We start from the raw sequence: 70832 nt of genomic DNA on the forward strand, positions 1-70832 counted from the left end.
CGTGAGAGGCAAATACTTAATGCCTTTACATGCGGAGAACACATACAATCTGTAGAAAAAAGACTAGAGAAAGGTGGACAAAGAAAATGAACAGGTAGTCAATAAATAAGTTCAAATTATTACATTTTAAAGATAGTAAACCAGCAGAACCAACAATCTCACTTTGGGAGCGTGTCCTGTGGAAATAAAAATAATGCTCACCTACTCTAGTGGGCACATGGGACGTGCCAACAAGAGTGTGCAGATGGAGACACTGCAGTGACTGAAGACCCACCGAAGCAGGGATGTGGGGAAGCAGGGAGCACATGCAGGGCTGGGAGAAAGGGGGTGCTCTAGCCTTCTAGAAAGTAATCTGGCAGAACCTTCTCCAGGGAAAATGATACACACCCTTTGATCCAATTATTCCTGTTTTGGGAACCACAGGAATAGAAACAACAGAATATTAAAATATATGTGAAATAACCCTCAAGACAGCATCCTTTACTGTGGGTAAAAAGCAAACAAAAACACCTGGAATCAACACAAAGGCACCTTCTGGGGAACGAGTTATCAAGTGTGGTGTATGTTGATGCGTGATGCAAAAATGAGCAAACCTTTTGGAATCTCTAAAAAGAAGAAAGAGCTTTATTCCTTGAGCCCAAGTGAGGATGGCTGCCTGGGAATGTGCTCTTCACAGAGAGGAGGAGGGTGCGGGGGAAGGACATCCGGTCCAGGGTTGTCCAGGGTTGGATGCATTGTTTACAGAAAAGGTCACAAGCCATCAGACAAAGGACATTTCAGAAAGCTGCAGACCTCATCTTCAGCCTCTAATGTGTGCTGGGCTGTAGGACTTTAATTTTGTGGGAACAAGGGAGGTTTCTTCCTTTTGCTTATCTTTGTGTGTGGGATGTTGCTTCTTGGTTATATGTTAAACAAAGCAGATATACAAAGTGTGCTGGGGCAGAAATAGACCCACGCGTGGAGTTTTTGCAGAGTCATTTTGACCTTGGTCAATGTTCAAGTACAGCTCTCCTGGGATCCCAGGAGCAGGGCCCACAAACATCAAAGTTGAGAATTTCCTTTATATTATCATGTATCACATCTTGGAATATTATGCAGCATTTAAAAGGTATGACCAGAATTGGGGTGCCTAGGTGGCTCAGTTGGTTCAGCGTCTGACTCTTGATTTGGGCTCAGGTCATGATCCCAGAGTCATGGGATCAAGCCCCACGTCTGGCCCCACACTGAGCACGGAGCCTGCTTAGGATTCTTTCTCTCTCTCCCTCTGCCCCTTTCCCTGCTCATGCATTCTCTCTGTCTGTCTGTCTTTCTCTCTCTCTTAAAAAGAAAGGAATGGGGCACCTGGGTGACTCAGTCGGTTAAGCGTCCGACTTCGGCTCAGGTCATGATCTCCTGGTCCGTGAGTTCGAGCCCTGCGTCGGGCTCTGTGCTGACAGCTCAGAGCCTGGAGCCTGCTTCGAATTCTGTGTCTCCCTCTCTCTCTGACCCTCCCCCATTCATGCTCTGTCTCTCTCTGTCTCAAAAATAAATAAAACATTAAAAAAAAAAGAGAAAGAAAGGAATGACCAGAATCTACGTCTACTGATTTCTAGGAGGATGCCCAAGAAATATTGGTGAGGGAATAAAAATCAAGTAGGTTAGTGGTATCGCAGGGCCCTGTTTTGTATAGTCCAGTGGCACTGGATCCCCCCCACCCCCTGCCCACTTCTGTGTTTCTGTATGTGCAGCCAACAGGCGCAATGTGTGTCTGGCTGCTGACCCTGGGGAGTTTGCAAGGGTGAGTTCGGAGGAGAGGTAGTAACTTTCCTCACATACCTTTGCATCGTTCCCACACTTAAAATGAGGATTTAGCTTAAAAAAACAAACTTTAATTTATAATGCCATAAGTGAGTAAATGGCAATTATCTTTCATGTAAAACATTGTCTTAACTATCCTGACATCAAATCTGACAAACTGATATATGCTTGGGGGATATGCTCAGTAAGTAAACGTGTTTATTGTTTGGGTAGATGAAGATGTTGTTGCCTGTTTTGAAAACTGACTACCTCATGAAGATCTTGAAAAGTCAGTAAGGTAAATACCCCATTAGAAAAATGGGCAAATGACAGTTCAAACATTACAAATGGACATTAACCTAAAAATACTAATCTCGTGCAATCTTGTTGCTAACCAAATAGATGCCAGTTAAAATGAGGAAGCAGCCTGCCATGGGATGGAAGCAGGAAGAGGTTAGGGAAGGGTGAGAGGTCCTGAGACAGAGGATGCAGGGGGTTGTAAAGTGCGCTGCGTCTGTCCAGCGGGAGGCACGAAGAAGCTGGACCCCATCCTGGGGTCCAAAGTGAAGTGAACACCAGCCCATTGTCCTGAACTCCACGGTCTCTGTCCAAACACAGTGACCCATCAAAGTTAATGTACAATCTCCACTTGCGACATGACAGAAGGAAAGGTCAGTGTGGTGAGAGTGCAGGAGAGGCTGGGAGCTGATGGTGCAGGTGAGTGTACAGAAGAGGTGGGAAGGGCATCGCAAGCAGGGGGAAGGGCAGGGGGAGATGCCCTTGAGGCTACATCACGCGTGCTGTCCTTGTAGCTGAGAGCTGGGAGGCCCCGTAGGGCAGGCTAGGAGGGTCTTGGAAGTCTTTCTAAGGGTTTTGGATTTTACCCTCTGCCCTCTTCCAATCTCCGAGGGGGCTCTACCCTGCCTGCTCTTGTGTCTTCAGATCTCCAACAGGGTTTTTCAGCAGGAGAATGACCTGGCCTGATCTGTGCCTTTAAAAGAGATTCTGAAAAAAATTAAAAAAAAAAAAAAAGAGATTCTGACTGCTGTGTCTTAAATGGATTGAACAGGCTGGTGCAGGGGCCCAGTGGGAAGGGAGAAGAAGGTGCTGCAGGTGGAGGAACCACCGATGCCCAAGATGGAGGAGATAGAGTGGGATGTGGTTGGGAAGAAGAGGGAGTCAGGGGATCCAGTTAAAGACCCTCTTCCACCTGCCAGCGCTGTGTGAGCTAGAGCAGGACTCAGTCTGTGGCCACCAAGAGACACCCAGATTTTCCCTTGTGGATTAGGTGTGTGTGTGGGGGGGGGGGGACAAAAAAGGGACAAAGATGAACCCTGTTGGGGACGGTGTAGAGTCTGAATAAAGTGGCTTTAAGGATGCCAAACCCATTACATTTCTAAACATGGTGCGGGAGCACGTGGGTCTCCTGTACGCTTGATCTGCAATCACAACCAACCGTCTTCAACAGCAGATGCCAACAGTGGCTGACGTTCTGAGTGCCAGCTCCACAGCCCACACAGGGGAGTGACATGGCTCTGTTGGGTCTGCCCACCCTCCTGGTGACTTGTGCGGCTTTCCTGATGTTCGACTCTGTGTGGAGAAGACGAGGCACTCACAGGCTTTTGCTCCCACCTGGCCCTTGTCCCCTTCCCATCATTGGGAATATCCTGCAGGTGAAACTGTGGGACATGCCACCTCTCTATCCAGGGTAAGACCCCTGAGGTATGGCCAGCTGTACTCTGGGTTGCTACAGGTACTGGGCTGAGATTTCTCAGCTAGTGTTGGGGACGTTTTTGTCTCTTTCAGTTGTGCTAGAGTATCCTACTTTTTGTTTATTTGATCCTCTTGAAAAGACCACGAAGGGTGGCCCCTCCAAACTGGCTCCACTCTTAACTAGTGGTGGTGTCTTAAGTCATTCACCTGGCTCTCTAAGCCCTCTTTAATGGTCTCTCACATGAGAGGGCCCTGACAGCTTTGATTCTGACTGCCATGTGACCTTAAAATATGGGGCATCTGTGGAGTGAGGAGTATGTCCATGGCACGGTGTGGTCATTGCTAAAAGTGCACTACATTTTCATGACCCAAAGTGCCCACCACCTATCCAGCTTTCTGGCTGCACCTGTGAGATCTCAAGGTCATCTCCGCTGAGACCTGCTATATCCCTGTCCTTTGTCAGTCCAGTGCCTGTAGACTCAGACACAAAGATCAAGGGCATCTACTCAGGAAGGGTGATCAGGGTCCTCAGACAGGGGTGGATTTTGACCTGAGTGAGGGAGGGGGAGGTAGGTGGATGTGTCCTAGACTGCCTTGTGGTCTAGAAGCTTATGCAGGGCCCTTATGGAGTCCCCTGGCTCTGGTCATGAAGAGACTGACTGTGGGCATTCAGTGGTGCCCAGCGGAGTGTCTCCACTCTCTGCCACCCACCTGGGCACCTTCTTGTCCCAGCGTGGCCGGGATTCCAGTCATGTGCTTCTTTCCCTGGCATCAGGTCTGCTCCCCTCTCTCCCTGCCCAGAGTCTGTGCCTCTGCAGGGCCATGCTTTGAGGACACAGGTGGCCCTACTCCCTGGTCCCTGACCTCTTGGGCCCCTTCGTGCCATCTGCAGCCCCAGGATGTCCCCTACTGCCCTTCTCCCACTCTCCTAGAGGACTCTTTCCTGCCTGCTCCTATTTTTTCAAATCTCCAACAATATCCCCTCCAACTCCCATGACGTGCTCACTCCTATTTCTCTGAGAAACACGGCCATCAGAGAGAATGTTCTGCAGCTCCCAGGCCAGCAGCCCAGGACTCCACAGCACTTGCAAGCTCATGGGCACTTTGCACTCATGTGCGCAAAGCTGTGCCTCTGCTCCCACCACCTCTCCCAGCTTCCCTGTGTCAAGAAGGGCAAGATGTGTTCCCATAGCTGCTCCAACCAGAGGCCAAGAATCATCCCAACCACCCTCTCCCACCATGTCCCAGCCACCAGCAAACCCCTCACTCTAACTTGAGAAGACACTGGGAATCCAGCCTTCTCTCGGTATCTTGATGAGTCCACCAGCTTCCTGCCCACAGATGCTCCTCCTTCCACTCTGTCCATGCTCCACACAGGGAGACCCTGGGAGGCCCACTCCCTCAGCAGCCAGCTCCCCTGTCTGACATACAGAGGAGACCTCACGGGACCTGCCCTCTCACCCTCCACCCCGCTTCTCATGCCCTCCTGCCCTTGGCTGCCCATGGTGGCCACTGGCCTCCTCACCCCTTCCCTACCTGGGCACTCTCAGTTCTCAGGGCTTTGAGGGTCTCTCTGCAGGGACTGTTCCCACAGATATCCCCCTTGCCTGCATCCCCTCCTTTCTTGGTGTTCAAATGCTGCCTTCCCAAGGAGACCCTCCCCAGCGACCTTCTCTCAAGGACCAGATCACCTCCCAGCTTGCTGCCCCTCCTCACTGGTGTGTCCTGTCCCCCACCCCAGGCGGGTGTGGCCCCCAATCTGTAGCCCCGAGTCTTGGCTGGGACACATTGAAGGGGAGGGAGCTGGCCAGGCGTTGGGGCTGCTGAGAGGGACTGTCTTCACCTCTACTGTTCCTGTGCCTCTGGGACCCAGGACAGGGGCTCGGGTGCCCCGTGCCACTCTCCCCACCTGGTTGAGCAATATGGCCCCATGTACTCGCTGCATCCCATTGTTGTGCTACATGGACACCAGGCCCTGAAGGAGTCAGGCGGTCAGCTTCGGAGGCAGAGGGAGGTTCCCCATCCTGGATGCTGCCCTCAGAGGCTGTGGTATGTCTCCCTCCAGAGCACTGGCCAGCCTGCTTCCCTTCGGGCCTCACATGTGCCCATTTCTGTGGTTCACAGGCCTTCTTGGGGCTGGAGAGCTGGGGGTGTGGCAGGGACCTCACTTACTCCATCACGGCCTTGCCCCACCCCCCTACGGCACCCAAACCTGCCTGCTTTTTCTCTCCCTCTGTTCTCCTCCATGTCTTGTTCCAGAATAGGTGGCTTTTTGAGGAGAAGGGGGTTTTAGGGTGGAAGAGTGTCACATGGGTGATTTGTGCAAGTTACTCAGACTCTCCGAGCGACAGGTCTTCGTTTTTAGAAGGGCTAAAATGTCTACTTTCTTGCAGAGTTGCTGTGCTGATGGACGGTAGGTACTGCTGGGTTTTCTTGGGCCAAAGTGTTCATTTCTCGAGAAGCCCTGCAGTGCACAAGAGGAGGGGGAGCGCACTCCTTTTGTGTTTCATGGGAGCACCACCTTGGAGTGAGCAAGGGGGAGTGTGGGTATTTTCTGAGTCCCCATACCCCGAGGAGTGTCCTCCCTTTGCCCTCATAGCCATCGGGTGGCTTGTGAGTAGAAGACTTGAACTGGACATCCAGCTGCTGCATTTTGTGTCCTAGGTCGGGGGCCTTGGTGTCCATTCTGTCCCACTGCTGTCTCTGTTTCTATAATAGGAGAGATTTCCTTGACCTCTCTCAGGTCACCGGCTCAGTCTTAAGCCCCGTCTCGATTGCTCAGGGAACCCTTGAACCACTTTGCACAACAGTTGATATGACCTTTTGTGGCGTTAGTATGAAGTCACAAATGTACAGTTCAGGGGGGGACTACACAGCAAACGCACATGTGCAACCACCACTCGGATCAAGGAACAAGAACCTCAGCACTGCGTAAGCCCTCTCTTGCCCTCTCTGCGATCATTTCTCTCTGCCTTTCCCCAGAGGTACCACATGTTCTTATATCTAATGGCAGCGTGTTATTTTCCTGGTTTTGAACTATGGAGACGTGGCATCATACAGCAGGTTCTCTGTAGGACATGGTCTCTGCCCTTCAAAAGTGTGCTTCTGGCTGCATCCACGTTGTGCTTGACGCACTCGTCCATTTCTGTTCCTGTGTAGCACTCCACTGTTTGGGTATCATTTACCTTTTCTGCTGATGGTGGACATCTGGGCTGTTTTCAGTTTGGGGTCATGACGGATGATGCTACCAGGGACACACCTGAGCGCATCTCCTGTGTTGATTAAGCACTATCTACTAAGGCAGAAAATACACAAGCTGTGATAAGTCATATTATCCCTATGTCTGTATCCAAACAATGAAGATTAGGGGCCCTGTGACTGTTGGAATCATATTACCTCTGCCCAAAATATGTCCTTTAATATTTATTTAATGCAGTCTTCTCTTGACAAATTCTTTCAGATTACAGTGGCCTCAACATGCCTTAAATTCTTCTTCATTTTTTAAAAATGTTTATTTTTCCGACAGAGAGAGAGAGAGAGAGAGACAGAACAAGAGCGGGGGAGGGACAGAGAGAGAGGAAGACACAGAATCCAAAGCAGGCTCCAGGCTCTGAGTTGTCAGCACAGAGCCTGACGCAGGGCTCAAACCCACCAACTGCGAGATCATGACTTGAACTGAAGTCAGACACCTAACTGACTGCACCCTCCAGGCGCCCCACTTTCTTCTTTATTTTTGAAAATTGTTTCAAATGATACAGAAATCTCGGTCAGTGGTGATTGTCCTTTAAAGATGTCATTCTTCGTGTCATTCTTCGTGTCTATCTGTTGCAAAATTACAGTTCATAGTGTCATCCTTTTGAGGGTGATGTGTATTTCGCCCCCACCCCCACCCCTGGCTGCTTGTAGGGTTATTTCTTTTTATCATCATCAATTTTATTCAGAGGTGACTAAATTTGGTTTTGTGTGTATTTATCCTGTTTCTGCATTTTAAAGAGTAAGTGTTGGTTTGAGAAAGTTGTGCCATCATTCAGCCAAGCATTTCCTCCATGATATTCTTTCCCTGCTACCCTCAGATCATACATGTTATCCGAATACTTCCTTAAATTCTTTCGGGATTTCGAATCCCTCAACTTCTGCTGTTCGGCCTAGACTTCTTCTAGGCTGTCAGCTCACAAGTCCTGTCTTTGGTTGTGTGTAAACACTGAGTGTTTCACTTCAGTTATTCTGTTTTTCAATTTGAAAAGCTTGATGTGGTTCTTTGATTAGTTTTCAGATCTCTGACAAACTCTTAATGTTTTTAAGTCTGACCTGTTCAGCAGTTGTAATGTCCCTGATGTTGCCACTGGATGGAGCCCCAGGCAGCTGATTTCTGTGACCTGCGCTCTCTAGGTTGTTACTAATGTTGTATTAGGTTCCAGACACTTTATGCAAAAACTTGTGGCGGTAGTTTCAGGTTTTAACAACAGAACCTTCCCACCGAGAGGATTTCCTGCTTCCTCGGGGTAGGTGAGGAAGAGCACCACCAGTGTTCTAGGGCCTCACTGGCAGCTAGTCAGAAGCTGGGCTGCCAACCCCGCTGGGCTGGTCCGTCTCCAGCAGACCCTCAGTGCCGGATGCAGCCCCAGTCTTTTACTGCAGATGCCCTCCTTGGCAGGCTTGACTCTTGCTTCTGGGACCTTCCCAGTGTTTAGTAGCTCTGCTGGGGTTTTGTGTCTCACCTGTGCTTCTGTGGGAAAGCAAGCCCAAGTTCCTTGTTCCCTTCTTGGCTCTGGTTCTCATGAACCATATGTACATTTATGCAGCATCTCAGCAGAACAGATTGATCAGAATCACCTAGCCCGTCACTGTGGGAAGACGCGACATCAATTTTTAACTCTTACCAACTCTTCTGTCCCGATTGCTTCTTTTATCTCTGGTTATTATTTTCCTTGTGGTGCCAAGATCCTGTCGAATCAGTCTGGAGACATTAATCTGAACACTTCAAGTTATCGGAAATATCTTTGTTTCCCCGTTAATGGATATGGGTAGCTGGCGTGAGCTCACCTGCTCTTATGCAGGTGTTTTTTGGCAAGCCTGTGGTGAAGTTGGTGGGACTCACGTCTGATCTGTGCGGCTGGAAGTGAGATGTCTCCTGGTGGGGCTTTTGTGTAGGACACAGGGAGAGAAGCAGCCCATCAGGTTGGGGCAGGAGCCAAACTGGGCTGTGTCTGAAGGTGAAGTCCTTCAGATGAGCTCCCTCCAGGGAAGAACTGATAGTCAATGGACTTTTGAAAATCGACTTTCTAACATTAGCCCCAGGTAGATGCTGCTGCTTGTCTGTAGAAGGGGAAAAGTTCCTGATGTTCTGATCCTCTGAAAGCAGTTCTCAAGGAAGTCCCCGTACTATCAAGTGCCCATCATGTGCCAGGGCCCCTCTGCCTGCCCTCTGGTGACCAGACTCCTGTCCTTGGCTTCTCCCTCAGGACTTGCGTCCAGCATGGCAAAGCGGTGGAAGCAAATGTGTCGTTTTCCTCTCATGACCCTGTGGAACTTTGGGACGGGGAGGAGGAGCATCGAGGGCCGTGTCCGGGAGGAAGCCCAGCACCTGGTGCGGGTCCTCACACAGAGGGTGGGTTTGCATCTGGTGGGAAGTTAGGGTTACCTCCCTATGCTTCCCTGAGCCCCAGCACCACCCTGCTGGAACCATCTTCCCTCATTTTTATTTGGAAAGTGGAGACCACTCATGAAAGTTTTCCTTGAGTTTTGTAATCGTCCCTCCTACCAGCTGAGCCCATGGACCCTGCCTGCATCCTGGCTGGCTCTCCCTGCAACACGATCTGCTTCATCCTCTTTAAGGAGCACGTCAACTATCAAGACGAGGAGTTCCTGAATCGGATTGGGTTGTTGAATGAAAACGTTTCCATATTAAGCTCTTTCTGGGCCTAGGTAAAGCCAATTGTCTCTGCTTGTTGGATTACCTGCCACTGGTGCCGGGGGTGAGCCCGCGTGCAGAGTCCCACCGTGGGCAACAGGGAAGCAGCGGCCCAGGGTGCACCTGAGATGGTGGAGGGCAGCTGTGGAAAAGTGATAGGGCCACTTACGTAACACAGCTGAAAGCCTGTTGGAAAGGTAGTCAGGCTTCCCTCTGCCAACACGTCTCTTCTGACGTGCCGACAGAGGCTGCAGCCCGCTCGGGGTCCTGCAGCCAGAAATGGGAAGGGGCTGCAGAGGGTAGGGTCCCCCTTAACAGAGATGCTTCAACGCCTCACAACCTGTCTTCGCTTTTGAGTCCTGGAGGCGGAAGGAAGGGTGTGGCTTTTCCCTACAATTTGTGGCCATTGCTCAGTCACTATCTTCCTGGGAGACACCAGACTATTTTTAAAACACTCAGAATATAAGAAATTTCATTTTGGAGAGAGTAGTACAGCATCAAGGGACTCTGGAGTCTGAGCGGCCCTGGGACTACGTCGACCGCTTCCTCAACATTTTGGAGGAGGCGCGTGTGGCAGACCCCCCGTGCTCCATGGGCGGCTGCGTGGCCCTCAGAGCATAGATGTTGCCTGGGCTCCATGCAAACAGGTCCAGGTCTGACGCCCCCTGTCTGGAAGACCCCAGGCCTCCATGGTGTGTTTCCCCACCACTGGGCTGACATGTGGAGTGCGTACCTTTCCCTCATTAACTGCCTGATGGTTCAGTGTTTACTCAGCACTTGCTAGGCAAAGTGACCTGACTGAGACCATCCCTCCTGCCCCCCAGGAGCCCATGGACCATCACAGAACTGCAGGTAAAGTGGCTGGTATTCAGGGTGATGGTTGGAACCATTGCTACTTTGGGAGCACAGGTCACCTGTCTCTAATCCCTGGACAGAGCCCACCAGGGGACAATGAATAAGGGCCTGGTGGGACATTAAGCCCATGTATGCTAACGTGTATGTGTGTGTGTGTGTGTGTGTGTGTGTGTGTTTATGCACAAGTGGGCCCTGTTTTTACCTTTTCTTCAAGACCACGTCCAAAGCACAACATCTTAAAGTATATTTTCCACTATGCAAGATGTTACAACTATTAACCTCTTTGCTGATTACAAATTAGGCATCAAGTGAAAATCATTTAGGCAAAAAAAAAAAAAGGCATAAAATAACCATTCATATACGCCATAAACATTCCACCTCCTAAGGACTTATTATCCTTTCTAACCCATATCTGTGTGTGTCTAATAGAGGACTTATGATGAAATCATGTAACTGATTACTCCACTATCTACAGGGAAACCGCCCCATATTCTGAATTTAATGTTGAGAACCTAGCAGCTGTTGGCTCTAACCTGTTCAGTGCTGGCCCGGAGACGGTCAGCAGCACACTGTGGCTGGCCCTGCCAATCCGGCTGAAGCACCCAGAGGTGGAAGGTGAGTGAGGCGCTCCTGGGTGGGGCAGACACGGGGGAAGAAGACAGCCCTCCTGGTGCTTCAGTACAGCTAGTTCTTTTCATGTTCTGGCTTTCCCTGATTTCCAAGGTAACTAACACAGGCCTATCCTATGAAAATTGGAAAGTATAGAAAATGACGAAGACAAATTTTAAAAATTCACTAGTAGTCCTATCATTCAGATAAAAGTTTACACTTCCATTTGCATGGTCTCCTGCCTCCCCTCTTTCTGTGTGTGTATGCACATGTTGCACACAATTGGAATTTCACAGCATTGAACTTTATTTTTCCACCTAGTAGTAAATTATGGACGCGTTTACACATTATTAGGTGTTCTTACAGAATATTATTTCAAATTAGCATGCAATTTTTTATACTGAGCGATACCATAATTTATTTATTATTTTGAGAATTTTAATTGTTTTACATTTTTTGCTATCACACATAATTTGAAAAAGATCATTGTACCAAAAATTTATAAGTGCACTTGATTGTGGATTTCGGTTAAATTTTTAGAAACTGACTTGCTATGTTAACAGCAAAGAATAACTTAAATAAGTTTTGATCATTGTTCCCAAACTTTGACGTGTCTTTGGAGACCCCTGCACATACTGTCCTACACAAGCAGGCAACAAATAAACTGGGATGTTTCATGACAATGGAGATGAAATATCACAAGTAAGTTTTTGAACAGTGAAAGAGGAAGGGATTGGTTTCTGAATCTCACACACGAGGGAGGCTTGTGACAGAGCCGGCATACATGTGTTGCACACTGGCTGTGTGGCTCAGGACAAGCAGGTGTGCTCTCAGTTCAGTTCCCTTCCCCCTTGGTACAAAGCAACACCAAGCAAAAGCTGAGGGCCTATCTGCAGCACTTCTGTGGTTCTGTGGAGCTAGTTCATGAAACTGACATAGTTATCACTTGAAAGACTTAGGGAATCAACACTTTATTGACTTAGGAAGTTTTGTTCCAAAAAGCAGTGTGTGGTTATAGTAAAACAGTCTTGGTTGCAATCCTGGCTCCACAATCAGATAGCTTCCATCCGGATACTCGAGGTCTCTGAATTGTAGTTGTTTCCTCTAAAAAACAGGAACATTAAGCCCTGCCTTAGACACCTGTATGGCTCAGTCGGCTGGGCCTCCGACTTTGGCTCAGGTCATGATCTCGTGGTTTGTGGATGTGAGCCCCACATTGGACTCTGTGCTGACAGCTCGGAGCCTGGAGCTTGCTTTGGATTCTGTGTCTCCCTCTCTCTGCCTCTCTCTCAAAATCAAATGAACCTTTAAAAAATTAACAACAACAACAACAACAACAACAACAACAACAACAACAAAACCTGCCCTAGACATGGGTAAGGAAGGTTTCTAGCTGGCTGTCTGGTACAAAGAGGCACTTTGCAAGCATTTCCCTCCATTTCTTGTAAGTGTTCAGAAAAATGGTTGCTGGAGACATCTTAGATGGTCTCTGGAGTCAGACTTCTCTGCATTATCATCGTGCAAAGATCTGTGTGGGACTGAAGGGTTGTAACTTTGCCCTCTTAGTTCTTGTGAACAACACGGAAAGATCCAGACGCTAACGGAACCGCTGTGTGGAGAACTTACAGCACATGTGCACTACAGGCCATTTCGGTCAAACCACAGCTGCAGACACAGCACAACATACTGAAGGGATGCTTTCCTTTGCGAGTTTGTAGGATCCAGTTTCTGTCCCCAACAGCCCAGTTTGGGTTGACATTTCTGGATGGCTCACAAGTGACACTGTTTCTCATGCAGGTAGAGTCCACAAGGAAATCGACAGAGTGGTTTCCCCTGCATGAGCGACAGTGCCCGGATGCTCTACACAGACGCCGTGGTGCGTGAGGTCCAGAGATACATTAATCTCGTCCCGTCTAATCTGCCTCATGCCGTGACTCAGGACACCCAGTTCAGACAGTGTTTCACTCGTAAGGTCAGTCATCTTTTTCCTTTAAAAAGTTTAAATTGTGACAGTTAAGTGTAGCAGTGTTCTCGCACAAAGAGACAGGTCACCGAGACTTTTCTTTCCAGGAAGCACCTTTATTCATCGTGCCGGCAGGGGTTCAGTGAGTTCATACCCCAAAAACTGAGCCCCGAGTGCAGCGGGGTGTGGCCTTTTGTACAATTTTTGCTCCTTTGCCTCCCATATATGGTAAGGTACACTCTGAATGGGCGGTCTTGTTACAGAGTCATGAGGGATGTCTCGTGCGGGCAGATAGCCAGGTTGCCTTCCCTTGTCTTGAGGTTTTTCACCACATTCCTTAGGGAGGGGCTCTGCCACATAAGTGCCTGAGTGTTTAATTTTAAGGGAAGTATCTTTCTATTAACCCCATTGGCTAACTCTGGGTAAGTAAAATTTTTACCAAAAAGTCATTTGTTTTCTTTTTTTTTATATTAAAGTTTATTTATTTATTTTGAGAAAGGGAGAGAGAAAGTAGTGCATGCATATGAGCAGGGGAAAGGCAGAGAGAGAGGGAGAGAGAGAATTCCAAGCAGGCTCCACACCATCAGCACATGAAGCTGATGCAGGGCTCTATCCCACGAACCGTGAGATCATGACTTGAGCTGAAATCAAGAGTCGGATACTTAATGGACAGAGCTACCCAAGCACCCCTGTTTGTCCCCTTAAGAGGCATTTTAGGGGGCTCCTGGGTGGCTCAGTTGGTTAAGCCTCTGACTTCGGTTCAGGTTTTGATCTCACAGTTCATGAGTTCAAGCCCTGCATTGGGCTCTGTGCTGACAGCTCAGAGCCTGGAGACTGCTTCAGAGTCTGTGTCTCCCTCTCTCTCTCTGCCCCTCCCCCACTCATGCTCTCTCTCTCTCTCTCTCTCTCAAAAATAATGAGGGGCGCCTGGGTGGCGCAGTCGGTTAGGCGTCCGACTTCAGCCAGGTCACGATCTCGCGGTCCGTGAGTTCGAGCCCCGCGTCGGGCTCTGGGCTGATGGCTCGGAGCCTGGAGCCTGTTTCCGATTCTGTGTCTCCCTCTCTCTCTGCCCCTCCCCCGTTCATGCTCTGTCTCTCTCTGTCCCAAAAAAAAAAAAAAAAAAATGAAAAAACATAAATTTTTTTAAATTAAAAAAAGGCATTTTAGTAATCATGGTAAAAAAATAAACCTTTATACCTTAAGAAAGGTAGGAGAAAAAATATTTAGGACAGTTTTTATTCCAGAGATTCATAATTTCCTTTATAATTTGCACTTTAAGCAGTCGTTAAATAAAACCCTACTAGAAATACTTGTGAGATAGACCTAAGGAAAATAAAAGGAATCTTGGAAAAGAGGAAGGAAAGACTGAAGTCTAACAAGTGATTAAATTAGAAGGTAGAGAAAGAGTAAGAGTGCAAATTCTAAAAGGGCATAAAGAGGTCATAATACCAAAAGCAGAAACTAATGATAGAAAAAAATAAGATCTAGGTTTTGGGGAAAACTATCAAAATAGCAAACCTCTAGAGAGACTGAATAAGAAAAAAAGAGTTTGAGGGAATAAATTAAATAATCAACTAAAAAACGAGAAATTTAAACAAATTTTTTAATGCTTATTTATTTTTGAGAGAAAGAGAGACAGACAGACAGACAGAATCCAGAGCAGGCTCCAGGCTCTGAGCTGTTAGCACAGAGCCTGACACAGGGCTCAAATTCACAAACAGTGAGATTGTGACCTGAGCCGAAGTTGGATGCCCAACCGGCTGAACCACCCAGGCGCCCCCCAAAACAGAAATTCTTATAGAAATTGGAATATATTTTCATTTAAACAACAGTAAGATATAAAAGGAAAATCGCATGGGCAGCAAGAAGAGAATTAGAAAGAAAATGTATGCTGTGGAATTCCTTATCTTTTTATGATTAGGAACAGATGTAATGTTTTAGTGAGAAAATTTATGGTTCTAAAGGCATATGATAGAAAAGATGGGTTAGGTACATCAGCAATGGTCAAACACAAAATGCACTTTAAAGAAGGCCCATTTAAAATAGACTCAAAAACTATAAGAAATACATCCCTAGGAATTAATCTAACAAAAGCTATGCAAGACAATTTTGGAGAAAATTAACAAGGTATTGAAGGGCACAAAGAAGACCTAAGTAAATGGAGACATTCTGAACATGTTAGTAGAGAAAAACCAACACCAGGATGACATTTTCCCCATATTAATCTATAAATTCATTTCAATTCAAATAAGATTTTGAACTGTGTTTCCATGGGGCACAACCAGAAGGTCTTAGATTCATAAAGAATGGAAACATGCCCCCAAAAGGGTGAAAACATGAACCCTAATTTCTGTAAACGTGAATGTGTTTACCTGCACAGGGAATCTGAGAACCAAGTGCAGGCTTTCCTGGATGCCACCGGCGTCACTGTAGCCTGTCTGTCCCAGCGCTGTGACACTGGGCCCTTACATATGGCCAGAACCAGAATCAGAGTTGAAAGGTCAGGGCAGGATTTTGAGTTCAGGGTCAGGGGTTAAATTAGGGTCATAGGTGAGGGTCAGAGTATAGGGTTGAGGATAAGATTAAGGTCCAGTTTTAAGGATCTAGAGTGCACATTAAGAGCTAGGGTTTCTTCCCACACTTGCTCTCAAGAGGTGCTCTTTGAAGCCATGTTTCTCCAGGGCCCAGACTCCCTGCTGTGTAGCCAAGTTAGGAAACCCTCCTTCACAGCAGACTCACAGTGTGAGCTGACTGAGCACTGACTCACATAAGGTGGTTTACAAGGACAAACTGAGAAAATGCCCTTATATGGGCCTGATGAGTGTATGACTTCAACCTTGTCACGCCTCCCTTCCATCCATTACTCCTGTTAAATGTGCAAAAATATTCACCTACTGTTTTGGCATCATCTCATGGCATGTTCTCCCGGGGGCCAGCACAAGGAAGGAAACAGGCATATTTTCTGCTTAATAAAAGTGTCTCAGAGAGTGAAAACGGATAGCCCAGTTACACAGTTTTCCAGTTGCCAAGCCTATTGAAGAAAAGAGTGTTCTTACCCCTCCATGCTGCCCAGAGCTCTTCTCCTGTACCATCTCACATGCCGACTGAGTCTGCCCCACGTCCGGTCTCAACACATTATCGCCACGCTCACTTGAGTCCAGCTAGCGGATGAGAAAGCAGCATTGAGAACCACAGGGGTTGGCAGCCATGCCTTCTATTCATTTTCCCTTCACTGTAAGTGGACACACCAAACCCCAGGGAAGTCCTCTGGGAAACATCCGACTGAAATCCAAGGAACAAGAGCGAACATAATTGGTGGACAACTGGCTAGTCTCTGTCCCGAGCTCGGAGCTGGGAGACCCCACAGAGCCTCACACGTGCTGAAGGAGGAGGCTGCCCTGCCCTGTCTCCCTGTGAAAATGCCCTCAGTGCGAGCTGCTTCCCCAGTGCTCTGGGGACACAGGGATACCTGGTGCAGGTCACCAGCTCTGCACAGCACACCAGATGCCAGCCCCGTGCTCTGCTGTTGAAGCAGGAAGTTGACCCACTCCGCTGTGTGTCCACCTTGGTCACGAGGCCCAGGTGCCAGGCAGCAATGCTCATGTTCTGACTCTCAGCTTCTGCCCTAACTCCTCTCTCCTCTAGGGCCAAAAATACTCGTCAGGGCAGGACTTGGCATGGACATGACCCATGCCTTCTGCTGTCCTGCCTTCCCTGTTCCTCTTTGGCATCCCTCACTGACTCAGGAACACCTCTCTTCCCACCCAAGATCTCACTGGTAATGAGATGTTTCCTCCAGGGGCGAGCAGATGAAGGAGCATAGCAACGGTGATGGAGAGTTGGGGCAGACTGGGAGAGCCAGGGAAGGAGCATTCCCACGGACAGTGTCAGATGCAGCAGGCTCATCAAGGCAGGAGCGAGCTGACAAGAGGCTGCTTCCAGCACATGGTGGCAGTGACACGTCTTTGCCAGAGCAGACCCAGGGGAACGAAGGGGTGAGTCAGGCCACAGTAGCCAAGGACCATGCGGAGTGCCCAGGTGAAAGCAGTCTGGACCGCTCTTCCGCTGAGTGTTGGTAGTAATGGGGAATGCGTCCAACTGAGTCCAGTATGGTACGCGAGACGTTAACATCAATGTAGTTGATAAAGCAGCAGCAGGACTTGAGAGGACTGACTCCCATTTTAAAAGAAGTTCTGTGGGTAAAATGCTGTCAAAAAGCATCACATGCCACAGAGAAGTCATTCGGGAAAGGAAGAGTTAATCAGTGCAGCATTAACTGATTTTTAAGAAATTGCCATGGCCACCTCAACCTTCAGCAGCCACCACCCTGATGAGCCAAAAAACACTGAGGCATGACCCTCCACCCGTGAAAAGATTACAACCTGATTAACATTCAGATGATGCTTAGCATTTTTTAGCAGTAAAATATTTTACAATTAAGTATGTACATTGCTTTTCTGAGATAATGCTATTGCACACTTAATATTGTGCAGTGTAAACATAACTTTTACATGCACTGGGAGACAAAAAATTCATCTGACTCACTTTATTGTGATATTCACTTATATTGAGTGGTTGGGAACAGAATCCACAATATAGCTAAGGTGGGCCTGTATGTGGATCATCTTCCATATGCCAGGAGTGATATGTACACAGCTTCTGTCTTCACAATTTTATACAGTATACATCCTTTATATATATATATATATATATATATATATATATATATATATTTAAATATTTATAAAAATTTTTTAATGTTTTTTTATTCTTGAGAAAGAGAGAGACAGAGTGTGAGCAGGGGAGGGGCAGAGAGAGAGGGAGACACAGACTGTGAAGCAGGGTCCAGGCTCTGAGCTGTCAGCACAAAGCCCGCTGCAAGGCTCAAACCCACAAGCTCTGAGGTCGTGACCTGAGCCGAAGTCAGATGCTGAACTGCCTGAGCCACCCAGGCACCCTTGTATAGTATATGTTCTCCTTTCCAACTTAGAAAAATCCAGAACATGAGGTTCCAAGAGCTAAGTGTGCTTCTCAGCATTACACAATTGATGATGAGTTAGTCACACAGGGATCCTTCTCAGAGGAAATGGTCATACTGTGAATCTCAACACATTCCATAGGAGAGTAAGGCCTTGCTCCGTGACTCCTGCATCCAGTGCTGTGGGAGGTCAACGTAGAAGAGGCACTGCCAGGCCATTAAATAGTTCATTCATCTAACTGTTTTTGAAGTTGCAGCAGAATCAATTCTGAGGAGCCCGATGAACTTATTTTTAAAATTGGGGTAGAATAGAAAAGAAAATATTAGAACATACCATAATTAGTAAAGGATAAGATTCACTTTGTGAACTTTTTGTTTCAGTTGTGTGAGGGTATATAGGGATTTACTGGGTTGGAAGTAAAATGTATGTCCTATTATGGGCTGAATTCTCAAAAAGTCTGAAAACCACAAGTTACTCGTATTCACTCATCTCGCCTTGGAAGGTGTTCCGCAAGTTGCCTCCTGTATGTTGTAGTTACACATCTGCCTGCTAGAGAGAAGGTGCTGCCTTGATGAATCCCGTTAAGTGCATGTGTGTGTGTGTGTGTGCATGTTGTATTACTGCTGCCCTCTTCTCCGTGACAGAGCCTGGAGCCTCAGGTGACTGGAGTGCAGGGGCCACCAGAGCCGATTAAGATGCCCAACTGAAAGTGCAGGCTCCACCTTTAACAGTACCTTCCTATTCTCTTCTTTCCAGAACTCTTCCTTCCATCACGTCACCTCAACTCTCTCAATGCTTCTCTCCATGATACCTAAACCCTTCTCTCCTCCCTGTCTCATCCTCGTGCATGTGGTTGAAAGGGAGTATTGGGATTCCAAAAATTCCAGGCTATGATCAGAAACCTCCCAAAGTCTTCATTGCTGTCTTGCTCCATGACTGTCTCTTCATCCTCTCTTTTGGCTCTTGTGCTCTCTCTTCCCTGCTTCATTGACAGATCAGCTTCTCCTGAAGCCTGCTCTTTCCATGACTCAGGAGGTCCTTGGAGAAAGAGCTCAGAGCAAAGGGGCTACCAACGGGATGCAGAGGAAATGATGATAAAGTAGGAGTAGGAGCTGACCCTTTTACTTTAACAAGTTTGGAGCAGGCACTTTCCCGGCAGATTGTGTATTTGTGTCTCAGATATGTGTTTTTGCTGCCGCTTTGGAAACACAAAATATTTATACGTTTTCTTCTGTAAGTCTTCCTTTGCCACCTGTGTTAGAGGATGGAAAAGGGACCCCTTTGTTTGCTTTGGGAATATAGACCTCTCCTTCTCCGGGCTGAGTCCATGCTAAGTGTGCTGAAACAGAGCTGCTAAACATCCCGTGCCCACACATCCTACCCAGAGCACTTCTTTAAGTCAATGCATTCCTTCCACGTCCTGCGTGGGAGAGCCGGGGCCCACCTGGAACGGGCTCCAGGTGGGATGCGGTGGTGGCACCACCCCCGCCTGTCTGAGTCACCTGCAGCATCTCACATGCCACACTGCATCGATCAGCACAGGAAGGACAGTGAGCGAGAAATAAGTTCTGTTCCATCCAGTCACGGAGATAAATGAGACACAACACCATCAGACCAGGTGGGCCTAATGACTGCCTTAGCTTTCCAGACCACAGTGAGGGCACATGGAGACCCGTGGCGGTGAAATGGCAGAAGCGTGATCCAAGAGAGGAGGCTTCGGACATGTGGGGCAGAGTCCTGCAGAGGATGGGGGCAGGTGGGGGACTCCGATGTCCTGCAGGTGTCACAGGAGAAACCAGACTTCCTTGCAGTTTATATCCCGTATGTGACTCAGGCTCTATCAAGCAGAGATGTACTCAAACATAAGTGGTAGTTTTCAGTGGGGCAATTGGGTCTTCTGAGAAACACACGGGAAGTGCTACCCTCCTGGTGATGTTATTGATTCTGGTGGGTGATTGCGTTAGGATTGTTGGCTTGGGGACCACTCTTTGCTGAGAAGAGGTCAGTGTTCTGGCTAGGGTTCCCGTATTTGTTTTGACTTGACGTGAGTAGGAGTTGTTGTCTTGCTTGGGTTTCTTGCTGTCTTTGTTTTGTATTCCCCTCTATCCTCAGAAGAGCTGAGATACTAGCTTGTGTACACCGCTTATTTGGGAAATGATTGCAAAAAGCAACAATGAGGAAGTGCAGAAAATAGGAGTGGAGGGAAAGACAGTTAAGGGTATCCTGCTGAGCTGCTGACCGCTGTGAACAAGCTGACATTCATCCTGTTGGGTACTCTGTAAAAAGCTAGGTCATATGTGTCTCAGCTGACCCACTGAGTCATGAGAAGCTATGGCTTGAAAGTTGGCCATGAACTCCTTGAACTCCCCACGAATGGAGTGACTGATCTCCCTTAGCTTTGGGAAAATTCCCAAGGCTGAATCATGGAGAGACAAGGTGGAGACGGGCTAGGGCTCTATCTGTGTGAGAGGGACTATCCTCCACCTCCATAGCTGGGCTGAAGGATGTAGCCAAGGACACCAATGGATCTCCTGTACTTCATGGAGTCCCCTCTTGCTTGAATTTTCAAGGCAGTGGCTGGCAGCAAAATCTAAAATACAACATCATAGTGTAAAAAGCCACAGTTCCTTCTGGTTCAAGTAGCTCCAGGCTCTAACTGACTTTTATTATGTCCTCTACAGACCTTGTAAATTTTAAATTAATGTCTCTAAAAGCTCACATTTGGGACTATATGACATTCAAGGGAAATATAGTCCCAGAAGGCATGTATTTACCAATACTGTAGCAAAAAGTTTATGTAATATTACTTTTTATTTTCTCTGTATTATCTACTAAATTGTGTAGTGTATCATGGTGGGTTTTTTTTTCAATTGCTTGATGAATTCTGTAATATAAACAGACCTTCTAAGTTATTGTCAGGTGTATTTTTCAGCATTTGCTATAATTTTACACACTTCATGAACATGTGTATTGCTATTATAGAATTAAAAAAATTTTTTTAAGTATAATACCCCGGTCATGATAGTATCTGCAAAACTTCCAAAGCACATAAATAATAATGACTCATTCACATAATACTGACAATTGTTTGAGCTTAGTTTTGTTTGTTAAACTATGTGTCATTACTCTGTGACAACTGCAAAGTTCACAAGTGACTGAACATCCAGGTTTGAAAATTATGTGATTCTTAGAGGGACTTCCAGCACTATAGGGGGACCATTGACCTGCTCCCCAGCCAAACTGAAAATTATAAAACAAAACAAAACAAAAGAAAACAATAACCATTTGAAATCTGAGGAATCAGTTCCAAGGATATATGGCAAATGAAGAAATGTTAACTGGCTAGGAACTCAGTGAACTACAATTAGGATAAACACAAAGAAATCCAGTAAAAATGCTGAACGTGAATGGCAGGGAAGAAATCTTAAGAGGAGGAGGATAGACAAATGAAGACCTTTTTACTTAAAAAGGAAACTTTTTATCACGTGAAGAAAACTCAGTAAGATTAACAATGTACTTCTCAGCAGAAACAAGAGAAGTCAGAAGGAATGGAAATAATGTATTCAAATTGCCCAAAGGAAAACACTGTCAACCAAAAAGCCTATATCCATCAAAACTATTTTTCAAAAATGAAGATGAAAAAAAGACATGCCTAGATAAACAAAACTGAGGAAATTTGTTGCTATCTGACTTGCCTGACAAGAAATATTAAGAGAAGCTGTTCAAGATGAAAGTAAATGACCCCACAGAGTAATTTGAATATATGCCCTCCAAAAGTAGGGGGAGGTACCAAGAAAGGTAATTAGATAACTATAAAAGAGAGTATAAATGAAAATTTTTTTACTTTCTTCTTTTATCTGATTTGAAAGAACTGTATAAAGAAGTAGGTATATAATGTCTTATTGGGCCTGTAACATATGAAAATATCTTTGCTTATAATAGTACAATGGAGGTGAGTGGGAAAGAATATGTATTGTGATAAGAAATAACTCCAGATGGTAACTTGAGACTATAAGAATAAATGAAGAGAATGAGTGATAAATAAGTTTAATACCTAAAAGTGTATTAAGTGTATCCTTGCTCTTCTTTTCTCAACTTCTTTTAAAAAACATCAAATTATGTAATAGAAGAATTGTAATAAATTTTGTTTAGTTTGTAGAATTTTTAGATGTAACATGTATTAAATAATACTTTAAGAAAGGGTGAGGTGCATATAGAGATATATAGAAATCATGCTTTTATATGTAACTACAACTAAGTTAGTATGAATCTAGATCTGATCCTGATAATTTGAGATGTATATAGTAAGCCAAAGAGCAATCACTAAGAAAATAACAAATATATAAGGAAAAAAATCATAAATGAAACTTAAGTGTTACATAGAAAATATCAACTTTTGTAAAAGAAAGCAGTAAGGAGGGATAGAGAAATGAAAAGATGTGAAACATAGAAAAAAACTAAAATTGCAAAAAAAAAGTCCAAGTATATCAATAATACATTAAATGTGAATGGATTAAATAATCCAATCATAAAATAGAGCGTATCAGACTGGATAAAGAACAAAATCTCATATCTGTGTTGTATACAAGAGCCAGACTTGAGATTCAAAGATAAAAATGGATTAAAAATAGAAGGATGGGAAAATAAATGAAATTCAAACAAAAATATACAAGAATGCTATACTAAAGTGGTTATGCCGCTGCTAGACAAAATTGACTTTAAAACAAAAACTAGTTATTAGAGCTAAAGAGGGACATTTTTTAATGGAAAACTGTCAATTCATCAAGAAGATAGAGCAGTTATAAACATATATGCACCTAATGACAGAATACCAAAATACATGTAAGAAAACCTGACAGTAATAAAGGGAGAAATAGACAATAAAATGACAATAGTTAAAGACTTCAATACCTCATGTTAATAATGGATAGAACAACTAAGCAAAAGAAAAACTAAAAACTAGAAGATTCAAATAACAGTATAAACCAATTAGACTTAACCATCATATCTGGAACAATCCATTCAACAACAGCCAAATATGCATGCTTCTCAACTGCCCATAAACATTCTTCAAGAAAACCCATATACTAATCCATAAAACAAACTAGAATACATGTAAAATGATGGAAATAATACAAAACATAATCACAAATACAATCACAATCACAAATAATACAAAACAAAATCACGATCGAGTGGTTTTCATAATTAAAAACAGAACGTAGTTAGGGAAACTCACAAATATGTTGAAAATGAACAACCCCCAAAATTACATTTGTCAAAGAAGAAATCAAAAGGGAAATTAGAAAGTACACTGAAATAATTGACAATTAACACACAACTTACCAAAACTCATGGGAGGCAAGTAAAGCAGTGCTTGGGGGTCAATTTATTCCACAAATGTCTCTATGACAAAAGAAAAGAGATTCTGAATCAATAATGGAAACTTCCACCTTAAGACTCTTGAAAAAGAAGAAAAAAACAGGGGTAGGAGAGGGGAAAAAAAAAGAGAGAGAAAGTGACCTAAAGCAAGTAAGGGAAGGAAATAAAGATTGGAACAGAAAGAAATGAAACAGAGAATAGAAAAACAAAAGAGAAAAATCAATGAAATCAAAATCAGGTTCTTTGAAAAGGTCAACAAAACTTACGAACATTAAGTAAATTGACCAAGAAATAGATAAGAGTCAAATTGCTAAAATCTGAAATGAAAGATTGGACATTACTACAGACCTTACAGAAATTGAACAGTTTTAAAAGGAATTATATGAACGACTGTACATACATTAGGCAATTTAGATGACATGGATAAATTCCTAAAATACCAAAACTGACTCAAGAAAAAAATGTGAACAAGTGAAGAGATTGAATTAGTAACTTAAAAGTTCACATCAAGAAAAGCCCAGGTCCAGAACTTCACTGGTGAAGGAACAAACATTTGAATGTTTGGCAGGGATTTAAAGGATCTCCAACTATCACACGCATAGGTGTTAAATAGAGGAATATGGGATCCAGGGGACTGAGGAAGGGAGGTGAGGGATCCCAGAATCTGAGAAAAGAAGAGAATAGGAAATAAAGACTGAGGTTCCTGGGTCTACACAGTACAGCCGATGAGGGGCAATTGCAGGATGAGAAAAAGATACATAAATTTGAAAAGATGAGGTCATATTTTAGGAAAAGGGAAAACCACAGATAGGTCAGATAGGTCATGGGTCAGACAGTCAACCCCCACCCCTACCTCTAAAGTACACATCAACCCAATTACAAAAGCCAGTTTTATCCCTGTTTCTACAGATGCTGCATCGACAGCAGAAAGCCGAGTGTTGAATTTGTTTATAGCGTGACAGAAACCAGGGAAGGGAAGCCCATGTTGAAGCCCAACCCTCAGGAAAATAAATAAGATTTTGATGAGTAGATTCATGAATGGAAAAATCGTTGGAGTCTCTGAGCAAGTAATTACCAGACACTGGAAGTGTAAATCTGCACTGTTTTGGAGGGGATCCACTCTATGACCCAATGATTTCATTCCTGTATATACACTAGAGCAGGTTTCCCAATAGTGCAATATCATCCTTTGATGGCTTAGAAGTTATTTTAATGGGTGAGAATAGCATCTATTGATGAAACTGGTACATGCCTTCTGCGCTAAGAGGGCATTTGAACTAGGGGCGCCTGGGTGGCTCAGTCGGTTGAATGTCTGACTCTTGATTTCGGCTCAGGTCATGATCTTACAGTTTCATGAGTTTGAGCCCCATGTTGGCCTCCATGCTGAGAGTGTGGAGCCTGCTTGGGATTCTCTGTCTCCCCCTCTCTCTGTCTATCCCCCACTTGTGCTGACTTTGTCCCTCTCAAAATAAATAAACACACTTAAAATTTAAAAAGAAGGCATTTGAACTAGCATCTATTTAATACGTTCATTGAGAGTTGCAGGTACATGTTTACATAACTACCCCGTGATATTTCTACCTCTGCATCCATTTTGTGTGCCCAAGAGGCATGCTGGAACCTCAGACTGACAGTAGCCCTTCCCTAGATAACAGTCTGCAGAGTCAGGAACAAATGCAAATTCCTCATATAATCTTCCCCAGTACCCCTTGTGAGCAACAGTTCCCCTCCCTCCCACGACCTTCACCTTGTACATCCCTTAGGTAAGACCCCCATGGACCATAGCAAAACTGTACTCTTTCTGGTTTGAATTGACCCATTTGGCCTTATCCTTGGAACCCCAAAGCACATCAAAGGGGGACCATAATGAAGATGCGGTCCAGGTTCTGCTGCACTCACTCTGCCTGCACCCTGTCTTGACCTCTCGCCTGTGGCCCCTTGAAGCATGAGGTATAGTTCCTCCTGAACCTGTGCGCAATAAACTTCTCCATTTCCCTTTCCCCCGTGGTCTTTCGTTGAAGACTGACTCAATCCCAAACTCCAGGATCTACTTTACAAATATTAATTTAACACTTGCCATATCTGTTTGTTAAGTACTTTAATAAAATGCAGATATTGTGGTAGTTCACTATTCATGCTTTAGTATGCTTGTGGGAAAAAAAAACACCCCAGCGGCTTCTATAACCATTACCATAACATAGCTAGCAATTAAAGCTAACATTTCATGTGATGTAATGTTTCCTCCACATTAGACTTTTCCTATTTAGAGACGACATCTCTATCATTTGGTAAAATCAGGATGTGGGGCACCTGGGTGGGTCAGTTGGTTAAGAGTCTGACTTCAGCTCAGGTCAAGATCTCATGGTGTGTCTGTGTGCTGACAGTTTGCAGCCTGGAACCTGTTTCGAATTCTGTGTCTCTTCTCTCTCTGCTCCTCTCCCGCTCACACACTCTCTCTCTCTGAAAAACAAGTAAACATTAAAAAAACCCCTTTTTTTAAATGTCTTTCAAAGGAGTTAAAAAAAAGTCAGGAACTAATAAGGGACGAGAATCCCACGTTTGGCCACGTGGGTGGACCCCAACTCTCATCCATCACCTCACCTCCCAAAGCTCCTAAAGGACAGAGCGCAGAGGTTTGTGGGAAATGTAGTCTCTCCGTTGCACAGACGTCTTCCCGCAGGGGACTCTGGGAGTCTTCCGGGCTCCCTCTGCGCACGTGCGGCCCCCGCCCCCTTCCGCCAGGAACTTCCGCTCCTGGCTCCTCTTTCGCCGCCTCCCCGAGGGCCCTAGGCTGGGGTCTGTGTCGGTCCCTGAAGGTTGGTGCGAGGGTGAAAGGGGAGCCCTGCGCCACTCGGGGACTGGGCGGGCGAGGGGGAGGGGTCGTCCCCTTGGTGGGAGCGGGAAGGTGGGTTGGTGACCGACGGCGAGGCGGGATCCGGCTCGGGCTGTGCTTTCAGTGGTTGCTTGGTCAGGAGAAGGCGCGCTGTAGAAGGCGCGGCGGGTGCCTCCGGGAGCTTGGCGTACTGGGTGGTCGAGTCCAAGAGGCAGCGAGGGAGGGGGTGGGTCTGCAGACGGTCAGCGAGCGTCGGGGGCTGCGGTCGGCGTCCTCGTTCCAGCGGTGTCCCCAACCGTGGTGGCGTTCGGTTTGCTCACCTGTAACGTGAGCGTATTGATGAGCAGTGAGATGTCCGCGATTCCCGGAGAGATCATCGTGAAAGGTGTGCGCACCCGGGTCTAAGGGTGAGGCAGTTGTTGTATTTGCGGGGTTTCTTGGCGTCTCCACAGCAGGCGGTGGCAGGGGTCAGGTTCCCTCCCCGCCCCCGCCCTGCACTGTGTAGCCTGACGTTTTTGGTGATTTGTGTTGGTTGCCGGCTAAGCCGTGCGTCCCTAGCAGGCTAGCCCCAGGTGTCTTCACAAGATGATAGTGTTCCCGGAAGGTAACCGCTAGTGGAAAAGTCCTCTTCATCCTGTGTCTGGGTCACAGGTGCTGAGCTGAGCTCCCTTTGACCAAAGCAAGTCGAATGGCAAAGCCCACGCCGGTGTTGAGGAAATGGTTACAGGGAAGCAGGTCATTGAGAACCATTACGGGAACAGTGTGCCACACAAGAAATGTACCTTAGGTTCTTTTCCTATAAAATCACAGGCCAAAAATGTTGAGTTGCAAGATGTATACTTTCCGTGAAGATAAGGTGTTTAAGCTACAGGTGTCCCCGTGGAAACGCAAATATGAAGCCCTGTGTGTATGTCTCTATTAATAGGAGCGTAGTTAAACCGCCGTGGTTTAAATAAGCATCTTCAGAATTTTAAGTTAATTCTTACTAGTAACTGTTGATAAAATCAGTAGGACATGGGTGTTTTCAGTAACCAAGGATAAACTGCATGTGCAGTTAATGGGCTTGGGGGTTCCCCTGCAATAGGGTGTTTCCTGCTGTTTCTCAAGGTGTGAGGTTCTGTTGTCTCACAGCAGGTGACCCCCCCCCCCCTTGTTAATTGTCTTTTCTAGCTGTGTGTAGAGAGCCTCACACAAGAGAATCCAGGACCTAGGAGCAAGTCACAGCAGTCCTGTCATGACTCTGGTCCATTGGCCCTCTCTCCCAGCTGTCCTCCCACAGTCCTCGGTGCGTTTCCAAGAGCAGCAGAACATGCAGAATTCATCTCTGGTGAGTGGTTTGTTTGCTTGCTCCTCAGCTTGTGTTACATCGTGCTTCGTGAGCTTTACGAAGGGCAGTTCATAAATTAAAATAGAAAAGTAGAAATAAGTGAAACTCAGCTTCTGGTAAAAATACCTAAACGTGGAAATGGTGGCATGTAGGTATGGACGGGTTCTATGACCTGAGAGTCCTCCAAGGTGAGTGCAGATTCGTCCCTGATTTCCCTTTCTGATGTCGTGGAGAAAAGATAGGCACATTTGTTATCTTTTCAGAATGGCCCCTTAGAGGAAAGTGTGCCACATTCTCATGGGACACGAAAGCTTGCAGGCACAGAAGTCCGAAACGGTGCCTTTGTCGGTCACGGAGATGGTGTCGTGGACAGCGTTTCACTGGCAACCTGGAAATCAACACATCCAGCATTCTGCAGCGGTGTCGGTCACCTGGGGCTGGAACACGGCTTGCTCACTAAGGGTTTTCTGGAGTTGCGAAAGTAGCGTCCCAGACAGCTTTTGGAAGGCCCTACTTGATCCTCGGCTAAAACTTGGGATGTCTGGGGGACTGAATTGACTGCAGGTCCTTCAAATAAGTCTCCCCACGTTTCTGTCAGCTAGTCTGTCTGTGTAGGTTGTGGGGCCGACTGTTCACAGTTGTATTTTTCTGACAAATATTTCCACTGCTGGTCTGCATCTTAACCTACTCAGTGTGGTCCCAGTTCACGTCTTCTAAGTGAGGAAATAACCTACAACCTGCGTTATCCACCTAGATTATAGTTAGACTCAGTGTACTGTGGGCGTTGCCTCACGTGAACCTTCTGCCGTAGTGACACTGCTCTCCAGGATCTTCTCCTGGACATTCTTGTCCGTTAGCTCCTGTGGCGGCCTGCCTGATGATTTCTTCTGCTTCCCTGAATTCTTCTCCTGTGTGTTTCTTCTCCTGAACATCGCTCTCCAAGTGTTCAAATCTGGCCCCCATATTCACACGATGCGGTTTTCCTTGACTTGTCTGGCCCTCTGTGGTTTGATAGTCTTGAGCATTTCCCTCCAGCTTGGACCTCTTCCCCATCCTTTAGACCATAGGTCCAACTCCCCCGTGAATGCGTTTTTTGTGGCTGTCCAGAAGGCACCTCACACGGAGCGAGTCCCACCTGAAATCCGTGTCGTCTTTTCTTCCCTTACATGTGATATACCGTCCATTCACCAGTGACTCTAACGCGATTTCTCCTGGATGCCTCCTCCTCTCTCAGGTATAATCTCCTCTTACATGAAGACCCATGTGTTTGTTTTGTTAGTTTATCCAAAATCTGCATTGGTGCTCACAGACAAATGTAGTAACTGTCTGTTTTACATTGGAATTGTCCTTCTTGGAAAAATCTGAAGGATGTATATGCCTGGTGATTGGGTTGGGTCCCTCTTGAGCTGTGCTACTAGCCAACATGTGTGGTGACAGCTTCAGGAGTCCGGTTGGAGAACGTATTCAGGAATCAGTGATATACGTTCAAACAAGTGTTAAGATGAAGATAGGCAAAGTATGAAACAAGGAGCTCAGATTTTTACAATTTTTACCTTTTATTTTTATAAATTTGTCAGTGATTCTATCTGTATTTTTTATTATCGTATAATTGAAATTGCTAGTTCAAAAATGAACTGTCATGTTTTCAACCCTGTTAAAGGATATTTAATTTTTCTGTTCCAGCTAATCATTTAAAAGAAATGAGTAAGGAAAAATGGATGTTTGCATCAACCATAAATAGAATTTTGGACTACAATTTGGTGAAAAGTTGGTTAACTTTTTTTATTTTGATAACATATACATAACCTGGAGCACCTGAGTGGCTCAGTCGGTTAGGCATCTGACTCTTGATTTTGGCTCAGGTCATGATCTCACAGGTCATGATCTCACAGTTCATGGGTTCGAGCCCCATGTCAGGCTCTGCACTGACAGCATGGAGCCTGTTTAGGATTCTCTCCTTCCCTCCCTCTGTGCCCCTCCCCTGCTTGTGCTCACTCCCTCTCTCAAAATAAATAAATAAACAGTAAAAAAAAAAAAAAAAAATATATATATATATATATATATATATATGTATGTATATATATATATATATATATGTATGTATATATATATATATATATGTATGTATATATATATATATATATATATGTATGTATATATATATATATATATATGTATGTATATATATATATATGTATGTATATATCACCTCGAATTGGCCGTATTGGCCATTTTAATTAAAAATGTCAGTTCAGTAGCATTAGTTTTAATCATCTTGTGCAACTGTCTCCAGAATTTTTTCATGTTTCCCAAATGAAGCTCTGCTCATTAAATACCAAGTACCTGTCCCCTCTAATTCAGCCCTTGGCAACCATGATTTTATTTTCTATGTCCATGAAGTTGACTATTCTAGGGAGCTTCTATAGGTGAAGTCAGGCAATATTCATCTTTTCATGACTGACTCATTTTACTTAGTGTATTGTCTTCAGGGTTCAATTGTGTCACAGGATGCCATGGTTATAACATGTTTGTTACTCCCTTGAGGTTGAGTTTAATTAGTCTTGACTCTCCAAGCATTTCTTACATTTTTTTCTGTAAAAATTGGAAGAGGCAACTTCTTCAGCCTTAAACAGTAACAGATAAAATGAGAAATCCTTTGAAAGTTTTTCAGTCCTACAGGTTCCCAAATTTATAGTATCTCCCAATTTTCTTTCATTCCTGTTTGCACACTGAAGTCTTTTTTTCCACCTGAGCTTATCACTTTTCCTATAGCATTTACCTAAAGGCAGCGACTAGTGCCTGATACTTACTACTAATACTCTGTTTTCCCACTCTTTTTCTAAAGCTTTAAATCCATATGGTAATCATCACTCATGTTACTTCAGTAACATTAGGTACATAAGTACCAGTGATCATAAGTAACGTTGATCTGCTATTTAGCCCCTGGTATCATGGATCACCTTCGTCCCAGTTTCTTTGCACTGCTTGTTTCTGTTTGGTGGTTATGCTGATTCATTACCAGTTAGGTCCACAACAAAGGTTTCATTCTTTCTTATGCTACCTGTCCATCACGGATCAGTTTTGCTTTTTATCCTTTTTGTCTCATTCAGTATCCCAGACAGAGGAGCACTTTTTTTTACTGTAACATTGTTGGTCCTGTGACAGAGGGAGGACATGGTGATCTATGCATGGCTCTTCCAGCTTCTGCTTAGAAGTGACATGTGTCACTTCCATTCACTTGTTCTTGTTCAGTGCCAGGTAAATGGAAGAATATAGATCTGCTTATGTGAGTTCCACCTCCAAGGGATATTAATCCTTTTGCAGAGAAGGGCACCACAGGGAGTACTGTGGACTGTATTGTATTCTCCCAGAATTTGTATATTCAAGGCCAGCCCTAACTGCCAATGTGACTGCATTTGGAGATCAAGCCTTTAGAAAGTAATTATTGTTAAATGAGGTCCTAGTGGTGGGGCCCTAATCTGATAGGATTGGTGGCCTTATGAAAAGAGGAAGAGGAGAGATTTTTATTCCTCCACCATGAGAAAACAGCAGGAGAGTGACCATCTGCAAGCCAGGAAGATGGTCTATACCAGGCACAGAACTGGCTGACGCCTGATCTTGGATGTCTCAGCCTCCAGAAATCTAAGAAAAATTTGCTTACAAAAAAAATTTTTTAATGTTTATTTATTTTTGAAAGAGACAGAGTGTGAGCGGGGGGTGGGGGGGGGGCGGCTGAGAGAGAGAGAGAGGGAGTCACAGAAGCCGAAGCAGACTCCAGGCTCGCTCGGAGCTGTCAGCACAGGGACCAACGTGGGGCCCGAATGCACGAGCCATGAGATCATGACCTGAGCCGAAGTTGGAAGCTTAACCAACTGAGCCACCCAGGTGCCCCAAGAAATTTGCTTTTGAATCCATCTAGTCCAGGGTATTTGTTATGTCAGCCAGAGCTGACTGATAAGGGAGAGACACTAAATTTTGGTGAACAGAAGTATAACCTACCACGGTCTCTGTCTATTCTTACTTAATCTTCTCTATGAACTTTTAAATTAGCTTGTCTGTATCTAAGGATGTGTTGTTTATTAGGATAATATTACATGAATTTCCTGATTATTAACTTACTGAGAATTGATATCTTTTTGATGTAGATCTTCCTACTTGTGAATATGGTGTCTTTCATTTATTAGTTCTTGTAGCCTTCATATTTTTTTCTCCCATAGCTTTGTATGTTTTCTGTTAATGTATTGATATGTATTCTGCTTTTTGTTGTTGTTGTTATAGTATGAATGTTTTTGTAGGTATGAAGACATTATTTTTATAACCTACAGTTTATAGAATTTTCTTATAGAAAATTCTTGTCTTTGTGACGCCTGGGTGGTGATTAAGTGTCCAGTTCTTGATTTTGGCTCAGGTCATGATCTCACAGTTGGTGGGATAGAGTCGGGCCTGCTGGTGTGCTCTCCTTGTCTCTCTGTCTTTCTGTCTCTCTGTGTGTCTGTCTCTCTCTCTGTCTCTCTCTGCCCCCTCCTGATTGTGTGTGCACTTTCACTCTCTCTTTCTCTGTCTCAAACTTAAAACAGAAAATTATTTTCTTTCTATAGAATAGTTCTCATAGGATTCTTTTGAGTTTTCTACGTATAAATTATATTTAAATTATGACCGTTTTTACAACTATTTATCTCTTTTCAATTGCATTGACTGTTACCACTTGTAAATTGTTGAATAATTGTGGTGGGAGAGCACCTTTATACTCCAGTATTTCCTCATGAAGTGTGATGCTGCCTCTGGGGTAAGACATACACATTTAATCATTTTAAGGAAAAATCCTCTAAATCCCCTTTGGTTAATGGTTATTATTACAAATGGGAGAATATTTTGTAGATACTTGCTTAGTGTCTATTTGAATCATCATAGGACTTTTCAGAAACGTGAATATGATGACGTGTATTAATAGAGTCCTTAGTATGGAGGTTATTTCTATTCCTGGAATAACCTCTAGAAATTTTCTCTGTGTCGTGGTGTCTCTCTCTTTCTCTGACAGTCAGCATTGGTGTGTCCTAAGACACGGCACCTGTTCCTTTCTCCTTTCAAAGTCTCAGGTTCTCTGTGAGCCGTTCCATTCACTCTGATGGCTTCAGCTACTACTAAAATTCTGCTGCTTCCCCAATGTTTATTTTCAGCTTGGATCTCTCCTGAGCTCTAGATCATGTATCCAGTTGCCAGTATGACATCCCTGCGTACGCACAGACTTCAGACATGCTGTGTCCAAAATCTATGTCTCTTGTGCACACTCTGTGCCCTATTTTATTTCATCTTATAGCACCAGTATGTATCTAGCTGGTCATGCAGACAGCCGGGTTCTGTCTTCACCCTTCTCAGAACAAATTAGAACCAACTTGTGTTCCTGCTTTCTTTTCGTTTTTGCTTTGTAGGATTAGTACCCTATTCTGTAATTTTATTGCTCTGTATCCTGTAACCTCAAGTTTGTCCTCTGTCACTCTCTTCTAAGCTCTTTCCCATCCTGCTTCTAGGGGAGGACTGTTAAAAAGAAAATCTGGCCGTGTAACTTACCTCTTCTTACTGGCCCCTCATTATTGACACCCTGTGGTTTAGGAAGTAGGAGGTACTCACACTGGGGAGGACAGAAGCAACCCTTTGGGATAAGGAGGAAATATTCAAATATTCAAATATTTGAATATTGAAATATTCAAAACAACGGTGAGTGCATCAAATTTGTTGTGTTGGAATTAGGTCAGATATTTAAATGCAGAACTATAGGGGCGCCTGGGTGGCTTGTCGGTTAAGTGTCTGACTTCAGCTCAGGTCATGATCTCGCAGTCTGTGAGTTCGAGCCCTGCGTCAGGCTCTGTGCTGACAGCTCAGAGCCTGGAGCCTGCTTTGGATTCTCTGTCTCCCTCTCTCCCAGCCCCTCCACCACTTGCACTCTGTCTCCCTCTCTCTCTCAAAAAAAATTTTTTTTAAATGCAAACTATAATCTGTTCCTTAAATACCTTTACTGCTTTTATGTCTTATCACAGCCTAGGAGTGACCATTTGGACATGGTGCTGTTTGTACTTCCATTAATGTAGCATGTGTACCTGTTGCCCTCGTGACTTCTACTGTAGTCTCATAATTATGAGAATATGTTGTTGACATTAAACAGCTGATGTGTTTGGCTCTTCAGGGAAGTGTGATTGGATGGCACAAGGGCAGCTGTTTTCTTCTTTCTTACTCTTGTCTACATTAAACACGTCTAACCTAGTTTATCTAGTGCATTACTGCAGGTGTATGTTTACACTAAGGCCTCCATACCAGGTCGCACACACCTTTGAGGAGCACAGTTATCTTTTCGTCTCTAGTAGCAAGGACGGTTCCAGATTGACAAGGGAAACTTTATGATTGTACTTTTAGGGATTAAAGAGTTAACATGGGTAGGATAGTTCTACTGTGGATTCGCTTTCGCCCACGGTATAGAGTACAAAGCATGGTGTATTCTGTGTAAGACAAAACACACAAAAAAGAATGAGCTCCCAGACTTGTTCTTCTGATCCCAGCTGATCCCTTGAATTGAGACACGTGTCATTCATTACAGGGGTTGGTGTCGTTTGAGGATGTGGCTGTGAACTTCACCTGGGAGGAGTGGCAGGACCTGGATGATGCCCAGCGGACCCTGTACAGGGTCGTGATGCTGGAGACCTACAGTAGCCTGGTGTCACTGGGTGAGTGAAAGTGTCTTAGTGTCCTAGCACTGCTTTCTTCATTGGTAAACGTGCAAACTGTTTATGAGGTTAAATGCTACTTAGGTTTAAGATTCGAGGCCCAGAAGAACGTGGGTGTTCACCTCTCTAATCAGAGGTTCAGATCGGCCCTTCATTGCATGACTCTTGACGCTGTGCTCCTGTCATTCTTTAAAACGGTTTGGTAAAAGCCCCCCGCCTTTATTTTTGATCAACAGGGCACTGCATTACCAAACCTGAGGTGATCGTCAAGTTGGAGCAAGGAGCAGAGCCATGGACAGTAGAGGAACCCCTAGAGCAGAGCCTCCCAGGTCTGTCAGTGCATACTGGGCAGGGGTCTGGGAAGGGGAGAGCATAGCAGATGTTGGCCGTGCTGGGTTGTTTTTTACCCGTGCTTTTCCTAGGTTCAGACATGCTCTATTTAGTCTCCAAAGATGCTTCTTATGTCTAAACCACCCCCGTCTTTTTTTCTATTTTCTTAGTCTTACCCAAAATCCAGTCTTTACCTGCCTCCTCTTAGAATGTTTTCCTTTGTTAGCCACTGTCTGTAGGTTGTAAGATGCCCTCCTTTCCTCCATCTTCACGCACTAGTTTTTTTCAGACATTTATTTATATACTCGTTATTCTTTCAAAGGTGTTAAGCAAGCACTAGTCATTTTGTAATTATGGGGATAACGACAGTAATCAAACAAGTGCACTCCTTTCTGGGTGGTTACCAGTTATTGAGTCAGCATGAAACACATATACGACATATGAAGTACATGTGAAGTAGTGGGATAACCAGCACAGATGTCACCGTGACAGAACATGGGGTGTGCCATTTTAGTAAGGAAGCCCAGGGAAAGTGGTTTTGGGGTGATTAATTATTAAGACTGTACTTTGGGATAGCTTAAGTTTAAGGTGGCGATTTACCAAATTTGACAGTATAACATATAGGTGGATATGATATCTGGAGTAGAAATTGGACATCACTATTACAAGGTACAAGTTAGAAAAATTGTTAAAGGCACAGGATTAGAGGAGGTTGCCCAGGGAGTTGTTAAGAAAAGAAGGGGAGCCCAGGACCAAGTGTTGTCAGCCACGGCATCACAGGTGGCAGGAAGGTGTGGAGAACCACGCACAGTGTGGAAAGGGGCAGTCCATGGCATGGGAGGAGAATCTGGAGAACGTGTGTCCTCGAGGCCAGTGGAGCCCGGGGTTTCAGGGTGCAGTTGCTTATGCTAAATCATTCTGAAACAATGACCCATACACGGACTGCATTTTCACTGAAACTAGGACACATGCAAAACTCCAGAGTGCAAAACACAAGCCTTTAGAAACTGCACATTGTCAAGTAGGGCTGCATATACCAGGAAGTGGGGTGGGGATGCCAGGGTTTTTGATCTAAGAAGGAGCCAGAAAGAGGTTTTCCAATGATGGTGGGCACAGCCTGGGTTGCAGAGCTTAAACCCTTTAGACCAGCAGGGAGAGGTAGCCCAGTGTGGAGGGTTGGAGCTCTCTGTACCTGTTATGGTTGTGAGAAGCGAAGTATGCAGGGTTTAATTAGGAATTAGCCAAAAGCGGTCTCTGGCTGGCATGGAGAAGGAGAGATGATGCCTTTGAAAAACCCCACGGATGCCCAGGGAAAGGTGAAAAAGTAAAGAAATGTGGGAACAAATCCTTGTTCCTAAGCAACATCCCTGCTGAGATGACAGAAGAATGGCTCTGTACTGCATCCTAAAGTGGTGGATCCAGGAAGACCTTGTCATCTTCAAAGCTGAGTGATGAGAAAAGGCCCAGCACAAGTGACCTACAGTTATTGTGAGAGAAAGTGGGAAATGGAACAGGAACACAAATGGCAGATGAAGAGAAGTCAGCTGAACACTAAGACCAGGGAATAGGTGAATATTGTGACCAATGGTTTCCTCATGGATTCAAAAAGGAAAAAAAAAAGATAAAGCAAAACCAACAAATAAATAAAACCATGATCTGACATTAGAGAATCTGTTGGTGTAACTTGTTACATTATTTCATTAGAAAGAAAAATCATATACTTATCATAATCATACCCATTTTAACTCTGTAAAATTCTTATCCTACACGATGGGAAGAAACTTCTCCATTTTTACATGAACATTCCGTAAGAAATGCTTAGGTGTGGTTCATACATATGGTTACTTTGTCTCATTTTAGATGTCCAGACTGCAGGTGACCTGATGGAGACTGGCCAGGAGTATCAGAGCAGACTTTTGTGGCAAGTTGGATTGGCCAACTATGAAACGTCAACGAAGGAGAGAACCAGTTTGGGAAAAACACTTAATTTGAGTGCAGCCGACGTTTCTAAACTGATTATAAATAACGGAAGCTACTCAGGAGTGAAGCCAGAGTTGTTTAATGTGTGTCAGAACACGTTTCTCCCTGGTGAGCCTGGTGGGATGCGTGTTGGAGAGAATGCCGAGGAATGTCATACAACGGGGAGCCCCCTCAGGTGTGCCGAGTGTCCTGGTTGTCATCCGAGGAATCAGACTTTGCGGCAGCCTCTCGAATTTAGTGGGCAAGGGAAAGACTTCAACAAGGGGGCAACACTCTGTACCTATAGGAGAGCTCACATGGGAGAGACTGCCTGTAGGTATAATGAACATCGGGAAGCCTGTGGTAAGTCAGCTGTCACTGCCCAAGAGAGAACTCACATAGGGGAGAATCACTGTGGATGTAACAAATGGAGGAACACTTTTTGTGAGAAACCAACACAGTTGCATGTTGGTCTAGCCGATTTCGAGGAGCAACACCATAAACATGATCAAAGTGGGGGTAATTTCAGCAAGAAATCACACCTCGCTCAGCTTTCGAGAACTCCGTTAGAAGAGAAAACTTTTGAATGTGATGTATGTGCTAAAACTTTCTACAAGAGGTCTAATCTCAGTAAACATCGGAAAGTACACACAGGAGAGAAACCCTATAAATGTAGTGAGTGTGAGAAGACCTTCATTAGTAAAACAGTTCTTAAAGTACATCGGAGAACTCATACAGGGGAGAAGCCCTATGCATGTGTCGAATGTGAGAAATCTTTCTGCCATAAGTCACACCTGACTGTTCATCAGAGAATCCACACAGGGGAAAAACCGTATGAATGTTATGAATGTGGGAAATCCTTCCCTGTGAAAACAAAACTCACCGTACATCTGAGAACACACACAGGGGAGAAGCCCTATGAATGTAATGAATGTAGGAAATCCTTTTACCAGAAGTCAGCCCTCACCATACATCAGAAGATTCACAATAGGGAGACACATCATGAATGCAACGACTGTGGTAAGACATTCCATAAGAAGTCAGTTCTCACTGCACATCAGAGAACTCATACAGGAGAGAGACCTTATGAATGTAAACAATGTGGGAAATGCTTTGGCCATCGCCCAGCTCTCACTGTACATCAGAGAACTCACACAAGAGACAAACCTTATAAATGTAACGAATGTGGGAAATCGTTTTGTGTGAAGCCAAAACTCACTGTGCATCTGAGACTTCACACAGGTGAGAAGCCCTTTGAATGTAAGGAGTGTGGGAAAACTTTCTACCAGAAGTCAAAACTCACTGTACACCAGAGAACTCACACTGGTGAGAAACCTTATGAATGTAATGAATGTCGGAAAACCTTTTGTGAGAAGTCAACCCTCAATAGGCATCAGAGAACTCACAGAGGAGAGAAACCTTATGGATGTAAAGAATGTAGGAAAACTTTCTACCAGAAATCAGCCCTCACTGTTCATCAGAGAACTCACACAGGAGAGAAACCCTATGAATGTAATGACTGTGGAAAAACCTTCTGTCAGAAATCACACCTCAGCAAACATTTGAGAACTCACACAGGGGAGAAGTCATGTGTGGCAGAGACTGGCTGTATGTATACCAAAACTCACTTTCTCTTTGTGTTGGGCACACAGTTAGCCTACATTTCTCAGCCTCCCTTTGTTGTGGGTGGGACCATGTAACTGAGTTCTGGCCAAGAGAATATGAACACACATGATGAACATTACTTCTAAGCCTGGCCACAAAAAAACCAAAAACCAAAAAAACAACATGCATTTGCTGAGTTTTTTTATTCCCTGTGCTCCTGAAGTGCAGATGACACACAGGTTTGTCTTCAAAGCCATAGAGTGAAGATTGCAACCATGACCTCAGGCAGAAAGAATTGATTGTGGAGGGCAGAAATCTTTCCATCTCTACCTCAGAAATCCTCACTTGTACTTTACCTGAGTGAGAACCCTTCTATGTGTGACCTGACTACAGCACTACCAGTCCATTGTAGCCAGTTCACTTTATGAATTTGTGAATTTGTGGGAGGCTTCTGTTGAAGTTACCAGTCCTTGTGTAGGAAACTCACAGAAGAAAGAACCTGTGTTTTCATCTTTCAACCCTAAGTCAGAAATCATAGGAAGAAATAATGCAGTAAATGTAGGAATACCTTTATTGGTCAGAGATAGCTCATTGAACAGTGAGAATAAAGTAAAACTTATAAATACCTATTGTGTCCAAATTTTCAACTGAATGTCTGACTTTGTGTCTATCAGAGAATTTCCCATTAAGGGAAAACTATCAGGTTAGGTAATGTGGATGAAAATTTCAGATAGAAATGGTACTGTATTGAAAAAAATTTTTGAACTAGACGACCATTGGTTCTCTGCTGCGGGTGATTTTGCGTACAAGGGGATATTTGGCAACACTAATGGTACTAGCATGGTGTCAATTCTGCCTTTTTCTATACAAGGTAGTTGTAGGGCCCATGAAAATTCTAAGGGGTAGAGAAATAGGCTCCACCTTCGATGTAAGAGCACCTTAAATAGTATGTGGGATGGGACATAGTAGTGTGGCCATCTTTAGAAAATGCAATAGGACACTGTCCACTTTATGACCACCGAGTTCACATTGCTCACACATGTAATCTGTACTATAAAATTAAAGGACCTCAATTTATAGAGCTGTTTAGCTCAAAATGTAGGACCTCATCATCTGTATCTGGTCTACATGCACATAGTCTTTTTGGACACAGTCCCTTGTCTGTGACTTAGTCTGAAAACCTAGGACCTGATGTGACTAGTTATGTGCCCTGCACACACTCAACACACAATGGTAGCACAGAGATGAGGGATTCACCGATGGTCCATTCGAGGGAGAGGAACTGGGAGGCACTTAGCCTCCCATACACAGAAACTGAAATCTAGCAGGGCACACCATCAGTTCCTTAATTAGGATGCAGCGGTTCTGGGAATGACGTTAGGGCTCTGGATTCTGCACTCCGTCACCGCTCTTCTGCATGACCTAGGCCTGATTTATTCATTTTGCTATCTAGTTTCTTCAGTTCTGGTTCCTGCCCAGAGGGCTCTTCTCATTTGAACTGTTTCTAAAACTTGTGATTCAAATTGATTTCATGCCTTTAAGAAAGCTTTTGGATTTCTGATAAATTATAATGTAGTCCACTAGGTGAAAGCCACCCCTATATTTCTGGAACAGGATCCACTCCACCTCGAACTGAGAGATGTGGGGACAGTGCTACTATTTATCATCTCTCGTAAGGGTTTACAAGGCACACTCTATTTAGAGTCTCAAGAAAAGGGTCTTAGAGCAACACCCTTGGTCTGAGTTTCGCTCTGAGGCTCCATTTTGCCGGTAGCATCCTGATTGTGACCTGTAGCCTGCATTCATTTCATACTTCAGGGATCTTTGTTCCTGACTGGAGACGCTGGGAAGGAGGAACAGTTTTATTTTCACACCTAGGTAGTCCTGGCTCCTCGGTGTTTTGTCTAGATTGTTCTCTAAAACTGAACGATTTCTTTTAGCTCCTCTGTCTCTACCTATACCTATGGTAAGTGACTCTACCAGCTATGGATTTTTTTCTTTTTGTCTCAGCTAGAAACCCACCCTTGGTTGCTCTACTGTGTGATGCTGGGGCTACATTTCTCTTATTCCAGCTGACACAATCTCTGGGTTTCCAAAGAAAGGGCGTGGAGGGCAACTGCAAGACAGCAGGAAGGAGGATCTTTTTCCTTGGCAGCTATCCATGTGGTTGTGAGCAGGGGTGGGGAAGGTCCTGGTCCTGTTTCTCTGTCTAGAACTTCAGTACAGTGAATAGTATTTGAACATACCCTAAAGTGCTTTAAACATTTCACTGGTAAGTATTAAAGAAGGTACCTTCTGTTCTAGATTTTACATTTTTTTTTTAATTTAAATAGGTGTTGGATTTTGTCAAAGGCCTTTTGTGCTTCTGTTGAAGTAAGCATGTGTCTTTTTATTTAATTTAAAAAAATTTTAATCTTTATTTCTGAGAGAGTGAGAGAGACAAAAGGAGAGCAGGGGAGGAAGAGAGAGAGAGGGAGACCCCAAATCCAAAGCAGGCTCCAGACTCTGAGCCGTCAGCACAGAGCCCGACGTAGGGCTCGAGCCCACGAATCATGAGATCATGACCTGAACCAAAGCTGGACACTTAACCGACTGAGCCATCCAGGCGCCTCTCATGTGTCTTTTTTTATTGTGAATCACCTGAAGCTGCAAAATTAGCTGAACTGCTGCTATTCAAGGTGATTATTTCCATTGCTACTCAGGGGAATGTACTAATTTCCAGGCAATGCAGGAGTTGTTCTGATAAGGTGTAACCAATTCATTTATGACACAGGTCTGTTTAACTCCATGTCAGAAAACTGGGAGATTTATGCCTGGTGTCTCTAACTGACGGAGTAATTTCCCACCATGTCACATTCCCCCGTTCTTCCACAGAAACAGTGCTCTCCAGGCAGCCTGTTTGGATCTCTGCAATCCCACCATGTTAGTGTCCTACCTGGATGTGGGAGTCTTTCAAGACCAGGAATCTCTCCCTACTTCAGTCACTGTATTTTGGCTCAGGAGCACTGCTGCCCTTTATTGGGTGAGTGCATTTTCATGGAGTCTTAGGTGATTGACTCCCAGCACACAGGATTTCTAAGACACTATGTTCTTGTGACAGGTGTCGGTTACATATTTTGTGCCCAGGAAGGCACAAACTACACTTGGCCTCCAATTATGTTTTTTTTTTTTTCTCAGCTAATCAGTGGAGACTGTGGGCAAGGGACTGACTGGATGAGAACCCCCAGCACCTCCATCCCCACTGTTGAGATTTCTGGGATTCGGTTTACTTCAGGCCTGAATAAGGAATTAAAGAAACAATCACACTGTGGCTTTGCAGACCTGCATCCTTCTGCCTGGGAACCCAGAACAGTGTGTTAAGTCCTAGAAAGGAACAGACCAGAGACTATGAGGGTAGGGAGGCCTGCTGTGGCCCTCTGGCTGAGGCCAAGGCTTTACACAGTGTCAGGGGCCAGACAAGCCCTACCCCCTCTGCATAAACTCAGCTGAGGCAGTTGTACTGAAATAGTGCCTTTATTTCCTGAAGTTCATGGAATATGCTCCAAGGCAAAGAGAGTCCTTGCCTAGGAGGGCATACTACGGCCTTGCTTGGTGGGCAGCCCTGGGTCTTTCTCCTTGCTGACTCCTAGGAGCTTAGGATTGGCCTGTGGGAGGTCAGAGTCTGAGGAGGGAAATGTCCATGTATCCCTGTGCCCACACCCTCCCTGGGACCTGCCTCTTCCCACTCCACACTGCCAGCCCCTGCATTTTTGTCTTCTTTGTGCCCTGTGGGAGCACCCTTCCCCAAAGACCATCCTCTGAGAACTCTCGATCCCCTTCTTTGCCTTCCTGCACCCAGCTCCTTGCATGAGCTGTTTCTGCTCCCTGCCACCCAACCCAGGGCTCACAAGTTCTCCTGGGCCAGCCCCTTCATCTTGTGTGCTTTGGTCTTGAGCAGCGATCTGCACCCCAAGCGTTTCCAGCTCTTCCTTAAGCCTGGACAGACAGAGGTAGGGTAGGAGTGTGGGGAGGGGGAAGGGGAGGAGAAAGGACAAGAGGCTGTGAAGAGACCAGGAGACAGGCTGAAAAGGGAGCAGAGATGCCTCAGCCACCTTCCCCTAGAGGACTGGGGGGAGGGCCTCCACACGCACCTCTGCCTCTTTTGCTGTAGCTGCTGGCACTTCTGCTGCAGCTGTTCGTGGCGCTGGGCAGCAGCCTCTAGGAGCTCCTGGGCCTTCCTGTTCTCCTCTTCAAACATATGTCTGAGGGGGGTGGGCATCAGCACTGGCATCTCCCTCCCTCCACCCCAGTCCCTGTCCCTGTCCTGCTCGTCTTACACTGCAGCTGCTGCCTCCTGGCTGCGGAGAAAGAGCCCCTCAGCAGTGCTCGAGCAACCGTCAGCCCCAAACTGGGAACACAGACGATGCTTCACGTCCTCCAGCTTTGCCTCCACGAGCTTCTCTGCGGCAGGAAGGGACAGATAAGCAGGGCAGTGCAAGGCAAATCAGGGCCTCCCCAATCTCCAGGCCTCACCTTCCCTGAGCAATTGCTCCTTGCTGCTGTCCAGGGCGCCAATCTCCTGGGCCATCTGCTCTGGTCTCTGAGTAGGTAGAAAGGAGGCCTGTGCATGTGTTTCAGCCTACCCCCATGCACCTCAGACAAGCCTACCTGGATCTGGTCTTTACTCAGCCTGCCTCCCTTCCTACTACTCGGGCCCTCTGGGCACACAGGGCACGTTCCAGCCTCAGGGCCTTTGTACTGGCCATCCTCTCCACCTGGAACTGTCTCACCCCAGATACCTGTGATGCTGTGCTTGAGAGGCTCACCAGGTGGTTAACGTTCGGTAATCTTGGAAGCTTTGATGTGAGGCAAGCATTTATTACAGGGGATCCTAAAAGCATCACTAACCAGAAGTGTTCCCTGGAGAATCATTTACTAGCCCTGCATTGCCGTTTCTCTTCCCCTTACGTGGCCTCTTCAATGAACCTCTCTCTCTATCCCAACGTCTGTTCTCTCTGCCCCTTTCACTTGGTATCTAGGATCCCCAGGGGGCAAACACCAGTCTGCTTGGTTCCCCGTTGTCTGCCCTGTGGCAGTCATAGCTGCAAACACATCCATGGATCTTCTCTATGGATAACCTTTCCTGACTTCATCAGGGCTCCTCCTGGTCACTGCAGGGCCCTGGGGGAGCAGCAGAGAGGGCGGGCAGGACCAGTGAAGAGGATGACACCGGGTGGCAGTGAGGGTGGGGATGAGGCACTGAGTTGAGGGCCATTTTGACATTAGGCCACCAAGGCTGGCTCAAAAGCCGGTGAGAGGAAGGAGGCCTGAGGCGTGACCTTCAGTTTGGGGCCTGGGACTCTTAGGGAAGATGTGTAAGGTGGGAGGAATGGCTGTGAGTGACTCACGTGGAACTCCCAGAGGTCCTTGTGCTGGCCCATCAGATCCTCCAGCTGTTCCTCAAAATCCAACCTGGGGGCCGGCCACACAAGATGAGGGACCATTGGCTGAGACACCCCTCCCCAGCCAGGCCCAGGCCAGGGGTCTTCATGTACACACCATGGGAGGCTTGCCCATGTTCTTTGCTTGGCAGGGAGCACCTTCCCCACCTTGACCTTCCAAACCTCAGGTCAGCCAGCTCCTCTTCTAACCCCCATCCCTGATATCACCTGCACCTACAACCCATCCTCGCACACTGCCCCCTCACCCCCCACCTGGCCCGGAGCACTGGGATTCACCTCAGTTGCCTCTGTTTGTTCTTCTCGTCCTCGATCTGGGAGTTCAGGGCAGAAATTCGCTCCTTGCACTCCTGCAGCATGGTCTGCTTCCTGCGAAGAGGCAAAGCAGCCCTCAGTCATGTTCTCTGAATGTCTCCCCAGGATGGGGCTGGGTGGAGCTTCTGCCTCCTCTTGGGGTGTGTTGTAGCCTTCTAAATTGAGGTCCTTCTCTGGTAACTTCATGGGTTGGGGCATGAGCATGTGCCCCCTGGGAATAGTGTAGTCACCGGGGCATGGTCAACTGCGAACACACACACACACATCTCATCCCAATTTCCCCACACAGTTCCAGTCTTGGTATGCCAGGGCTCAGTGACGCTGGTCACAAAATAAGCTAAACCAATGTTCAGGAAGTGGAGAGATGGATTCACACATACTGAGGTGGATGAAGGGTCCCGATGAATAGAGAGAGACGCAATGGCTTGATGCCTCAATGAAGGCACAGATGAGTGGACAGACAGCCAAGGGTCTATTTTGGGAAGAGTGACAGGCACAGAAGAAAAAACAGCCAAAGGAATTTGGTATTCTAGCAAACGAATGATTATCCCAGTGAGTGAGTGTTCTTAACACTACTGCCTACTGTTGGGTCCAAGGTGGGAAGACACGCATCTGACCTCACCGTTTTAAAAACGGAGGAAATGAGAGCTCTGGGTCCATGACTGAGTTTCCCTCTTTCTCTCCTCCCCCACAATGAAGGGGAAAGAGCAAGGCCCAGCTGGAAGGTCTTACCTCTGTGCCTCACTTTCCTTCTCTTGGCAGTGGAGTCTGAGGATCCTTAGGGTCTCTGCAGGGATAGGAACGAAGGGCCCCAGGAGAACGCCTTAAAGCATCAGGCCTGGGCATAGTTAATATGGTCAGATCACGTGGAGTCTCGTGGGCACCTGATTGGGCTTTGTAATTTGCTTCAAGTCTGGTGGAAGCCACAGGAGGGATGTGAGCGGATTCAGGTTTCAAAAGGATTCAGCTGCTGTGGACAGACTGTCACACTGCCTCTGCAGGGTGACAAAGGCAAAAGCCTGGACACAGAATAACTACAATTACCTTGCTTTTTGTTCAAGGTCTCTTTCAGACGTACTTCCTCTCCACTCACTGGAAAACACAGTAACATGTTCAGGCATCAGGTACCACCCACTGCACCCTCAGAGAGCATACCTGCCCACAGTCACACAGGCGGTTCGGTACAACTGTACCCCAATCCCAACTGTGGACCCCTTGAGTTGAGCCCCCTCCCATCTTGTGCCCACACTCCCTGATGTGGCAGCAAAGGGCCCTGATGTTGATAAAGGGTTGAATGTGAGGGTCCTGCAGAATGCCAGTGCACTTTACATGGACGGGAGAGAAAGACACATCATATGAACTGGGATAGGGGCTATGAAGAAACCACATCAAGCAGTAAGGGGAATGTGATCAGGTGGGATGACCTGGGTAGGTTTCTCTAAGAAGGGGACATTCAGGCTAAGAGTTGATGGTGATGATGTATGGCAATAGAAACCAGTGGTCTCTGGGGCAGAAGAGTCTAGCAAAGGCCCTGAGGTGGGAGTATGCTTGGACAGTACAGAGTGGGAGACTGGTAGGACCTGATGCCGCAGAGGGGGCAGGAGCCCTTGGCCGAAGCAAGAATGCTAAGGGTCCAGAATATTGAGTTCAGGAAGGCATGACACTGGGGACCTCTGGGTAATCGACCCCCTGCATGCTTACATGAGTCCATTTCCTTCTGCAGGGCCTCCCAAACAGTCCGGGCCTCTCCCAGCTCCTCACTGGCTTTCTTTTTTGCTGTGCCAAAAAAAACCAAAACAAAACAAGAAACCAGACAACGTGTAAGGGCAACATCCAACTACACCATTCCTTGCAAATAGTGACATTTCACATTTGTCTTCAAGCAAACTGGGCAGGGGGTGGGGAGGACACATTTTACAGGGCCAGAAATGAGGCTTCCAGAGCCCAGCCCTTCTTGTTGGTCTCAGTTGGCAGCAGGGCCAGGTTCATGGACATGTGACTACAGCAGTTGCCTTTAGAAAAACCCACCCTTGGTTTGACCTGCTGCTGTGGTCCTGAAATACTTAGTAATCCTGTAACCAGGGGCCCTGCAAATCATGTAGCTTGTCCCTGAGCTCACCTTGCTGAACCTCATTAATCCGATTAATCAGGACCTCAACCCTGGGCTCTAGGCTTCCCGCTGTAGGGAGGAAAGGAGGTTGAATGGAGATGACAGGGCAGGCAGAGGGAGTTGGGGGCCCTACAGGGACTCTCATTCTGGATAGAGAATACAAGGGAAAAAACAGAGATACTGAGTCAGGCTGTAGTCATCGCAATCAAGAAAAATAGAGGGGCAAGGAATTAATTAAAGCACGAAGGAGTGGGGCATGCTCTTCAGATATGGGAAGACCTCTTGAAGGCCTTAAATCAAGGGGAGGGCAGTTCCTGGATGGGGTGGTAGGTAGTCAGTGAAAAGGCCTTCCCTGAAGTGGGAACATGGCTAGAAGAAGCCATGTGAGCAAGCAGAGAGCAGCAGAGGTAAGGTGGAGGGAAAGGAGGTGAAGGTGAAAACCTGGATTTAACTGAGTGTGGTGGGGACCACATGGGTGGCTAGCAAGGGGGCTTGGGGGAAACGTTTTGCCTTCTATCCCCTTATACTTTAATTTCAAATCCTTGGGCTATATTTTTACTTCAAAGAAGTTTTAAAAAGTAGGAAAGAGCCAATGGGTTAATTTCCAAAGGTTGTGAATTGTGAGTCCTGGAACTTAATCCACTTCCGCCTTTTCCCAAAGCTCAGGCTGTGCCTCAGTTACAGAGAAGACATGTGACCTTTCTGCAACTTCTTCATCATTTCCATCAAGTCTTCAATTTTCTGTGAGGACTTGGCCTGCCCTGTGGAGACACAATCAAACGCTTCATAATCCCAAAGGAGAGGGCCCAAGGAAGGGTCCAATAACTTTGGTATGGGACTGAGGGGGGCTCAGATCTCCAGCCAGAGTGGTGCTCTTGCCCCTTGTCTTGAGGTAGACACTGAATTCGAGAGGAGTCAGGCTATTTCACGGTCAACTTTTCCTAAAGTGTGAAATCATACCACAGAGTTTCCCTTAATAAAACTCAGGGCAAGGGGAGGGGTGAACTTTCCCTGCCTGTACTATTCAAGACTGGGTCAAACCTCATGATGTAATAATGAAAGGAAAAGAAAGGAGGGGCAAAAAACAAAACAAAACTGGAAACAAGGGGTCAAAAGTCACTGTAACTGGCAGATGGCTAATTAACTAGAAAGTTCTAGAGTCTTATTAAAAAAAACCACAATGAATAGTAAGAAAATTTAATAAGACACCATGTCATTTGCACATAAATACGAGCTATTCTATATACATAATCAATTACTCTGAAGCTTGACAGTAGAATATTTCATATTCACTTGTTTATAACCAATATAGGCACTTATTTTTAATTCCTTAATGAACTAGATGTTGGCGATTATTAATGGTACTAACGTCACAAGAGAGATAAATGGACATTATGAGCCACTTGATGTAAAAATACAATATAGGATTCTTGCCAAAAACGAAGTCAGAGTAATGCCTTTTAATTCTCTTAATCTAAATACTAATTTAGGGAAAATACAGGAACACAGGACACATGGGGATGCAGTTAGCAACATCCAGACTGGGAACCTTACAGGAAAAAATCAGGATTTTTAACAAATTTTGGGGGGGGGGAGGAAAAAAGGAAGATCCTTACAGATGAAAGGGGATTAAAAAGACATATACTCAATACTCAAAAACGGACTGTATTTAGATCCTGATTCGACAAGTGCACTTTAAAAAACATTGGTGACATAATCAGAGAAATTTGAAAACTGGGTTTTTGGTGACACAGGAACTATTGTAGCTGTTATTCAGATAGGACAGTACTACTGTGGTTAGTTTTCTGGAAAGAGTACAGTACTATATTTTAGAGATGTTAGAGATACATATGGAAATATTTATGGATGATATGCTATGATGCCTGTACGGCTTCAAAATGAAATAGTGGAGTGGGTGAGGATAAAAAGGAAACAAGGTTGGCCAAAAGCTTATAACTGTCAAAGTGGAAAAGATGGGCTCATGGGGGTAATTTTATACTTTGTTTTTGCCTTTTGTGTATGCTTAAATTTTTCCATAATAAAAAGTTTTTAAAAAGCAACCAGTCAGGGGTGCCTGGCTGGCACATAGAGCATGTGACTCTTGCTCTCAGGGTTACAATTTTGAGCCCCATGTTGGGTGCAGAGAGTACTTAGAATAAAATCTTTAAAAAAAAACGAGTCAATATAAAGAAGGTAAACAATCACTGCTTTCAAAGAGTGGAAGAAAGGAGGGGACAGTTAAGCAAAAATTTTACAAATGGCCCATAAATATTTGACAAGATATACGATATCAGTCATGATTAATGAGATGAAAACAGCATATCGTACCTATCTGGTTGGTAAAGATGAGTAAGTCTGACAATGGCCAGTGAGATGATGTGGGGAAATTCACATACAGATAGGCTGGAAACTGATGTGACCTTTCAGAGGACAGTTTTAGTACATCAGCATTTTGAAGGCATAATTCCAGTTCTAAGAATTTATGTATGAGACATGCTCATCTAAGTATGGAAAAGGCATGTTAAAAGACACGGAAGCAGTATTTGTCATGTCCAAAGTGGGAAACGACTTGGATGCCCATCAGCCGAAAAGTACGATCCATCCGCACAACAAAATACTGTGCAGCCATTGAAAAGGAGGTAGATTCATTATGCATTAAACATGGAAGGAGACCCTAGACAGATGAAAAGTCAGTAAAAAATTGTGCATATAGACTCCCAATTGGCTACAAAAAGAGGTGAAATATATGCCAGTCTACAAATATATGCATACCACGTCCAGATAATTTGTGGCCAGAATCACCAAAATATTTTCAGCAGTAGTTACCTCTGGAGGGTAGGACTAGGAAGGAGGATGTTTGTCTTTCACCATACACACTTCTGCATATGGCTGTATTTTTTAAAGCTAACTGGCCCAAGTGACCCCAAACTGATTTTTACAGTTTGTTTGGGCAACCAATTCCCCAGGTATTATTAATAGCCTAGGCAGTGAGCTGCACTGTTTTTACCCTCTATTGCCTATGTAGTGCCCGCCATAAGGCAAAGCACAGCCTGGCAAGAAATACCTGTTGAATTAACAAAAAATCCGATCCCCCATTTGCTAACATTTCTGAACCTTGAGACTGAGTTGCAGACACAAGACCTCAGACACAAGGACCAGAAGTCCCCGGTGTGAAGCGCAAAGGGCAAGGACACTCTCCTATGTAGTAAGCACCGTACAACGCATGTTGAAATACTCTGGTCTGATGTGATGGTGCCAGGAGATGGGGCTTTGGGGAGGTGATTGGGTCATGATGGCGGAGTCCTGACGAATGGGAGCAGTGCCTTTATAAAAGCGACCCCAGACAACTCCCCGGCCCTGCCCCCTCCCCCCGGGGGGATGCAGCCAGAGGATGGTCACGCAGGCACCGGGAGCTGGTCCTCACCAGACGCCCTATCTGCCGATGCCTTGGTCCCAGACTTCCAGCCTCCGGAGTCACGAGAAGCAAAGTTCAGTGGTCACGGGGCGATCCAGGTTAGGGTACTGCATTATAGCAGCGCAAACTCAGCCACTGGTGAAGTGACTAAACCACCCACGTGGACTAGCTTATGGGAGGCACCTGAAACAGCCACACCGGAAGGCTCCTTTGGCGCAGCCTCGGCCATCGGAGGCGTTTAATACAAGGGGTGCATATGCATCCGTCCCACTTTCCTCTTCATGCCTGGCTGCCACGCTCTGCTCCAGGCGAGCCTTGCGTGCGAAGGTTCGCTACTCACACCTCTCCTCTGTGGGACAGACACCCCGGAGCCGCGCCGGGTCCCAAGGCTGCACCAGTGTAGGTGGGTCTGAAGGGAGCGAGGGCAGGCTCAGCCCCTCGAGGGAGGGGAGTGTTCCAGGAGCGCACCGCGCGGCCGGGTGGCGCCACCCCTGCCCGGAGCTGGGAGCTCACTCAGGTCGGCGTCAGGGAGAAAAAAAAAAACGCGGACGCTGCGTGCCGCCGGCCCGGACCCAGCCTCGGAAAAGAATGCCCGGGTAAGAACCGTTCTGGGGCAGCAGGGACGCCCAGACGTGGCTGCGAGGACAGAGGAAGGGGGCTCACTCAGGAGCTGCGCGCAGAGAGCCGCTCGGCCCAACAGAAAGGGTGTCCCCGGGGCTACTTCACACAGCCGAGGCCGACCTGCGGCGGTGACCCTGCGTTTCCTCGGCGGCGGGAGGAGCGGGGGCTGGGGGGCCGCCGCGTGTCCCCGCCCCACCTCCCACGGCCGCCCTTGCCAGGGGCGTCGGGGCCCAGCACTACCTCCTGCCTTCTCAGCCGGGTCCGTGGCTCCCACCCGCTCCGCGCTCGGAGGCCCCAGGCGCCCCGCCATTCCCTCCGCTCGCAGGCTCTCTCGGTGTTGGCGCCTCGGTTGGGATTGGGCCAAACCTGCGCGGGGGGGCGGGGCTCCCGCGGCACGCCTGCGCAGTGCGCTCCAGGCGCGGTGAGCCTCGAGCTGAGGCGGGGCTCAAAGGCTGAACACAGGTGCTAGTGCGCATGTTTAAAGTCTCTGGGGCCGCAAACTCAGAGTAGGGGAGGTGCGGGTGGGGGTACGTGGTCTTCCACGCTGGCGATTGGCAGTTGAGGAGTCGGTGACTGCGCATGTGCAGACACCTCCAGCGGGGCCTCTCGACTTTACCGAGCTTGCGGAGGTTAGGTGGAGAGCACCTTTGCCGTGTGTTGGGCCCAGGTTTTGATTCTCGTCTCTGCTGGTATTCCTTGCTGCACACCTGGGGGTGTAACCGCAGGAATGTAACCTCTAACTAGGCAGCATGGAATTTCTTGGAGTCTAGAGTAGGAAATTTACTCCTAGATCCTCGGGAGAGCGAGCTTGTCTCAACACTGCATTTGTCAATAAGTTTCTTGTTTTTCGTCTTATTCATTCTCTGTGCCTGTAAAAAGCTTTCCTTTGTTTAGTTCTGCGGAGCTGTCCTCTATTTGCTACACGGGCGCTGCGTGATTTGTGAATCAGTTAGTAAAGCCAATTAGATACTTAAATTTACTTTTGTTAACACCTCCCCATAATAAGGGACGAGTGAAGTGGAGGAGAAACAGAAGTTTAATAACACGGATTCCTCCTGTATACATGGAAGAAACCCAGGGAAACTGAGTAGTTCCCTGAAATGGCTTACCACCACCTTACCTGCTATTATGGGCTAAAGACAAAGACTTTGTTTTGAGGAGCAAACAAGGGAAATGAGGGTATGGTGGTAACGGTGTCTTTCCCATTGATAAAAGTTTCTACAAATTTAGAGTCCTCCTTCTCTTCCTAGCACAGATGGCGATTTTCCTTTTAAATGTAAATGTTCCTTACCTAAAGACAACTTCTACTCAGTCCTCAGAGGTCCTTTTGCGTCTGCTGTTCGTTAAAATTAATCACACCTGTCAACCTTAAAAATACAGCTACCGTTTATTTTACCGGCAAAAGACAGGTTTATTTGGGAACAGTAGAGAATTGCCACTGTGACAAGCAAACTACCGCAAAAGCACCCGTGAGTCCTGAGAAGGAAGGAAGGAGAGGAGGTTCTTTTATAGAGGAGGCAGGGCATCGGGAAGGGGGGCTGTTGTAAACTAAAAGTCTGTTGGCATAAACTGGGGGGCGGGGGGGGGTGCTGGAAGAGTAGTGGCTTCTCATTGGCTGGGCAGTGAGTGTCTCATTGGCTGGGCTGTTGCTGGGGGAGGAAGAGGCCTTCTTTCCTCCTGCTGGGATAGTGAAGTGTATCTACCTGCAAGGTGTCTCTTTTCCTGTTGCTAGAGTCTTAAGAGTGCCCCCTTCCAAACCTTAGGACTTAATTTCAGTGAGGTTTCTTATTATTAATTTTCCCAGGCTCGAACAATGCTTATCCCAAAGAGCCGTGCTCACTCCTCCTCCTGTGGAGTTGGCTTTGCATCCTCATGGACAGGACCCTCCTGGAAGGCGGTGCTGAGTCCTCAGCTTCAGGATAAGGTGGAGCTGTGGGAGGGAAAAGTGAGTAAGATGGAGCAGAGGCTTCCTATGTGTAGTGAATGGTGAAGAGTGTGGTCTTCGGAGGACCTGGTGGAGGAAAGGCTTGATGTGGAAACCTGAGTTTCTGTTTATTTTAGTGTGTGCGGCACAAGATTTTGTGTATGGTGTAACATACTGCCTTCTGTTGCTTGTGACTCATTTTCTCAGCAGTATTTGTTGAGGAGACTGTCCTCTCTGTGTAATTGACCATATTCTGCTGCAATGATCCTTGTACCTGGTTTCATCTCAACACTGTCAAGACTGTTTTGTTTACTATAGCTTTGTACAGCTTTGTTCTTTCTCAAGATGGGTTTGGCTATTCAGGGCCCTCCGTGGTTTCATACACATTTCAGGATTGTTTTTTTCTTGTTTGTTTGTTTGTTTGTTTGTTTTGAAAAATGCCTTTAGAATTTTGGTCATGATTACACTGAATCTAGATTGCCTTAGGTTGAATGAACAATTTAAAAAAAAATTTACAATCTATGAAGGTGAAATAACTTTCCATTTACTGGTGTCTTCTTCAATTTCTTTATCAACATCATATCGTTTTGATGCTATAGGATTTTCACCTCTTTGTTAAATTTTTCCCTAGATATTTTATTATTTTGGAGGAAACTGTTAGTTTTCTTAATTTTTCTTGGTGAAGGTTTGTCATGAGTATGTAAGGATTAAGAATGTCCTGTCCCCTCAAGGTCCTTCTACTGGATTAGCAGTCAAATTGATATGACACAGATTAACGAGAGAAGATAAAATTTAATTTTGTGTATATGGGGAATCCAGAGAGACATGGGAATTCTGAAGTCACTTGGGCAGAATGAAGCATATATGTCATCCTGAGCTAAAGACAAGGAGGTATGGGTCAGGTACCTCAAAGGGAAGGAATGCAGTTCACAGGAAGATGAAAAAGAGTAAGTGTTTGGTAAAAAATGTTTTCCTGTCCTCTCAGACAGAATGAGACATAGAGGACTTTAACCAAACAGACCTTGCTAGGTTCTTCCCTGTCTACCATACCTGGTTCATATCATGGTGAATAACTCTGTTCCTGGAGCAGGTCCTCTATCTAAATTCTTTTAGGCATCTGTGTGGGAGGTAAAGAGCTTTTTCTGATTCTGCTTGGTTTTGATTAATTTATTTTTGAGAGAGAGTGGGGGAGAGGAGGAGGAGGAGGAGTCAGAGAGAGAGAGAGAGAGAGAGAGAGAGAGAGAGAGAGAGAGAGAGAGAATCTTAAGCAGGCTCCACACTAAGTAAGCATGGAGACTGATGTGGGGCTCGATGTCACAACTGTGAGTTTTTGACCTGAGTTGACATCAAGAGTCAGATGCTTCTGAGCCACCCAGGTGCCCCTTGATTGCTTTTTAAGTGAAAATAGTCTTCATGCCAAAGTGACTCACCTTGGGATCTGCCTTTGGACCCTACAAGTATATATAATCACAAGTGATTTCAGTATCTTGATTTTGTGTCCTGCAATTTCCCTGAAGTCATGTAAAAAGTGTGTCGTTGTTGTTGCTGCTGCTGGGGTGATATGTAACATTGGGAATTTAGAAAATGGTACGGTTTCTACTCAGGTCATCCTCAATAACCAAAACATAGAGGACACTAATGTAAGCCTCACTCTATGGCCTTTAGTAACACATATCCTCTTACAAGGGTCCTTAATTTCACTTTGGGTGAATGGCATGTTGGCAGGCTTTGTCCCCTATCATGAAGTTTCATGTTTTTTCCTTATTTTCTGGTGTGGTACTGATGTCATTGTTTTGAGACATAATTTAGTTTGCATTATTTTGAAATGTACTAGAAAACTGCTGTAGCAGTGGAAATACTCATAACTTGACACTCAACTTCACCAGCTGTCATTGTTTTACTATCTCTGACAGTTCACACAAAAAGCTTGTATGTTTTACCCCCAAAGAGGAAAACTCTCCCTGAGAACTATGTCGTAATTTCCAAATGAGGAAATCATTATGGTTTCCTCATATCATTGAATCCACAGGCCACTTCAGCTGTCACCACCTGTTCAAAAAGTGTGAAAGAGTCTTCTTCCAATATGACCAGGTTTATTTTTTTCTGTACTTTTCTTAAGACTTTCCCTCATTTTGATAACCTTAGTGGATTGAAAGATCACAGGGGACTGAAATCTGGGTGGCCTTTTCTGTATGGCCTCTTTAACTTGGTATGTTTTCAGTTTTCATTCATGTTGTAATATATTTCAGTTGACATTCATTGTGCTTCAAATACATAACATACTATCAGCCATTTAGTGGGAAGAGTAGGGTGACCCTAAGCTTGTCTAATCACTTGAATATAGCTAGATAAATATAAAATCATTTGGAACACCCAATAAATCCATCAGAAGTCTTAGAGAACAAAGCTACACATCTACAAACCAGAAAAGCAACCCATGGAAGCTTCTTGTAACAAGCAGGCCAAAACACACCTAAGATCTAAGTTCCTGTAGGTACTTTATTTTATTTTTTAAATTATTTTCTTTGATTTTTATATTTTAATTTTGTTTAATGTTGCTTGTTTTTCTTTCTCTCCAAAATGACAAAACGGAGGAATTCACCTAAAGGAAAGAACAGGAATAAATGATGGCCAGAGATTTAATCAATGCGGATATAAATAAGATGTCTGAACTAAATTGATGTATGTATGTATGTATGTATGTATGTATGTTTATTCTGAGAGAGAGAGAGAGAGAGAGAGAATGAATCCCAAGAAAGCTCTGCACTGACAGTGCATAGCCCAATGTGGGGCTCAAACTCATGAACTGTGAGATCATGAGCTGAGCTGGAGTCAAAAGTGGGACACTTAACCAACTGAGGTACCCAGGCACCCTGAACTAGAATTTGAAACCACAATTATAAGGATATTAGCTGGGCTTGAAAAAAGCATAGAAGACACTAGAGAATCCCTTACTGCAGAGATAAAATAACTAAAATCTAGTGAGGCCAAAATTAAAAATGCTATAACTGAAATGCAATCCCAAATGGAGGCCATAAAAACAAGGATGGATGAAATCAGTAAATCAGTGTAGTAAATCAGTGATACAGAAGATAAAATTATGGAAAACGATGAAGCTGAAAAGAAGAGGGAAAGAAAGGTCATGGACCATGAAGGCTGACTTAGGGAACTCAGTGGCATATTAAAACAGAATAATATTCATATCATAGGAGTCCCAGAATGAAGAGAGAAAGAGGGCTAAAAGGTTTATGTGCACAAATTATATCTGAAAACGTCCCTAATATGCGGAAAGACATAGACATCCAAGTCCAAGAAGCAGAGAACTCCCATTAAATTCAACAAAAGCCAATCATTGCCACGGTATATCATAGTCAAATTCCCAAAATGTGCAGACAAGGAAAGAATCCTGAAAGCAGCAAAGGAATAAAGTCCTTAACCTACAAGGGATGACATCAGGTTTGCAGCAGATCTGTCCACAGAAACATGGCAGACCAGAGAAGAGTGGCAGGATATAGCCAACATGCTGAATGGGAAAAATAGGCACCAAGAATCCTTTATCCAGCATGAAAATAAGGAGAGATAAAGAGTTTCCCAGACAAAGAAAAACCAAAGGAGTTCGTGACCACTGAACTAGCCCTGCAAGAGATTTTCATGGGGACTCTTTGAGTGGAGGTAAAAAATGACCAAAGCAACAAAGACTAGAAAAGACCAGAGAATATCACTAGAAACACCAACTGTACAGGCACCAACATTGCATTAAATTCATATCTATTAATAATCAATCTAAATGTAAGTGGACTAAATGCTCCAAGCAAAAGGCATAGGGTATCAGAATGGATGAGAAAAGTAAGATCCATCTATGCTGCCTACAAGTGACTCATTGAGACCTAAAGACACCTGCAGATTGAAAGTGAGGGGATGGATGGGGCACCTGGGTGGCTCAGTTGGTCAAGCGTCCTACTCTTGGTTTCAGCTTGGCTCATGATCTCACAGTGCAGAGCCTGCTTGAGATTGTGTCTCTCTCTGAAAATAAATAAATAAACTTTAAAAAATAAAAAAAAAAGAAAATGTACCAATTGTAAATATTTATTCCCCAATATGAAAGCATCCAAATATATAAATTAATTACTAACAAGCATAAAGAAACTCATTGACGATAATATAATAATAGTAGGGGACTTTAGCATGCCACATACAGCAGTGGACAGATCATCTAAACAGAAACTCAACAAGGAAACAAGAGTTCTAAATGACACTGAATCAGATGGACTTAACAGATATATTGAGAACATATCATCCTAAAGCAGCAGAATACAATTCTTTTTGAGTGCCCGGGAAATGTTCTCCAGGAATAGATCACATACCGGGTCACAAATCTGCTCTCAACAAGTACAAAAAGATTGTGATCATACCGTGTATATTTTCAGATCACAACGCTATGGCACTTGAGGTCAACCACAAGAAAAAATTTGGAAAACCCTCAAATACATGGAGCTTAAAGAATATCCTAGTAAAGAATGAATGGGTTAGCCAGAAAATTAAAGAAGAAATAAAAAGGTACATGGAAGCAAATGAAAATGAAAACATGACAGTCCAAAACCTTTGGGATGCAGTGAGGACTGTCCTAGGAGGGAAATATATTGCAATACAGCTCTACCTCAAGAAGCAAAACAGGCCCCAAGTACACAACTTAACCTTACACCTAAAGGAGCTAGAAAAGGAGCAAGAAATAAAGCGTAACAACAACAACAACAACAACAACAACAACAACAACAACAACAAAAGAAACAAAGCCTAAAGTCTGCAGAAGAAGGGAGCTGGAACAAAGATTAGAGCTGGAATAAATGATATAGAAATAAACACACACACACACACACACACACAGACAAAATGGATCTGTGAAACTAAGAGCTGTAAAATGGATCTGTGAAACTAAGAGCTGATTCTTTGAAATAACAAAATTGTTAAGCTCCTATGCAGACTTATCATAAAGAAGAGAGAGGGGACCCACATAGATTTGAAAAAAATGAATGAAAGAAAAGAGACCACAACCAAAGACCCAAATGGATAAAATCATGTATAAAAGAGGAGAGATCACAACCAAGACCACAGAAGTGCAAACAATTATAAGAGAATACTATGAAAATTATATGGTAACAAACTGTGCAATCTGGAAGAAAGGGACCAATTCCTAGAAACACATACACTACCCAAAATGAAACAGGAAGAAATAGAAAATTTGAAAAGACCCATAATCAACAAAGAAATTGATCAGTAATCAAAAATCTCTCAACAAATGGATGAGTCCAGAGCCAGATGGATTCCCAGGGGGAATTCTACCAGACATTTAAAGAAGAGTTAGTATCTATTCTTCTCAAACTGTTCCAAAAAATAGAAATGGAAGGAAAACTTCCAAACTCATTCTATGAAGCTAGCATTACCTTGAGGAGAATTGCAGGCCAGTTTCCCTGACGAACATGGATGCAAAAATTCTCAACAAGATACTATCAGATTGAATTCAACAGTACGTTAAAACAATTATTCACCATAATCAAGTAGGATTTATTCCTGGGATGCAGGGCTGATTCAATAGTAGCAACTTAATCAACATTATCCACCACAATAAGAGAAAAGATGAGCACCATATGATCCTGTCAGTAGATGCAGAAAAAGCATTTGACAAAATACAGCATCGTTTCTTGATAAAAAACCCTCAACAAAGTAGGGATAGGTGGAACATACCTGAACATCATAAAGGCCATATATGAAGGACCCACAGCTAATATCATTTCCAATGGGGAAAAATGAGAGCCTTTCCATTATGGTCAGGAACAAGAAAAGGATGTGCCCTCTCACCATTACTATTTAGCACGGTACTGGGAGTTGGCCTCACTAATGAGACAACAACAACAACAAAAATAAACGGCGTCCATGTTTGCAAGGAAGAGGTCAAACTTCCACTATTTGCAGAGGGCGTGATACTCTGTGTAAAACCTGAAAGACCACAAAAAAAAAATTGCCAGAACTAATCCATGAATTCAACAAAGTATTAGGATATAAAATGGACATGCAGAAATCCGTTGCATTTCTCTGCACCAATAGCGAAGCAGGAGAAAGAGAAGTCAAGGAATTGATTTCATTTACAATTGCACCAAAAACTGTAAGATAATAAGGAATAAACCTAACCAAGGAAGTAAAAGATGTGTACCTGAAAACGATAGAACATTTATGAAAGAAATTGAAGAGGACACAAAGAAATGGAAAAGCATCCCATGCTCATGGATTGGACGAAAATATATTGTTAAAATGTCTATACTACCCAAAGCAAACTACACATTTAATACAATCCCTATCAAAATACCACCAGCATTTTTTGCAGAGCTGGAACAAAGCTTCCTAAAATTTGTATGGAGCTACGGAATACCCTGAATAGCCAAAGTAATCCTGAGAAAGAAAAACAGAACTGGAGGCATCGCAATTCCAGATTTTAAGCTATTTTGCAAAGCGGTAGACATTAAGACAGTAGGGTGCTGGAACAAAAAACAGACACATGGATCAATGGAATAGAATAGAAAACCCAGAAATGGACGCACAACTCTATGGTCAACTAATCTTGGTCAGAGCAGGAAAGGATATCCAACAGGCAGACGACAATCTCTTCAACAAGTGGTGTTAGGAAAACTGGACAGCAATGTGCAGAAGAATGAACCTGGATCGCTTTATTACACCATGCACAAAAATAAATTCAAAGTGGATGAAAGAACTAAACGTGAGACCGAAAACCATCAAAATCCCAGAGGAGAACACAGGACGCAACGTCTTTGACCTCAGCCTCAGCAACTTCTTACTAGACACGTTGCTAAAGGCAAGGGAAACAAAAGCAAACATGAACTATTGGGACTTCATCAAGATAAGAAGCTCCCGCACAGTGAGGGAAACAATCAACAAAACTAAAAATCAGCCTAGGGAATGGGAAAATATATTTGCAAAAGACATATCTGATATTAGCATCCAAAATCTATAGAGAACTTACCAAATGCAACACCAAAAAACAAATAATCCGGTGAAGAAATGGGCAAAAGACAGGAATAGTCACTTTTCCAAAGAAGACACCCAATGGCTAACAGACACATGAAAAGATGCTCAACATCACTCATCATCAAAGAAGTACAAATCACAACCACCATGAGATGTCACCTCACACCTGTCAGAATGGCTGAAATTAACAACACAAGAAACGACAGGTGTTGGCAAGGATGTAGAGAAAGGGGATCCCTCTTTCCCCCAAAGAGGAACTGTTGGTGGGAATGCAAACTGGTGCAGCCACTCTGGGGAACAGTATGGAGGTTCCTCCAAAAGTTAAAAATAGAACTTCCTTATGTCCCAGCAATTGCTCTACTAGGTATTTACCCAAAGGACACAAAAATTCAGATTTGAGGGGTTACATAACCCCCATGTTTATAGCAGCATTATAACCAATAACCAAACAACATACAAAACCCAAATGTCATTGACTGATGAATGGATAAAGAAGATGTGTATATGTACAATGGAATATTACTCAGAGATCAAAAGGAATGAAACCTTTCCATTTGCATGATGTGGATGGAGATACACTGTATTGTGCTAAGCGAGACAGGTCAGTCAGAGAAAGACAAATACCATATAATTTCACTCATATATGTAGTTTAAGAAATAAAACAGATGAATATATGGGAGGGGGTAACAAGAGGATAGAGGGAAACAAACCACAGGAGACTCTTGGCTATGGAAAAGAAACTGAGGATTGACAGAAGGAGGTGGGTGTGAGAAGGACTGGACGAGTGATGGGTATTAAGTACCGCATTTGTGAGGATCACGGGATGTTGTAAGGAAGTGATGAATCATGGAATTCCACTCCTGAAACTAATATTGCACTGTTGGCCAAATAAAATTAAAATAAGTACAAAATAATAAATAAAAAGGAAAAATAATATTAATCACGTAAAATAATTTAAGCACACAGTTGTGTAAGATTAAGGAAATTGAGAACACTGTAGAAATTTAAACACAATGCACCTGCAGAAGTTTTTAATTTTGAGAGTAAATCTGCATTTATTACATATTGAAAATTTATACTCCTTTCTCCTTATCTGGACAAGGTTAGGTTTTGGCAGGGGTTAGGCTTAGGGTTAGGGTTAGGGTTAGTGGTTAGAATTAGGAAAAGGGTTAGGGTTAGGGGCTAGGGTTAGGGGTTAGGGGTTAGAGTTAGGTTTAGTATTAGGGCTAAGGTAAAGGTTAGGGATAGCAGTTGGGTTAGGTTTAGGTTTAGGATTAGGGATAGGGTTAGGGTCAGGATTAGGCACAGAGTAGAGGAAACAAAGGAGGGTGCCAGCAAGAATTAGAGTTTGGTTTCCACGGGTTAGGGTTAGGGTCAGCGTTAGGGTTACAGTGCCACTGCAGTCGGGCTTTGGAAATGATATGTTGAAGTTCTACGTTCCAAGTTCCATGCTGAGTATTTATGCATCAATTCCTGAACCCGTGTTTGTGCTTTTGACAGAATTTGGAATTGGGTCATTATGGGAAGAACCTAAGCTAGGATTAGTGTTAGGTTTAAGGAAGTTGCCAGGGCTGAAGCGACTCCAGTCTCATGATTTCCATCGAGCGCTGAAGTGAGGACCCATGCGATGGTGTGCGTTAAGTGTAGGTTTAGGTTTGATGCTGGCTTAGGTTTCAGGGAGGGTTCCGGTTAGGGTTAGGTCCCAGGCGGCTCCAGGCGCCCAACCCACAGCAGGGCAGTGGTCTCCCCGAAGGGCTGAGTTGAGGGCACAAGGGAGGGTGCCTGTCAGGATCAGTCTTTGGCTGCCAAGGCCACACAAGTCGATGGGCCCCTGGTCAAGGAGGCTTCAGGAATCCTATCAGCAGCTGCAGCCGGGCCTGGCAAACGACATGGTGAGCTTCCATGTTCCATGCCATGTGAGCCTGCACCGCTTCTGGACCCCAAGCGTGTGGGGTTGTGAGACTTTGGTCTTGGGTCCCCGTTGGGAGAGAGCTTTAGCTAGGGTTAGGGTTCGGTCCAGCGATGTCGCCAGTGATGAAGTGACTGCACTCTCGTGATCTCCTTCGAGGGTTGAAGTGAGGGCCTATGCGACGGGGTGGCTCAATTGTAAGGTTAGGGTTAGAGGCTGGCGTAGGTTTCGGTGGAAAGTTCCGGTTTGGGGTAGGGTTAGGGTTACGGTTAGGTTTAGGACCCAGGAGGCTCCAGGCACTGAACTCACAGCAGGGCAGTGGTCCTCCCGAAGGACTGAGTAGTGGGCACAAGGGAGGGTGCCGGTCAGGATCCGTCTTTGGCTGCCAAGGCCACACAAGTCTATTGGCCAATGGTCGGGGAGGCCTCAGGAATCCTCTCAGGCAGCTGAGCCTGGCCTGGGAAATGACATGGTGAGCTTCCAGGTTCCATGCCGAGTGAGCCTGCACCGCTTCTGGACCCCAGAGCGTGGGGTTGTCAGACGTTGGTATTGGCTCCCCATGGGGAGGGAGCCTTAGCTAGGGTTAGGGTTTGTTCAAGGGAAGTCGCCACTGCCAAATCGTCTCCAGTCTCGTGATCTCCCTCGAGGGCTGAAGTGAGAGCTAATGCGACGGGGCGGATCAAGTGTCGGGTTAGCGTTCGAGGCCGGCTTAGGTTTTGGTGGAGGGTTCCGGTTCAGGGTGGGTTTAGGTTTAGGGTTAGGTCTCAGGAGGCTCGAGGTGCTGAACTACAGCAGGGCAGTGGTCTCCCTGAAGGGCTCAGTTGAGGGCAGAAGGGACGGTGCTGTTCCGGATCAGTCTTTGGCTGCCAAGGCCACACAAGTCGATGGGCCCCTGGTTGGGGAGGCCTCATGAATCCTCTCTGCCAGCTGCAGCCGGACCTGGGAAACGACATGGTGAGCTTCCAGGTTCCATGCCGAGTGAGAGTGCACCGCTTCTGGACCCAAGGCGCGTGGGGTTTCAGACTTTGGTATTTTGTCCCCATGGGGAGAGAAGCTTAGCTAGGGTTAGGTTTCAGTCCAGGGATGTCACCAGGGCCAAAGGGACTCCAGTCTTGAGATCTCCCTCGAGGGCTGAAGTGAGGGCACATGCGACGGTGCGGCTCAAGTGTAGGATTAGTTTTTGAGGCCGGCCTAGGTTTTCGTGGAGGTTTCTGGATCAGGGTAGGGTTAGGGGTAGGGTTAGGTCCCAGGAGGCTCCAGGCACTGAACACACAGCAGGACAGTGGTCTCTCGAAGGGCTGAGTTGAGGGCACAAGGGAGGGTGCCGGTCAGGATCAGTCTTTGGCTGCCAAGGCCACACAAGTCGATGGGCCCCTTTTCGGCGAGGCCTCAGGAATCCTCTCGGGCAGCTGAGGCCGGGCATGGGAAATGACATGGTGAGCTTCGAATCCATGCAGAGTGAGCCTGCACCGCTTTTGCACCCCAGGTGCCTCGTTTTGTTAGACTTTGGGATTGGCCCCCATGGGGAGAGAGCCTTAGCTTGGGCTAGGGTTCGGTCAAGGGATGTTGCCAGGGCTGAAGTGACTCCGGTCTCGTGATCTCCCTCGAGGGCTGAAGTGAGGGCTCATGCAACGGTGCGGCTCAAGTGTAGGTTTAGGGTTAAAGATAGGGTTAAGTTTCGCTTGAGCATTCTGATTAGGGTTAGGGATAGGGTTATAGTCAGGTCCCAGGAGACTCCAGGAGCTGAACCCACAGCAGTTCAGTTGTCTCCCCGAAGGGCTGAGTTGAGGGCACCAGGGAGGCTGCCAGTTAGAATTAGTCTTCGCCTTCCCCGGTCAGACAACTGTATCGGGGTCTGGTCAGGTAGTTCTCAGGATCGTCTTGGGCAGCTGCAGTTGGGCCTGGGGAACGACATGGTCATGTTCCAGTTTTTATGTTGAGTGATCCTCCATCACTTCTGCACCCCAGGTGCATGGTGTTTTCAGACTTCGGTATTGGGTCCCCATCGGGTGAGAAGGTTAGGTTTCAGAAGACTCCAAGCACTAAACCGCATTAGTGCAGTTCTGTCCCCGAATGGTGAGTTGAGGGCACAGGAGAGGGTGCCAGTAAGGATTAGCCTTTGGGTTCTAACACCAGACAACTGTATGTGCCACTGGTTTGTTAGGCCTCAGGTATCGTCTCGGGTAGGTGTAGTCGGGCCTTTTGCAAGGACATGATGATTTTCCAGGTTCTAAGTCTAGTGATATGCACTGCGTCTGGTCTCCAGGCGTGTGGTGTTGTCATACTTTGGTTTGGGGTCCCCATGGGGAGAGAACCTTAGCTAGGGTTAGGTTTCTGTCCAGGGACGAAGTCAGCGCCAAAGTGATTCCCGTCTAGCGATCTCCTTCGAGGGCTGAAGTGAGGCCCATGCGACGATGCGGGTCAAGTGTAGGGTTAGGGTTGGACATAGGGTTAGGTTTCATTGAGGGTTTTGGTTAGGGGTAGGGTTAGGGTTAAATCCCAGGAGGCTACGGGTGTGAACCCACAGTACTGCAGTTGTCTCCCCAAAGGGCACAAGGGAGGGCACAAGGGAGAGTGCTGTTTCAGATTAGTACTGGGTCCAAAGCCGGACAATTTTAGGGGCCTCTGTTCGGTTAGGTCTCAGAAGTCCTCTCAGGTAGGTGCAGCCCTGCCTTGGAAACGATATGGTGATGTTCCAGGTTCTATGTCGAGTGATCCTGTGCTGCTTCTAGACCCATGCGCCTGGTGTTGTCAGACTTTGGTATTGGGTCGCCATGGGGAGATAGAGTTAGCTAGTGTTAGTGTTCAGTCCAGGGATGTCACCAGGGCCGAAGCGACTCTGGTCTCGTGATCTCCCTTGAGGGCTGAAGTGAGGGCCCATGTGACGGGGCGGCTCAAGTGGAGGGTTAGGGTTCGAGGCCGGCTTAGGTTTCAGTGGAGGGTGCCGGTTCAGGGTAGGGTTAGGTTTAGGGTTAGGGCCTACGAGGCTCCAGGTGCTGAACCCACAGCAGTGCAGTTCTCTCCCCGAATGGCTGAGTTTAGTGCACAAGGGAAGGTGCTGGTCAGGATTAGTATTTGGATTACAAGGCCACAGAACTTTATGGGCCACTGATTGAATAGGCCTCAGGAATCTTCTCCGGCAGCTGCAGCCAGGCCTTTGTAATGACATGGTGATGTTTCAGGTTCTATGACGAGTGATCCTGCACCAGTTCTGAACCACAGGCGTGTGGTGTTGTCAGATTTTTGTATTGTTCCCCATAGGGAGAGAGCCTTAGCTAGGGTTAGGGTTTTGTCCAGGGACGTCGCCAGGGCTGAAGCGACTCCAGTCTCGTGATCTCCCTCGAGGGCTGAAGTGAGGGTAATGTGGTGATGGTTCGGGCCAAGTGTAGGGTTTGGGCTCGAGATAGGTTTAGGTTTCGGTTGAGGGTTCTGGTTTGGTTTAGGTTTAAGTTTAGGGTTCGGTCCCAGAGGGCTCCACACGCTGAACCCACAGCAGTGCAGTTGTCTCCCTGAAGGGTTGAGTTGAGGGCATAAGGAGGGTGCTGATCAGCATTAGTCTTTGTGTTCAAAGATCAGACAACTGTATGGGACATTGGTAGGGTGGGCCTCAGGAATCTTCTTGGGCAGGTGCAGCAGGGCCTTGGTAACAACATGGTGATGTTCCATTTCTATGCCTAGTGATTCTGCACCACTCCTGGACCCCAGGTGCGTGGTGTTGTCAGACTTTGGCATTAGGTCCCCATGGAGAGAGAGCCTTAGCTAGAATTAGGTTTTCGTCCACGGATGTCACCAGGGCTGAAGCGACACCAGTTTTGTGAGTTCCATGGAGGGCTGTAGTGAGGGTACATCCCTGACTGTGTGTCTGCTGTATATGTGGTTAGAAAGATAGGGTTAAGTGTAGTGTGAGGGTTGTGTTTAAAGTTGTGTTTAGAACTGTGAAGTTGTGTTTAAAATCTGGTTAGATTGTAGGATTAGGGTTAGGTGTTAGCATTAGTGTTAGGGTTTGCGTTAGGGTTAGTGATTAGGTGAGGTCTAGGTCTAGGACTTTGGTTAGCATTACGGGTTAGGGGATTGGATTAGGGGTTAGTGTTAGGGTTAGTGTTAGAGTTTTATTGTTAGGGTTAGGGTTAGTTTTAGGTTTTATTATTTTAGGTTTAGCGTGTAGAGTTAGAACATTAGGGTAGAGTTTTAGGGTTAGAGTTATAGGGTTAGGGTTAGAGGGTTAGGGTCAAAGTTAGTTCCTGTTACGTTTACTTTTATGGTTCGGTAGGGTTAGGGTTGGGTTTAGACGTATGGATAGTTGCAGGGTTTAGTACTAGGGAATGGTTAGAGTTAGCTGTTAGGTTTAGTTGTTGGGATTTGGGTTAATGTTAAGGTTAGGGCTAGGGCAAGAAGTAGGTTATGTTGCACTCCCACTTGGAGCGGGAGGATGTTCATGTGTGGACACCACTCTCCATCTGTGTGGGAGGGATTGCCTTTATTTTATTGCCCCTGTGTCTCTGCACTGGAGGTTCTTCTTGCCTCGCCCCATTACAGCTGGCTCTGAAGTGTTTCATACCTTCACCCTGCCCTCTCTCGGTATGGTAGGATTTTACATACTGCCTCATCCGTTTTTGGTCCAAGGCGTGCATAGTTTTAATCTTTATAACATTTATTTCTCCTCTGATTTTAATTATTTTCTTCATTCTGCTGTTTAAGGGTTTTGTTTGTTGTCTTTTGTCTGGCTTTTATAGTTATAAGGTTATGGATTGGGGTTTACTTCAGGGTTTTTTTTTTTTTTTTTTTTCCTGAGGCAGACCGGTATTGCTGTAAACTTCCCTGTTAGAACCAGTTTTCCTGCTTTACAGAAATTTGTATTGTTGTGTTGTTATTTTCATTTGTTTCCATGTTATGTTGGATTTTTTCTTTGATTTCTTGGTTGAGCCATTGATTCTTTGGTAGCATGTTATTTAACTTCCATGTTTTTGTGCCTTTTCCAGATTTTTCTTTTCTTGTTGTAGTCTTCTACTTTCATAGCATTGTGGTCTGAAAAGACACACGGTATGACGTTGATCAGTTTGATTTTGTTTTGGCTTGTTTTCTGACCTAATATTTTATCGAGTGTGGGGAATGTTCCATGTGCACGTGAAAATAATGTGTATTATGCTGTTTTAGGATGGGATGTCTAAAATATATCGGTTAAGCCCATCTGGTCTATCATTCAAAGTCACTACTTTCTTGTTGATTTTCTGATGGAATGATCTCTCCATTGATGTCATTGGGGTGTTAAAGTATCCTACTATGATTGTATGACTATCAATTCTTTACTTTAGTTTTGGACTGTTTTGTGTCTTTGGATGCTCTCAGGTTGAACGCATATGTGTTTATAATTGTTCTATCTTTTTGTTGGATTGTGCCTTTTATTAGTATAGTGTCCTTCTTTGTCTCTTGTTACAGTTTTATTTTTAAATCTATTTTTTCTGATATAGGTATGGCTACTGCAGTTTTCTTTTGATACTTTAGTTCTATAACTAGTCTATAACTGATCTTGCTGGGCATGCAATGCCACCATTTCTGTCCTCATTTCCAGCAGCCTCCTTTCATTCAACGAATACAGTTCCTTCACTCTGCTCTTTTCTAGATTGAACTCTAGTTTGGTATCTGTCCGGACTTTGACCACTTCATCCATTACTTGTTGTTTTAACCGATGTAGTTCGAGGTTTATTTTCTCATTTTCTGCTCTGAGGGCTGAAAATTCACTCTTCTCCACAATAACCATATCTTTTTTCACATTAGCAATCTGAGACATTATTTGCTGAACAGTGATCTCCTGCTGCATCTTCGTGACCATATCCTTGTAGACGATATCCATATTGGCATCGGTTATTATTAGGTTTGTACCTAACCACTTCTGCATATAGAAGTCTATATTAAGTTGATAGTTCTTTACTCCTCTCCTCTCCGTGTTGTAGCTATGTAGTGTTCCTAGTCTTTTGTAGGTAGAAAATAGATGGGTCCTATATTGTATTCATTCTATCACCCAGTGCTTTTTATTATGAAGAGAGAGAGCACAGGCATGGTAGGGTGGGGTGGGGGGAATGGGGGAAGAGAGAGACAAAGAGAGAGAGAGGGAGAGAGAGAATGAAAATGAGAATGAATCCTCACCAAGTTCCATGCTCAGTGAAGAGCCCAATTGGGGCTCAATCGCATGATCCTGGGATCATAGCCTGAGCTGAAATCAAGAGTCGAAATCTCGGGGCGCCTGGGTGGCGCAGTCGGTTAAGCGTCCGACTTCAGCCAGGTCACGATCTCGCGGTCCGTGAGTTCGAGCCCCGCGTCGGGCTCTGGGCTGATGGCTCGGAGCCTGGAGCCTGTTTCCGATTCTGTGTCTCCCTCTCTCTCTGCCCCTCCCCCGTTCATGCTCTGTCTCTCTCTGTCCAAAAATAAATAAAAAACGTTGAAAAAAAAAATTTTAAAGAGTCGAAATCTCAAGCGATTGAGCCATCCAGTTACCCCTATCTGTCACCCAGTGACTTGATTTGAGCATTTATTCTGTTACCATTCAAAGTAATTGATAGACATGTATTTGTCCTATTATTACTTGATGTTGGTTGTTTCTGAATCTTTCTGATCCTTTCTTCTCTCTCTTTTTTTGGTTTGCTGGGTTTCTTCACAATTTCACAGTTGAAATTGCTTGTCTTTATACTCTGCATATGTATTAGTAGTGTTTGGTTGTGGTTATTATTAGGTTTGTACCTAACCACTTCTGCATATAGAAGTCTATATTAAGTTTATAGTTGTTTAAGTTTGAACCAGTTCTTTACTCCTCTCCTCCCCGTGTTGTAGCTATGTAGTGTTCCTATTTCAAAACCTTTCATATCGTGAATACCTTGACTGATGTTTTACAGATATACTCATTTTTATGGCTTTTGCGTTTCTCACTTTAATATTGTCACTTTAGGTGTTTCTTTTCCACTTAAAGAGTCCCCTTTAACATTTCTTGCAGGGGCGGTTTGTTGGTTGTGAACTCTCTTAGTATTTATTTGGGAACCTCTTGATCTCTCCTCCCATTTGAATGAAGTTTGCTGGATAGACTGTCTTTGGCTGCAGATATTTTCCATTCAGCACCTTTACCATACCATGCTGGTCACTTACGGTTTCAAAGTTTCTTTTGAAAAACATCCAGTGATAACCTTATGGGGTTTCCCTTGTAGGTAAATGTCATCTTTTGTTTTCCTGCTGTGAAAATTTTTCTTTATCACGACATTTTGTGTTTTAATTACTATATGGCTTGGTGTGGATCTGCTTCTGTTGAATATATTGGGGGTTCTTTGTGCTTCCTGCTTGTGGATCTGTTTCCTTCCCCACATTAGGGAAGTTTTCATCTATTGTGTCTTCAAATAAATTTTCTGGTTCTATTTCTCAGAGTTCTGAGAATGAGAAGTAGGACAGAAAAGAACTATTGAAGGCTCTCTGATGAGCCACTGGATTTGCATGCGTGGAGGATAGATTTGGGACTCAAATGAACAACCTACCTTTGACTTCAAAGAACTAGAAAAAACAACAATCTATGTCCAATGTTCTCAAAAGGGAGAAAGTAATCCATATGAGAGTGCAAACCAATGAAACTGAGACCATGAAGTCAATAGAAAATATGAAGAAGACCAACAGTGGGTTTTCAGAAGAGTGAAACCAAATTGTCAAGACTATACATAAACTATGATAAGACAAAGAGAAGACCCAATTCAAAAGAATTATAAATAAAAGAGAAGACATTACGCCTTATACCAAAGAAACATAAAGGAGACAAAGAGGCGACTATGGCCAAATTAGATGCCAGCAAACTGCCTGCCTAGAAGAAATGGATAGGTTCTTAGAAACACACAACCTACCAAGACTGTACCAGGAAGAAATAGAAGGTTTGCACAGACCCATTAAAGGAAGACTGTATCAATACAAGAAGATAACCAATGCAAGTAAATTGAATCAGTAATTGAAGTTCTCCCAGGGAAGAAAAGCCCAGGACAGGTGGATTCACTGGTGAAGTTGACCAAACGTTTGTAGAAGAACTAATAGCAGTCATCTCACTGATTCAAAAGGAATGAACACCACCAAACTCATTTCATCAGACTGGAATTACCCTGGTAGGAAGCCAGAAAAGGATACTACCTGAACAGAAATCTATAGGCCAGTATCCCCGTGGTGGAATTAGATGAATAATTCCCAATAATGTACAGGCAAACCAAATTCAGCTCATTAAAGGGATCACTGACCGTGATGAAGGGTTTTTTCCCTGTAAAGGAAGGATGTTTCAGAAATGCAGATCAATAAATGTGACCCCTCACATGATTGAATGAAAGAAAAATCAACCAGAAACAAGACTCTTAACTATAAATAGCAAACGGAGGGTTACTAGAAGGGAGGTGGGCAGGGGGATGGGTTAAATGGATGATGGGCTAAGGAGGGCGCTAGTTGTGAGGATCACTGAGTGTTGTATGTAAGTGATGGATGACTACATTCTATACCTGAAACTAACATTACACTGTATGTTAACCAACTGTAATTTAAATAAAAACTTGAAAAAATAAACACTAAAGAAATACATAAATAAATTTAAACTAAAATAAATAAATAACATTTCAAAAAATAAAAGGTAAACTCGTGTGATGATGTCAATAGACACAGAAAAAAAGTTCTGAGAAAATTCGGTATCCATTTGTGCTAAAAAACTCTTTAAAATTCAGTGTAGCAGGAACATCTCAACATAAGAAAGGCCATGTATGTGAAGCCCACAGCTAATATCATACTCAATAGTGAAATTGTGAAAGATTTTCCACTAAAATCGGGCACAAGACAAGTATGCCCTAGATATGTGAAGGGGATTGGGTCATGCAGGCTTCTGGTTATGCAATGAATAAATCACAGATAGAAGATATAGCATAGGGGACATAGAGAATGGTACTGGAGTAGTGATGCATGGTGACAGATGATAGCTACACCTGTGTTAGCATAGCAGAATGTATACATTTGTCCAATCACTCTGTTGTTCATCTGAAACTAATGTAACATAGTATGTCAGCTATTCCCAAATACCATGTTTTTTAAAAATAATGTAAAGGACTGAAATAAAAAGTTTAATGTAATAGAACCTGTTAATATCTAATCAAGAAATGCAGTAAAGTTCTGAAATAGAAAGTCACCATATCAAATTCTGTAGCATTCCTATATACTAACCCAATTATCTGAGAAGAAGTAAAGAAAACAATCCCATTTACAATAGCATCAAAAACAATAAAATTTATAGGAATAAATTTAGCCAAGGAAGTGAAAGATCTCTCTACAGAATACTATAAAACCTGTGTGCAGGAATGGAAGAAATTCAATTTGGGTGAAAGAAACAGGAGAACACACAAGTCAGTGAAAAGCCATCCCATGTCCAACTTTTGGAGGAATTAATATAGATACAATGTCCATATTATCCAAAGCCATCTAGAGATTCAGTGCAATCTCTATCAAGACTCCGATGCAATTTTTATGCAATTAGAAAATCATATCCTAAAATGTATTTGGAACCACAAAAAGACCCCAAGTAGCCAACGCAAGAAAGAACAAAACAGGAGGCACCACACTTCTTGATTTCAGGCTTCATTCTAACACAAAGAAATCAGTTATGTCACTGGCATAAGCACACACATAAGACAATGGAACAGAAATTGAGAGCCCAAACTAAACCCATGCATGCACAGTCACCTCGTATTTGACAAGGGAGTCAAGAATACACAGTGGAGAAGAGTAGTCTCTTGAATAACTGGTGCTGGGAAAATTGGATATTCACATGTATAAGAATCAAGCTTAGCACTGTATGTTACACCACTCCCTAGAGAGTGAAAGGAAGAAACAGAGATGTGGTTAGAGAGAAACAGAGACAAAGAGGAAGTACAAGGAGGAAAGTAGAGACCTGGTCCAGGTATGTGGATGGGGTTAGATGCACCAGGGGAGAGGGGATGTATGAGGTGGCTCTGAGTGCTGGGGCAGAAAGGGCTTGTATCATGGGCAACAGAGTTCCATGACCCCAAGACTCCAACATCACTGGCTCCAAGCTCTGCAGAGGCCATTGCAATTGA

General features: G+C 44.9%; 2 protein-coding genes, 1 long non-coding RNA gene and 1 pseudogene across 7 annotated transcripts; 3 read left to right on the forward strand and 1 right to left on the reverse strand.

Moving 5' to 3' along the window:
• The first annotated feature begins 1344 nt into the window (after positions 1-1344).
• LOC131493642 (cytochrome P450 2C44-like) lies at positions 1345-27817 on the forward strand (annotated as a pseudogene).
• A 615-nt stretch (positions 27818-28432) lies between these two features.
• LOC131493639 (zinc finger protein 260-like) lies at positions 28433-41266 on the forward strand. Its single transcript, XM_058698252.1, has 5 exons — positions 28433-28582; positions 33938-34064; positions 34301-34393; positions 36255-40980; positions 41136-41266. Exons 1-4 carry the CDS (start codon positions 28433-28435, stop codon positions 38051-38053), a joined length of 2169 nt encoding a protein of 722 aa, XP_058554235.1. The 3' UTR covers positions 38054-40980; positions 41136-41266.
• Positions 41267-41452: 186 nt separating this feature from the next.
• On the reverse strand, positions 41453-50243 carry SYCE1 (synaptonemal complex central element protein 1). 5 transcript variants are annotated; one of them, XM_058698257.1, is made up of 13 exons: positions 50098-50243; positions 46520-46582; positions 45831-45890; positions 45413-45487; positions 44756-44803; positions 44444-44498; positions 43676-43765; positions 43346-43409; positions 42471-42558; positions 42275-42398; positions 42089-42199; positions 41846-41933; positions 41453-41619 (listed from the first exon to the last, which is right to left on the reverse strand). In XM_058698257.1, exons 1-13 carry the CDS (start codon positions 50165-50167, stop codon positions 41584-41586), a joined length of 972 nt encoding a protein of 323 aa, XP_058554240.1. In that variant the 5' UTR covers positions 50168-50243; the 3' UTR covers positions 41453-41583. The 5 variants fall into 5 exon arrangements, with proteins under 5 accessions (XP_058554240.1, XP_058554237.1, XP_058554238.1 ...); XM_058698254.1 differs by having other exon boundaries at positions 41453-41602; positions 50098-50242; XM_058698255.1 differs by having other exon boundaries at positions 41453-41602; positions 45831-45886; positions 46519-46582; positions 50098-50242.
• LOC131493643 (uncharacterized) lies at positions 45123-47881 on the forward strand. The gene is made up of 2 exons (XR_009252790.1): positions 45123-45531; positions 46483-47881. It is a non-coding gene; the product is annotated as an uncharacterized LOC131493643 (long non-coding RNA).
• Positions 50244-70832: the final 20589 nt, after the last annotated feature.

The sequence above is a fragment of the Neofelis nebulosa genome, chromosome 13 (assembly GCF_028018385.1).
Source record: "Neofelis nebulosa isolate mNeoNeb1 chromosome 13, mNeoNeb1.pri, whole genome shotgun sequence".
Classification (NCBI taxonomy): Eukaryota; Metazoa; Chordata; class Mammalia; order Carnivora; family Felidae; genus Neofelis; species Neofelis nebulosa.

Coding starts and splice junctions, on each gene's coding strand:
- LOC131493639 (XM_058698252.1), top strand. CDS start 28,433: ATGCGTTTTTTGTGGCTGTCCAGAAGGCACCTCACACGGAGCGAGTCC. Junction 34,065..34,300: donor CAGTAGCCTGGTGTCACTGG/GTGAGTGAAAGT, acceptor TTTGATCAACAG/GGCACTGCATTACCAAACCT. Junction 34,394..36,254: donor CCTAGAGCAGAGCCTCCCAG/GTCTGTCAGTGC, acceptor GTCTCATTTTAG/ATGTCCAGACTGCAGGTGAC.
- SYCE1 (XM_058698254.1), bottom strand. CDS start 50,167: ATGGCGGGGCGCCTGGGGCCTCCGAGCGCGGAGCGGGTGGGAGCCACG. Junction 46,583..50,097: donor CCCGGCTGAGAAGGCAGGAG/GTAGTGCTGGGC, acceptor GTGTCTCCACAG/GGCAGGCCAAGTCCTCACAG. Junction 44,804..45,412: donor GCAGAAGGAAATGGACTCAT/GTAAGCATGCAG, acceptor TGTGTTTTCCAG/TGAGTGGAGAGGAAGTACGT.